At 39.9% G+C, this 53735-nt stretch overlaps 1 protein-coding gene across 2 annotated transcripts; it reads left to right on the top strand.

The window, feature by feature from the left end:
* Window positions 1–8608: 8608 nt before the first annotated feature.
* On the top strand, window positions 8609–52079 carry NID1 (nidogen 1). Of its 2 annotated transcripts, XM_040551861.1 has the most exons (20): window positions 8609–8886; window positions 13072–13371; window positions 14518–14747; window positions 15352–15776; window positions 16805–16954; window positions 18214–18465; window positions 19572–19772; window positions 21383–21628; window positions 22256–22399; window positions 23927–24055; window positions 27289–27432; window positions 28178–28300; window positions 35583–35807; window positions 36420–36592; window positions 38572–38698; window positions 43679–43850; window positions 45804–45961; window positions 47372–47495; window positions 48607–48719; window positions 50286–52079. In XM_040551861.1, the coding sequence occupies exons 1-20, from the start codon at window positions 8650–8652 to the stop codon at window positions 50405–50407; spliced, it is 3795 nt and encodes a 1264-aa protein (XP_040407795.1). In that variant the 5' UTR covers window positions 8609–8649; the 3' UTR covers window positions 50408–52079. The 2 variants fall into 2 exon arrangements, with proteins under 2 accessions (XP_040407795.1, XP_040407796.1); XM_040551862.1 differs by lacking the exon at window positions 27289–27432.
* The last annotated feature ends 1656 nt before the right edge of the window (window positions 52080–53735 follow it).

Raw genomic sequence — 53735 nt, 5'->3', positions numbered from 1 at the left:
TTGAGAACACTTAGATACACGAAATGTGTAGAGCATGCTGGCAAGTATGTGAAAATGAGCATTAGCAAACAAGACAACAAGGTTAATTTTGGTCATAGTTTGCCATGTAAAATGGGCCTGATGTCGTGGAGACTTTAAAGGTGAGGTGCTATTCAGGAGAGAATTGTTCCAAGCAGAAGTTCGTCTCTAGTCTAATGCTGCTGTCTTTGTACTTTGCTGTCTTTGGACAGATGGGTATTTGAAAAATACTGCGCTGTCAGGGGTGATTTGCTGCTGCTGTTGTGTTAAATCAGCCTGTTTGTTTTACTTTACTCTGAAGCATATTTCCTGTTTTCAAAGTTATGTCACAATTTATGGAGATCAGAAACAGCTTGTAGATATTTAAGACCAACCTTTTAATTCTTCCACTACATAATATGGGAACTATTGCAAAAGCTTTGTGTCTTTCTGTGCTTGCTGAGCTGTAACTTATCAGTCATACACCCCTGCAGTAAGGCTGAATGTGCCAGCCACCAGCAGAATTCTTCATTACATATTCACCTTAAAAAAATTGACTCTCAACTTTACTTGTGATTTTTTTGTCCGTTTCTGCCATGTGGTAGCCGCTTGAATATCTGAAGTTGGTGAGCTTTCCAGAAGCTCCTGAGCATTAAGAATAACTACAAAACTTCACTCTCTGGATACCCACAGAGACTATTATTAGTTGAAACTGGCATTTGTCTTGAGAAGAAACACAATCTGCTCCACTTCAGAAAGCTGCTTCTGGTTGTCAGGAAATCTCCACTGAGTTTCTTGCCTGTCTTCTGATTTGCCAGGTGGACAAGCTGTATTCCTTTGGTGCTTTCATTTTTCTATCTGTGAAGTGGAAAAATAATGTTTCTTAAGTCAGCAGGAGAGGTTTTGAGACTTGACACAGTAGTAATGAGGAGTGCTGTCGAGACTATTGCACCATGATTGCTGGATGAAAATCTGCTTTGTACTTTAGTGCTGCTGCAGGGAATAAGCTGCAGAAAATACTTACATTTTGGATGGGGCAAAGTCCTGTGCTGCGTACTTAAATGACTGAATTGTATTCGCTATTATGGAAGAAGCAGAGGGCAGCAGATTTCCCTCAGGAAGAACACAATGCGCTTGTTTGTTCAAAGGCTGTGGCTCATTCTTCACAACTTAGAATCCCTGCTCAGATGATGAAAATGTAAATATCAGTACATCCACAGAAATCAGTCACTTTATTAAAATCTATGTCTAGTGTAATACACATTTCTTCCACATTGTTTGTTTCCAATAAATTTGTTTCCAATAATTTTGTTTCCAAATATTTTCACAACATTTAAGCTGTGTACACATGGGTCAATATAAAAATGGTAGTCTTGTATTGTATTTAATGGCTCTAGAGATAGGTGGGGTTGCTGGACTGGTTCATCGTTTTAAGAGAAAAGTGCATTAAACACCTTTGATGCGTTTACAAAAATTGTCGTATTTAATGAGAAACTAGAGAATTAAGAGCCAGATTTAGATCATTTTATTTTAGATAATACTTTTTCCTTCCTAAGTCACTTCCTTTAGTTTAGGGCCCTTACTTGTAACTAAGAATTACCCATGCTGGCAAAAGTGGGGTTTGAAAGATCTGTGACGCTGGAAAACATTCAAATATTTTTCATGCAGGAAGTTTGAGAGAATCGTAAAAGATTTTGCAATTAAAGGGAAACAGGCATGAGTTTCTCTGAGAAAGAACTCAAGGAATGAGAACTGGTCAATGAGCCATAAAGCGGGTCAGCCCTAAGATCCCAAAAGGTTAATAAAAGCCTGTTCTGGAAAAAGACGAGGAAGGAAACTAAGAAGAACATACCGGTACAGAGTTGAAGGCTCTTGTGGAGAGTAGGTGAAGGAGGAGGATGTTACGGTAGGTTCAGAGAGCTCACAGGGTGTTAAAAAGGAGAGAAGGCAAGACAAAAATTGCTTAGATGGAAGTCCGGTCATGAGCAACAGAACCAAGTAATTACTTGAAAAAGGTCTTGGTAACCTTTTCTTTTGCAAGTATAACTTTTTTCCTATTGTAAGAGTATTGCTGCCCCTCGAAAAACTTAAAATATGCTTCTGAGAAGGAGGCTCCAGATACACAGGTACGTCTATAGTGCTAAATGAGAGGGGACCAGGATCTCTCTTAGCGCTGGGCCTGTGAGTATCCAAACTGCTTAAATGTTAGCTGATTTCCTGCCTGTTCCAAGTGGCTCTTTCCCAGACAAAGCACAGGAGCAGCCTGGGGACAGTTTGCTCCAAGGACCACGCTCAAAAGGCAGTCACACACAAGCCAAGACCAGGCTTTGTTCTTGGCCCTAAGCAACCTTCCAAAGCTAACCCACAGGCTTTGCAATTTCAAATACCTGCACATCCCCTCACGTGGCATACCCTCAGTTTCATGCTGTAACTAAACCACTGGTGTATAATCGTTCTCTTTATCTTTGACAGTATGTACTGGAAAAAGAAATACCAAAAAATATTTGTTGTTTCCTAGGGCTACAGTAACTCAGCAGAGCTCACGGGCCAAATGCTAAGTAGTGTGGCCACGGCCATTGAGATCTTGGGGTTAGCAGTCTGGACACAATCCAGCCCTTGCTATGTGGCCTTAGGGATCACACCCTGTCTTTTTTTTAATTGGGAGCGTAGACTACACACAGGGTCTGTTCTCAGCAGCCTCTTGCAGAGAAAAAAAAGAGTTCCTGCTTTTGCTCCTATGCTGTCACTCCTCCAGTGAATAAGTTATTGCATCAACCCTAGCGCTTGCACATACTGCCTCTTTTCCCAGGGGCAACATGATTTTTTCTGTGCAGAGTTGCTTTAGCACAGATCCTCATGTTTTATTGTTGCTCTGTGACAAAGCTAGTGGTACATCCTAGGCTAAAATACTCAACTATGTTTGGGAAGAAATGAGTGGGCTACTGTTTATATCAGTCTGCAGATTCCAAGTGAACAGCAATGTAAGTCCTTAGGTCAGCTGCAATTCATGGAATTACTCCTGGTTTTTGGATCTGGACTGTTTCAGGCCAGAGGATAATTCACAGGCTTTATGCAGTTTAAAAAAAAAAAAAAGAAAAAAAAAAAAAGAGAGAGAAAAATACTCTTTCAGCATTATAGATGTGTGGCATATTACAGCCCACTATAGACATTATGTCCAACTGATTTTAAACATTTTTATCTACAAGCATAAAAATTAGGCTTTCAGGTTAAAAATGCATAGTAAATTCTTGAACTTACAAGCAACCTCATTTGAAGAAATATTAACCCCTAGTGTTCAGTCCCGCCAAGCATGGGCTTAGTTACGGAACTTTTGTTCTTCATCTGTGCAGGGCTTTCACAACTATTCTACATGTAAAGATGAACCACAATCTAATTTTAATTAATAAGAATAAGTGCTAACTTAAATAATTTTTCCCTTATCCAGTCTCATTGTTAAAAACAGTGATGAAAATGATTGGTCTTTACTGCACCACAGCATCATTTACCCTTACTGAAAATTGGTTTCTCTGTTTTATTCACAGCTACTCAAGGTCATATGCTCTCCTTGGTTGGTGAGTTTCACTGACTTATGTGATGGATTCCACTTCAGAAAATCAGTTTCCGAAATAAGTCCTTTTCCTTCTAAAAGAAATCATCTGATCATGCTAGGGAAAAATTTAAGTGTTCTTGTTAACTTGTCATGGTTGTTTAGACTCATCTGAGAAATCATGTACTTTTTTTTTTTTCTAATAGTAATTATCATAAATTGTGTTAGTCTCAGAAGCAGAGGGTCTAGGCGTGGCCAGGCTCCATGAGGCTGGATGCTCTACAGACGCAAAGAGCAGGGTGTGAGATAATAGCTTGGCTGTCACGGGAAACTCTGTGCCAGAGTTTCAGACTTTATTAGCCCTTTTCAATGTTCATGGAAAAGTTAAGGCTGAGCTTCTATACTAATCATTTGTAATTGAATTTCTAGCTACCACTAGCCCTCTCTTTCCTTCTTGATTGTCATCTAGAGGCTTTGCTGCAGGGACTCGGTGCAACACCTTTTTTGTATCCCACGTACAACCAAAATTCGCATTAACTGCAGTGAAATTCTGGATGCCCAAGTAAAACAGAATGCAAAATATAGCAATGCTAAATTGGTTTGGGTGCATGTTTAATCTGAAGTGGTGGTTTAGCAAGAAATGCATTAAATGCCATCTCATCACCAGGCTACAGGATGTATTTTCGCTGTGTTTGCTCTCTCTGCTCTCAAGTCTGACACAGTAAGATGTAAGTGAGGCAGAGGAGCCATGTCAGTCAAATCACTATGGCAGTCAAATCACTTTTCCATGTTCTATTCCTGTTGTTTAAAAACAATGTTCCTTTATATTGTAATCAATTATTTATTTATTTATTTTACATATATGAGGAACTGGTCATACCTTTTGTCTTTCTGTCTCCTGTGTGTTTTTACAAGTTTGAAGTCAGTTCCTAGTGTCTGTCTGGAGACTTTTGTTGCACAAAGCTAAAACTTTTAGATAACAAAATAGTAAGACTTGGAATAGTTAGTGCTGTGCTCAAAATTTAAACAGAAGGCCAACTATGTACCTGCTTTCCCTATTCCAACTGTATTACTACAGAGAAGTTGTAGTATTTTTCCTGGATTAGAAACTCTGTTCTTGAGAGACTTGAGGCTATAGGCTGTAAGAAGGATTTTTTGATAAAATATCAAAAACAAAATGATAAAGAGTGTCATATTTTTCATGTGGCTACATGACAGATGGGAGAATTGTGAGGCTGTTATTTTTATGTAGCTAATTTCTGTGACACTGGTATTTTTCTGTTCCATTTTCCATCTTGTTTTTCCTAGGTTATAGACCAGGACGAAGGAAAGTGTTCCTGCATCTGTGTAAGCACAACGTCTCTGTGTAACATCCTCCATGATGATTTTATTCTGTCCCTTTTTGATACAGCTATCAGTTGTAAGACTAATAAGACATACAAGTGGAGGGAGGTAACCCTAGAAATGTAAGCAGTCTCTCCAAGCAGCGGACTCAGGAAGTGGCTGAGAGCTGTTTCTTCTCCCTTGCTTCATCCCCTGCTGCAGGCAGTGACCAGTGTTACTGCTGCTCACCATTACATCCCAGCAGTCTCTCTCTTCTGTACTGACCAGGTCACTGGCCCACTGTTGCACATCGCCATTGCTGCCCAGCTGTTCTCCAGCACAGGATATGAATTCCCAAGGAAGTTGTCCTTTTCTTGCCCTGTAAGATCTCCACGTGAGAGAAACAGAAGGCAGTTCACAATCTTTTATACCCTGCACTGATGCAGAGAGCCTGCCACATTCATCTCTTCTCAAGATCATCTAGCACTGCTTCAAAATCAGTCTCCTTCTGTAGAGAGTTCTGCTGCAAAATGTCCTATTTGGAAATTGTTCCTAAATCTTGTGACCTCCGTAATGATATAGGCTCATTTAGAGGGAAACTCTTAATGTTCCACTCTACTGAACAACAAACATTAAGTTTTGGAGTGATTTAAATTCATGATGCTCACTCCATGATCTTCCTGCAAGCTTTGCCTTTGCTTGTGACCTTCAGATTCCCATGACCTTCTCTCTCAAAAAATGCTCCTTCTCAGCAGACCTCGGTCCTCTTCTTTCCTGTCATTATCCCAAATGCTCAGTTCTTCCCAGCTTATTACCGCATGGTTACTCTGTCTTTTGATGATCCATCTGCTGGAATGCTTCCTCATCTTTGGACAGCTGAAGGTCATCATGAGCAGCCTAGGTCACTACTTTCCTTCTTCCAATCAAGACAGCAACAGGGACCCTCTAGCTCCCCTTTTCTATTCAAAGAACCTGGGGAGAAGGTTGGGATGGTCAGGAGGATCACACAAAAACCGTATCTGCAGTCCCCTTTTCCGCATCTTTTCACGTGTAGGCAGTGGAAATTTTCAAATATACAGGTGTGCATACCTGTGAGTTATTTCAGTACCATATCAACATAAAAACTCAAGGAAAAAATCTGAGAGGCTATCTTGTCCCAGGATCAAATACAGAATTATTCCTTACAGTAATCCAATCAATCTGGAATAGGACTATTTAAAGCTTTCTGTCATTCTGCTTCCACTATGCATAATCTCTGTTTTTTCCAAAAATGGACCCCATGGTAAGGAAACATTTTCTGCTATTTGGTTTTGTGGTGTCATTTAGTCATTTTAATCCTCAGTTATCTGTATTCCTTAAACGCACTGATCCAATTCCTCCCTCTGTTTGGTAGCACCCTTCAGTTACTTGAATGGAAGACACTTCATATCTTTGATGGCAGATGGAAATCAAATCTCAACCCCGTTATCATTTAGGCAAGTGCATAGTTCAGCTCTTTAATAATGCTTTGTATGCTGCTCCCTCCGGTACTCTGATCTTTTTAAATGTCTCGCTCAGTTCTCTCCCATAGTGCACTTTTCTTGAGATCTCTGATCTTGCAAGCAGTCTCTGGAAAAGCAGTGTCATCACCTCCCTGTAGAAAAGGTCACTTACGTCCTAGTTACTCAGTAAAACCTGCTCTTGTCTTGTACTTGATCTCTGGGGGCCATATTGCTTTGTAAACTGCTGCCATGTCTGGTTTGTTATCCATTGAAAATGCAATGTTCTTGACATTTAATGGCTATGTTTGGAAGATTTTGCGTGGTGATATCCTGGAGATAGCTGGTATTACTCCAGTTTGCCTCTGAATATATTTCTTCCCATCTAAAATCACAGTAAAGTAATTTGCATTCTCCATTCTTCTTGGCATTAGAAATTAATATCTTGCAAGTAATTACAAGATATGTAAACATGCTTCTCCATCCCTTTTTCAGGTCATTATTGAAGATGCTAGGAAAGACAGCTTAAATAAAATATTTTTTGGTCTGAGAAATAACAGTTCTCATTACTCATCACTGTGGGAGCAACATACAAGGTAAACTTATTCAACAGAAACACCGCAATCCTCTTAACCCCAAAACAGACTAAACAATCACAGTGTACTGACTCATGGACAGAGGATTTACCATAACATTGCTATTACTCTGTTTTAAATATCCAGATGTATACATTTAGCTCTCCAGCCTTCAAATCAATTTCAGATTTACTACAAGAAGTTTCTGGCTTCCCAGTGGTCCTCATCCTCTAAATTCTGGACATAATACTAGGAAATCATAGAGATCTGGCAGGAAAATGTTATCCTCAGATTTTTTTTCATATATATGCTTTTATCTCCGTCTGGCTCAGGTTGACTTTTGTGTCGAAGAATGTGGCTATGGAAAATTTCAAGCCTAACAGAAATGACATTTTTATGTTGTGAGTGTATATATGGGGTTCTGGAGGTGTTTTGGGGTTTGATTTAGGTTTTCTCTTTGCTATGGAGCTGCGTTCCACAAACATATCTTGTCCTTACCTTCTGTAGGTTTGAAAGTAGTCTTATGCGGAATAGAGGTGGTTAGAAAGAAAGGGTGATTTTTGGTGAAGGCATTCCATCGTATTTGAGTGTGCACACTTAACTTGGGCAAGGAGCTGTTACTGTTACTGGTTACTGTTTAATGGGCCGTGAAAATACAGGGAGAAGGTGCAGGTGAAAGTACAGAGTGAGCTGGGTCATGTGGAGGGAGGGCTTCTCTTCTTCCCAGACCTCCGGGCTACGTGAGTCTCGGTGGCTGCTTTCGATGAAATGTAGAAATCAGGTGGACAGGGTTGCTAATAATAACAATGTTCATTACATACCCAAATGTATTTCCCCCTTTTAGCAAGGCATGGTTATAGCACTTCGCTGAGCGTCCTGTGCACCTGCAACTCGCCAAATGCAGAACGGTACTTTCTTACCTAAAAAGTGAGATTCTAGGAAAATGGGAGAAATCGGATGAGACTGACTGGGGAAAATGAGAGAAATGGAAGGAGCAGGTGTTTAAAGACAAGTAAGAAGTCATGTAAAAAGCATGTGAGTAGGGTTTCAGCTGACTCCCCTCAGGCGATTCTCTGCTATAGGCATTCTGTGGAAATACCACAGCATACGCTTCTCTGGACAAGATTTAATGATTTAAAGATTTAATTTGAATTAATTATTAAAAATGTAATTGAAATGATTTAATTTGAATTAAGGATTAAAGATTTAATTTGAAGATTTAAAGATTTAATTAAAGATTTAAAACACTGGTGTTTTCTAGAAATGTCTTTGCTTGGAAACTTTAGGAAAAAATATGAAATTTATCCATTCTTCAGCTGATTCTGGGTGTTTCTTGGTGGCAGGACTAGACTGTGAAGCAGGAAGATGTAGTCAGGGGCTGTTTTGCTGCTCTGTATATAGATTTCTATGCACCTCATCATCAGAGAAGTTCCGTTTTCAGGCTGTTCCGTGAGTTTTGCTTTACAGTCGGTGACGCTCTAGCGTTGACAGATGTACTTTACAATAGACGTTTGGGCGTATTTCTTTATTATTATTATTATCATTATTTTTCCCTGCCGATAACCACCCGGCGTCGAGCTGCCTTCACGCAGGGCTTCCCCGGTCCCCCCTCACACAACTTCTCGGCAGCTCCCCGCCTCACCCCGCCCCCCGCCCCGCCCGCCCGGCCTCTGCCCGCGCTTATAGCGGCGGGGCCGCGCCACCGCCGCCTCCCCGGGAGCCGCCAGCTATGGGCGCCGCACCGCGCTGCCCGCCCTGTGCACTGCTGGCCCTGGCCGCTGCCATGGCGCTCCCCGGCCCGCTCCTTCCCGCCCCGGCGCTGCAGCCCCAGCCCGAGCCGCTGCTGCTGCCTCACGGCCCGGGGCACGGCGACGCGGCGCTGGAGCACGGCGACGATTCGCGCTCGGCGGCGCTGGAGCTGAGCAGGGCGCTGCGCTTCTACGGGGCGGCCGTGCGCTCCCTACACGTGAGTGCGGGCTTTTGGGAGAGCCCTGCGGCGGGCTTTAGATTTTTAGGTTGAAACCCAGCCCGCTGGGCAGAGGGATTAAGGCGCTGTAGCGCCGTGAGGCTGAGGGTTGGCTGCTGGGGCGGTTTTTCGTGGAGATGCTTGGAAAGCTTCGCACCTTGTAATGCCTTCCAGGCTGCGGCTGTAGGTGTGCGAAGTGTGTAGTTCCCCCGCACTGGGGAACGCCGAATCGCGGCACCGCCGAAGCCGTGCTCCTTCTCGTCGTCCGCACTGTCCCTACCTGGATAAGTCCCGAAATCACATCAGAAACCCAAAATACCAAGGGATGCCTACGTGAGAAAGTGGGCGTTGTGAAGAGGCAGGGATAGAGAATTCACTGGTAGGAAGAGGAGCCCAGCCGTCAGTTTGAGCCTTTCGGGCATTGTCTTGTCTTCTGGTGCTTGGTCACTGATTAGCCAGCCCAAGTCAGAACTGCCCTTTTAGAGGCACAGACATAGACTTGCCAGATAGCGGGCTGTGTATCCAGTCGCTGAGGGGCGAGATAGCGAGGAACGTGCCTGATAAGGGACAGAAGGGGCCAGTAGGTTGGGTAGCACCACGAGGTTTCTCTAGCTTAATGCTCTCATTACTGGCCCATGCCATAGAACCACAGTGATTCAAGGCTAGTTCTGGTCAGGGACAATGTAGAGGCACTTCCAGAATCAATCCTAGGGCTCCTTCAGCCCGGTTAGTGAGGAAAGGCAATTCTCGGATTGGCCAAGTCTGGTAATGAATGGTATTTTATATCAGTCTACCTAATACCAAGAGGCTTTTGTGTTGCATTTAATCTGTCACAAGTATTGTGAAACAGAAGCATGGCACAAAGTGTATGGGGGTCGGGAAAGAAGTATACGCGTTAAAGGAATGTACTGAGCAGTCTGAAATGCACCTTCACACGGTACCCAATTTTGCATATTGGCAGTGAGTACTTACAAGCTTTATGATGTTATTTGGTAAGCAGAATTTACTCAGATATTTCTAGTGGATAGTAAATATTACCAAGTTTATAAATGTATGTGATAAGCTTATCCTAATTTTTGAGCACATGATTTTTGCAAGTTTCATCATCAATCAGTTGAAAATTCATGTGGGTTTTTCTCTATTTTTCCAGTCATTGGGAAGCTGAGTTGTTTGAATCAGGTCTACATACAAATGAGAAGGCAAGGACTTGTGAGGAATGAGTCTTTATTATCAACTTGTCATAAAATCCCTAGCAACAAAACTTTTTCTTTTCATAGCCAGGAGAGAGAACTTCTATTCAATACAAGTTGAAACATTAGATTTTCACATAATAATCTTCAGAAGACATATTCAAGGAGAATAAAGTGTTTTCCTGTGCCAGGTTTATAACAATGGATCCTGTCAGTAGCCCATACTGATCTATTTGTTTTAGTGACACACTTCTATGAAGACTTTTTCAGTTTACACTAGAGCTCACTGATGTGGAAAAGCTAGAGGAGTGGAGATATCTTCCGTTGGGGGAAGAATCAGAGTCTGTTAACTCAAGATTGGCGCAATGTAACTGGTAATTTTATTGACTTACTAAATTAATAATCTTTCATCTTTATATTAGAAAGCTGTGATGTTGTAGGTCAACAGGCACTTTGTTATACAAATAAATTTGATTGTTAAACTCTTTTTTTCTTCAGAAATATTCATGTCCTTAAAATGCCTAACAACTGGCCAGGGAAAAAAATACTTCATTTGCCTGAAACTTTAGTTTGTATTAGACTTTTTTTCTGTCAGTAGAAGTACTTAGTTACTTTTTAGCTCCTTCTCCTCACTTAGTTTTTCAAGATAGGACCATAACAGTGTGTGTGTGATTTGTTCTGTGACAGACTATGAATGTATGTTAACTATGTGTGTAATCCAGAAGTTGGACATGCTAAAAATACATCTGTGTTAGTTCCTGTCAATTTAAATAGAATTATACCCTAAAAGGAAAGATGTACAGTACAGCTGGTCTTTAGACAACGCCCACCTGATGCTTTTCTTCTTTTCCTTTCCCATTTGACAGGAACGATGCTTTAATGAAACCCAGTGCTTACTTTGAGTTACTTCTGTGTATTTTGGGATTTATACTTTAAGCTGTCAGTGTGAGATTAAAAGGAACAGGGTAAAGTTAAATCATGATACTTGCTATCTGTGTAGATATAACTGTATCGTTAAATCTGAAAACGAAAAGCATTTTTAGTAACGATGGATGTTCTTTCTCTACACTAAAATCTCTTCACAAAATGCTCAGTTGGTGTATTTATTTTCACTTAATAGCTTGCAAATGTTTTCTTGGTGATAGCATACTAGCAACCAAACAGTTCCTGAACATTTATAACTGAACCGTCTCATTTATAAACTATAAACATAGAATGAAAATGGCTGGCATTTCTGCATCCCCTTAATTAATTTACTTGTTGCATTTAAGTCTTAGGAAGATATAAAATGAGTAGTCAGATGCATATCCCCCAATGGATGAAAAGGGAAAGATGAAATGTTAGGTCATTTCTTCTAGCCACTACCTTGTTCTGTAATATTACCTAGTTCTGATCGTATTTTCTCACGTTGGTATTTTGATCTCTGCCATACGTGGGGGACCAGACAGGCTTAAAGTCTACACGCACCAAATCTGACGAAGAGCGTGGAATTTGTCTGAAATATTTTGAATACAAGTCATCTCTCACAAGATGATTTAGAGTGGGAGTAGGAACGCTTGTGTGCAAAAGCCATAAGCAAGACAGAAGAGAAATACTTTGACTCGACTCTAAATTCGTACTTTAAAGATGGAGCGCGTCTCCTTGCAAAAATGTCTTAGCAAGCAGATTAGGCTAGGGGTCTTCATTCTGGAGGAGAAATTAAACTAGGGGAGAGATTGGGTAGGATTTGATCATATGTCCCAGTACAAAAACTAGGGACCATAAAATGAAGTGGGGAGCCAGACTGAAAACAAACAAAAACAGGAGAGACCTCAGGGTATGAGTCAGGGATTGCTTTTTAAAGGATTTTGTGTATGGATAAAGTTTAGAGATGTCGAAAGGAAGACTTAACAAATACTTGAAGGAGATCCACTGAGGATGGGTAAACAGTCTAACCACAGGGAATCCCTTGAGCTGCACGTGGACGGAGGCTGGCTGGAGAAGAGCGTGCTTTGTGTTCTGCTGAACCCAAAGGTATTGTAATGCAGGTACAGCGGGGGGCACAGCCTGCTGGGCTAGATGGCCCTGAGGTCTGGGTCACTGTGGCCATCTGGACACTCTTCCAAGCCTTCATAAAGATTGTGTAGTGCTGTGTATGTCTTGACCATGCGAGGAGACCCAGTGGTGGCTTGTTCTTCTTGGACACATAGGAATCCCTGCAAGCGAGATAAAGGTTTGAGAGGCAGCTAGTGTAGTTTCATGGCTCGTGGTGCCAGTTTTGGGACCTCTGCCCCTTTGTGAGCCATTGGCATGCGTGGCAGCAGCTGTGGGCTTGGACGTGCCTGGCTGCCTGCAGGCAGTCTGGCGTGCCCTCTTGCTGGGGAGTCGAGCACTTGGAAATTTATGGCTGATTCACACAGTGCCATACATGTCTGGAAGCATGGCCAGAGGCAGAGGTGGTTGCCTGCAAGTCATCACCTCACTGACCAGCTACCTCTCACTGAGCTAGTAGATATGCACCGAGGTAAGAGTCTAGCTCACTGCTTAACAAAAACGTAACAGTTGGCTTCATCTTTACCATCCCTGGTAATGCTGTTGTAAAACTGCTCTGCAAGAGTGACAGCTAAAAAGGAGACGAGCTTTTGGTCATCAGCGAGGGTCTGCGCACAATGCATGACAGGCTCGCAGTGGGGTTGCACTGGGTCTTGGTCTGAGAAAGACTTGGGAACTTGTGAAATGTGGTGGATGTGGATGTCTGTTAGAAGAGGCAATAAGGATCTGAAATGAAAAAAAGGGATTTTAGCCATTTACTAGGGGAAAAAGGTCGATCAATCTGTAAAGTACACCTGTTTTTTAAAAAGGAAGCTTGCAAAATTTCATTGCTTTACAAATACAAGACTGACTTCTGACTCAATTTCTTTTAGAAATGCAATGAAAATATTGTGATCTAGAGCACATAAGTGTGGGAGACAGGCATGTGAACAGTATTCATCTTACAATTTCTACTTTTTATTAGGTTGCCACTAATGGGATTATCGCAGTGAATGAACCCTCAAATGAGGAAAAATATCTAGGTCAATTCCCTGTCAGTTTTGGGGCTATTGCTCCCTTTATGGCTGATCTGGATACAACAGATGGACTTGGAAATGTGTATTACAGAGAAGATTCATCCTCAGAGGTCTTGAAACTTGCATCAGACTACATCAAAAGGGGGTTTCCTGAGACCACTTTTGAACCCAGCAGTGTTGTTATTGTTACCTGGAAGCTTGTGGCTCCTTACCAGGGACCTGGAGAAGATCCTACTTTGGAAGAAAAGGTGAATGTTAATCAGAGCTTTGAGACAAGTTGGACACACGTTCAGTTGATGTGTGACACCGTAACCTGTTGTTTTGAAGGCTTGAATTCCTTGCGTTCTTGTGTTGAAAAGGCTGTAGCAAAGTAGGAGCTTCCGCAATTTTTACCAGATTTTTTAATTTTAGTGTTTTATTCATTCAGAGAAAAATGCTTGAACCTTAGTAGCTGATTTCTTTGTATTCCCTGACATTCCCATACCAAATGTTAAGTGTGATGCGATAATAACTGAAATAGTTGTACATGTCCTGCCCTCCAGCTGTGCAATGCAATCCATTTGGCTTGAATTGTTCAACAAACTACTAAGTCAATTTGATATCAGACTATCTAAAATCTGATAAGGACTAATAAGAACTTCAGACTGTGAATCCAGTTCAGAGAGTTGACCTTCCATTAACAAAAAGCCCATACTTTGTAGCAAGTATTGAATGAAGAAGCAGCTAGAGGTTACTTTTTGTATTATTTGCAATCCATTTCCCTTTTCTTTTTGCTTTTTAAGTCCTGTTAGGTACTATCTTGTGAAGATTTCTGATGTTTGTAACTTCATGCACTGTAATTATCCTAATTGATGAGCCTGCTAGGCAATGTATGAAGCTGAGCACATTACCACAATTTAGCAGGTCTTCTTTTGTCAAAGGTTAATTTCTTACACCTAGCTTGACGCAACCATTGTTTTCACAGTAATGATTCCACACTGTTATATCAATGAACAGCTGATGTCTGAGGTATTGTAATGATGGTTCCTACAGTGTGTAGGAGTGTTCCCACAGCAACAGACATTTGCAGCAACATGCAAATTGAACTCTTCTTTAAATATTCTGTTTACAAATATACTCATGCCACTTTTCTACATCTTTTTATTTAGTCTAGCCCATTGCCTTTTATTTTAAGGAGACGGCTACTTCCTTAACGATTTAACTTTCCTCTTTCTGTTTAATATTTATGCATGCCAAATGTAAAACTGCCTGAGCAAAACATAAGTTTGCATAATACTGATTTTTTTTTCTAGTAATACATGATGCATTCATTATGTGTTATGGAAATTCAGATTTTGACTGTGTTTAAAAAGAAAAAAGTCATTCTATTGTCTGTTTTATTTTTTTCCCCATAGAGAAACACATTCCAGGCTGTTTTAGCCTCATCCGATTCCAGTTCCTATGCTATTTTCCTTTACCCAGAAGACAGTTTACAGTTCTATAGTACATACTCCAAGAATGATGATGGGAAGATTCCTGCTATGGTTGGCTTTAGTCAAGCCTCCACAAACTACTACTTCTGGGAAAAGCCGGGATCCTACAATATCATCGCTAATGATGAAGACAGCATTAGAAACTTGCACAAGTATGCTTTTTTAAACTTCTTAAGAAAACCTGCAGGATTGCCACGTTTTTCTTAATTGTAGCATGAGTCAATGAGAAATAAGTTGCGTTTAAAAAATCGCTAAGTCTGCCACGGATAAATATTCATTCTCTTGAAGAATATAAGGACGTTGATGTAATTTTCAAAATTTCATAGAGTTCTGTTGTCCCTACTAGGAGCTGCTGTTTACTTAGCTCTTCTGAAGATAGGGCCACTTAAGACTAACTCTTTATACTCTTTCATGGGCAGTCTTTTTGAGGGGATTAAAAAAAGTGAACAAGAAGGAAAGGGAGTAGGTTAGAAAGTTCTAACAAGTGTTAGCGAGACCTTTGTGACTCACATATGTCCTTCTGTTTCCACCTCTTTGGAGTCAAGAAGAGAGCTCTGAATGTGGTGAAAAAATGCTATCCAAATTGTCAGTGGAATTTTATAGCTGAATAAACTGTACTTGTGTAGTACTATGTTGATTACGTAATCGAACAGTTTGTCTTGATATTTCTTAGTGAAGTATTACATTTTGTGTAGCATAAAAATACCACAACTTGCACTTAACCATTCTGATTTGGCATACACTTCTCTTTGATAGAAGCAGCAATGCTGGGAAGAAAGGAGTCTGGGTGTTTGAGATTGGTAGCTCGTCTGACAGTATTGTGCCTGCCAAGATCAGCAATGTTCTGGAGAGCCTAGAGTCCAGTGAGCAAGACCAGGAGATGACCTCAAAACCATTTATGTCAGACTATGGCTCCACTGAAATAAGACAACAGTATGTCACCAGCAGTATGGACAGTATAGAAGAGGATCAGCATGTGACATATAGCGTTCCTCAGTTAGCTGCGGAAGACTTGGTAACTTCATACCAAGATATAACAGGAACACCTTCAACTGAGTCTTTTTACAGTCATCAAGATTTCCCAACAGCAAAAGCTCCACCTCGCCAGTTCCCGGCCCAGCAGTTCCCACCGCAGGAACCCCAGGTCATAGATGTGGAAGAATTTGATGAAACTGGTATCGGTAAGGTCTTTTGTACAGCTTGGTTCCTGCTAAGTTGGATAGGCTGTAGAAGGATTCAGAAGATCTGGGCACTTTTTAAGAAGTTTGCATTGCTCGTTGAGGCAGTTAACCCTTGATGTCACCTCAGAATCCCATCCTGCCAGTCTAGTGAACTAATCCTGTGGTCAGGCTTACAGGAGAGCAAGTTTACAGTGTCTGGGGAACTGGAATCTCTCCTAAGGAAAGCTTCCCATAAGGCTAGTGGTATTCCTAAAGTTGACCCATAATTTATGGAACTGATTTCTCCATGTCTTTTGTCCAGGACTGTTGTTAAAGGTATGAGCTGAATTTATTAGCTTCATTAAGCAGCTGTTCCTGATAAAGATGGGTTCTATTGAAACCTGGTTGTTTTTTTTTTTTCCTTTCCTGGATGTGTTACTTGAATACAGGTGATTTAATAAAGGTTGGGAATAATGACTGCTGTAAAGATCATTGGCTAAAAATATTGGCTCAAGTTTTACAAGGCTAGTATTTGCAATTCTAACTTCTGAGGAGTTGTTTATAGAAAATTCAAACAGTGCGACTGACTACCCAGATGTTGTTTCAAGAAGCAGATGTGAGCATTTCTCTGTGAAATAATAGGTTCAACCAACTAGGATTAGTGTGTGTGTGTGGTGCATGCTCCTAGGGTATTGTACTGATATTTTGTTCTGAGGTTGGAAAGGTTCACTTTTCCTTTGGTTTGGAAGCAACGGCAGGTAAAATATTGTGTGTTTAGTTTCACCAAGACAGCTTAACTGCGTGGATCCAGTGAATTCAGTAGAACTAAACATGTGAAACCCTGATGTTTTCTGGAAAACAGTGGACTGTTACTTACATATTCCAACGTTAGCAAAAAAATGAATTATAATTGATTGTTTTCCTTGAAGACAAAATGTGAAGAAAACCCCTGATTAAATGAGTGTAGTGATGCTCTGAAACTGAACCAGGGGCATGTGAATACTATAGTAATTACAAAAAGAATAAGTCTCTGGTCTTATTTTCTGCAGTGTTTCGCTACCACACAGATGTCCAACAGACCTGTGCTAACAATCGCCACCAGTGCTCTGTTCATGCTATTTGCAAAGATTACCCCAATGGATTTTGTTGCAGTTGTATTGCTGGTTACAAAGGAAACGGCAGACAATGTGTAGCAGAAGGTAACTTTTTTTGAAAATTGGGTGCGTATGAAGCAATTGCACATGGCATGCTTGAATGAGGTGACCTGTTTTGAAAAGTTTAAAAAAAGACGTGGTTAAATGTTTCCTGAAAAGCTTACCACTAGAGATGTTTTAAAAGGTATTTTAAGTGAGCTATGCTTTCTAAGATGGTGTTTTTGTTTGTTTCTAAATGGAGCAAATAATTTTAGGTAGTTAAGTATATGAATTATGCATTTTTAAGATGACTTTCCAGCAATTTCTTATGTAACTGACACAATTTAATAGATAGCACAGCATCCAGTGTTATTGCTAGAAGTAGCTGTCAAGTTCCAGCGTTTCATAACCTGATTTGCTCCCCACTCCAGAAATGGACAGTCTAAAGGGGATGAACAAATTAACTCTGATCATCAAATTGAAGAGCATGGCTCCTCTTTGTCTGATTCTTAAGCTCCTTTACTAAGGGGCTAATCTGCCAGATTTTTGTTAGATACCCATTTAAACTTTGTTCCTGTGTAGGATCCATAAAGGAATTTCTTATGTACACACTTGTAATCCTCATAGTGACTTGACTCAGAGTATAGATGCATGTCAATAACTGAAATAGCTGACTGCCAACTTTGTGTTGTATAAGGCAAGAAAGTAAAACCTACTACTCAGCTTCCAGTTCATACAACTGAGTTTTCCAGAGGGAAGGAAAAAAAAAGCATCTGATGGTAATGCAACTTAAATTTGTGTGTATTTAGGATACTGTATACAGAATAAAAGTAGTAAACCAAAGTAACTACTTCTGTAAAACAGTCTCAAAACAAATTTTCTCTAAAGGTCAGTAGTCAGATTACTCTGAAAACCTATGGGTGTCAGCCTTCTAGGTGGCATGGAATGAGCAAATTTACTTTCACTGGAAATTGATATGAAGTGTGATATTCAGGTGAAAAAGTGAAGTGCCACTTACTATCAGAGAGAGTGCAACAGCAGAGTGTGTTTGTGGAGTTGTCCTTGGAGGAAAAATTGTTAATGAGGGTAAAGGGCATCTCTTTCAGCAATTTTGGTTGCTTAGTAATCTGTGTAATGACAATACACATGTAAGCAAACTGACATACTGCTTCTATGCAATTTCCTGTCATTCGAATTCAGTGAGCATTTGTTTGCCATTCATTTTGATACTAACATCTTTGAACATAGTGCATGCTCTGAACACATTCTTTGCAGAGTATTTGAGAACTGTCATTTTCTTCTGATGCCTTGCATTGATTTGCCAGGTTCCCCTCAGAGAGTCAATGGGAAAGTCAAAGGAAGAATCTTTGTAGGAAATAACCCTGTGCCAGTTACATTTGAGAACACTGATCTCCACTCCTACGTTGTGATGAACCAAGGACGTGCCTACACTGCTATCAGCACAATCCCAGAGACCTTGGGGTATTCTTTATTGCCTCTTGCCTCTATTGGAGGTATAATAGGATGGATGTTTGCTGTGGAACAGCAAGGATATAAAAATGGATTCAGCGTTACTGGTAAGTTTTAAATTAAAATATTTATTCCTCTGTCTTGAGTTAAGAAATGTGTAACTAGAAGGAATATAGGATGAAAATCTATTTATTCTGAGCTGAAAACTGATTGCTTTATGAACTTATTGTTTAGATATTGGGCTTTTTATTTTACAACTTGTTCACAAGCGTGTAAGTCTCTTGGAGAAGAATGGATTGGCCAGTTCCTGTACAAGAAAAAGATTATTAAAAAGTATCTCATTTTTGGTACTAAAGTGTAAAGAGCTGCAAAAAAAACCCACCTGTCCCTACATCTATGTGAAGTATAATATATTAATTGCTTGATTGTGCCATGAAGCAAAACACAATGGAAATCTGACCTAGTGAAGGTCTGAATTTCTTAATGGAAGCAAATGCTACATGAGAGGCAAATGATTTTGCTAACTTACTTGAAGGAAACCCCAGCTCACAATTACAGCTTTTCATAAGTGTCCGGGGCCTTATCTACTTGTTTGTGCACATGAATTCAAGCTGTAGGTCCAATCTGTTCTTGAAGAACATGTGTTTCTTTTTTAAATTTTATCCTTTACAGCCCTGCACTATGAACTTAACTTATTATTTGGGGATTCTTTTTTTTTTTATATTGTGTACTTTAAGTTTGTTCCAGAATTTACAACATACATTTCACTTGGTTTTGATTTAGAAACAGATGTGTGGGATTTTATTTTTGACTGTATTCCTAATGGATGTATTCTCTAAAATGTACAACTCATATACTACTTTAATTGATAGGATAAGACTGAATATTTTTAGTTTTGTCTGAACATGTTTGCTTGATTTTCATTCTCCTTTTTTTTTAAAAAAAAAAAAAACAACAAAAAAAAAACAAAACACAACCTGCTTCATCAGGATTACTTGCAGTTTAGCATGTTCTGTGTTTAAGAAGTGAGAGTTTCAGTTATAAATACACCTCTGGAAGTTATTTCTGTAGGGACCCAAAACATTAGTAATTGTGCCACATCAAAGCTTGCTTGCATAAAATAGATATTTTTATTATCTGGTACAAGTGGTTATGGTGAATAGAAGGATTCAGAAACCAGTGTGAAGTGGTTTAACTAATACTGTTTCTATAGGTGGCGAGTTTACACGGCAAACAGAAGTTACTTTTCTTGGCAACAATGAGAAGCTGGTTATAAAGCAGAAATTCAGTGGAATTGATGAGCATGGTCACCTTACTATCAGCACAGAAATGGAGGGCAGAATACCTGAGATCCCCTCTGGTGCATCAGTTCATATTGAACCATACACTGAACTCTATCACACTTCTAGTTCTGGTAAGTTTTCGTAAGAAGGAAATGATATATAAGTGCACATTTCTCATCGTGGAGAGTAAGACAACCTGAAAAACATGATTTTATTACCTTCTTAAAGGGTGTGCTTATGACATTTATTTACAGAAAGTTGCTTTTTGCCTCTTAGGAATGGGTCCCAAAAGAAGGTGGATTTTGAGTGGGACAATGCAAATATTTCTCATATTTTTATTGAAAAAAACTGAGTTTAACTTTCAACTGTTGTTTGCACTGATGTTCCATTTTTTGATTGGTCTTATTTTTATACTGCCAATGACAGTCGTACAAATTGCAAAGCTTTTTGTAGGGTCCACAGCTCTCCAGTAGGAGCCAAACTGCTATACATATTTGTAGACCTATTTGTAGTAATGTTGTCATTAAATGGGCTTTGTTCTTGTCTAATGAGACCATGCAAACCAGTGATTTACCAGTATGTGTGGGCTAAGCTGCACTTCAATGACCATGCCTTCTGTTAGTAACAAGCATTGGTCAGTATTATTTGAGATGAATTTAAACAACTGACCAGAAAGTTAGGATGCTCTTAATTCCCTTAGCAGTTTTCTCCATTGTCTCTTCAGTACTTCTCTTACTTCCTGATCTAAGACTCTGAGATTTGGTAAGAGATCCATTCATTTCACCATTTACAATGGGATAATCCTTTCTTTATTATGGATGTCTCAACCCAGCAAAAACAAAGCAAGGTTGTAATGTTCCTTCTGGCCAGACAACCCCGCCATCAAAAGAGCAGTAAAGGGGAAGCAGCATGTGGTACCTAAACCCAAGTGCATCTGGTTATTAGAGAGACAGGACTTTGCTCTGATGGTACTTGGCACACTTTGATTGCTAGAGATAGCTGAAAGTGGTGTAGTTGCATCATCACTGCGCTACGTCTGCTGGTGCCTGGCTTTGGTATCCAGTGCTGAGCCCCTCTTGCTGCTTTGCCTGGGAGGAGGCATCCTTCAGGCTGGGTTTGATTTACCAGCAACCAAATAGCTGTCCTTCTGCTGTCCTATGGCGTATCTGATGGACCATTATTTAAACAGCAGAAACCCAGCTTTTGCCAACTGTTATAAATGGATTGATATACTGCTGTCCATTTGAAGACTAGTGGAATTCAAAGGAGTTTTCTGTAGGTGGGAGGATCTGCAAGCCTAGATCTGCTTTGAAGAGTAATGGTCAGATTTTTTCACAATATGGAAAACTGCTGTGGAGTGTACAAGGGCTCTCAGACGTGTCATCTTCAGGACTCAAAATCCAAGACCAGTAGATGGCAATGACCTTAAAGTGGGTGTAGTTTGGTGCTGGTGATGAGGCTCTTCTCCTTCTCGGCTTACAGATCCATTGTGCAGTTTCATCTAAAGAAACTTCTGAGTTTCCTGAGTTAATTTTTCTTTTCATTACCTGGCGGCCCACAAAGTAAATTTCAATTTTTAATTACGTCAAGACAAATTGTGTCTTGTCCCTGAATGCTGCACTGAGAACAGAACAAACCTCATCAAGTACCTATTCCTTTGCATGAGAATGTGTTCAGATGCTAATTGGGCGCAGCATTTTTGATTTCTATTCTGATCCATGTTCTTGTTGCCATTTTGCAGTGATCACTTCCTCGTCCACCAGAGAGTACACAGTGACAGAGCCAGAAAGGGATGGGGTTGCTTCCACATACACAGGTGCCTATCAGTGGCGACAGACCATCTCCTTTGATGAATGCATTCATGATGAGTCGTTACATGCTACTTCTGCTACTCAGCAGCTCTCAGTGGACAGTGTATTTGTCCTGTATAACAGAGATGAGCAAATTCTGCGATACGCTATGAGTAATTCCATCGGCCCAATCAGTGGTATGTATGAATTAGAAATCTTTTTTTTTTTTCCCTCTATTGTGAGTAATTAAAAGCATGCTTTTATGTTCTTTTAGCCTGCATTAGCTGGGCATTAATGAATTAAATTAGTTGCATTAGTCGCCAGATCTGGGCTCATCAATTAAGAATAGAAATGGGACTGTTGAAAGTTTGTGTTTTACTTGGGGAATGATATTTAAGTAATTATCTGCTTTTGAAATTCAGTGGAGTGTGTGTCTAACTCCTTGAAATACTTGAAGTACAGAAAGGACTATGCTCACTTTTGTTTGTTCCAAAAATAAAGTTCTACAAATTTAAATGAACAAAATAAGCTGTTAATCACATGTTGGGTCTAGGCTAGTGGCTGGAAGAAGCATTTAAAAAAAAACACACAAAAAAAACCCTCAACAGTCCTTTGCATAAGTTACAAGGAATACAGGTGTTACTGTCATTTGAGATTTCATGTCCTGCATATCTCCGGCAAGTCTCCTTTCTAGTGCAAAACATGCTTTTTTTTTTTTTTTTTTTTTTGTGTAATGTATGCCGAAAGCAAACTCCTTCTGGGCCTTACCTGAGTCATATTATTTGGGTAGAGTTCTTATGTCTGAATGTGATCTTTCTTGTCAGATGGTTCTGCTGATATTAACCGAAATCCTTGCTACACGGGTACCCATAATTGTGACACCAATGCAATATGTCGTCCAGGAACTGGAAATCGTTTCTTCTGTGAATGTTCGATTGGCTTCCGTGGAGATGGAAACGTTTGTTATGGTATCAGAAGATTTTCATTTCAAAATGACAGCTAACGTAGAATTTGGTTTGCTTGGGATGTATAGACCCTTGGTTTGAGGGGTCAGAATGAACCGACCTAAGCGGCTGGTTTGGGGAACAAAAGGTTAGAGGGATGCTGAGGTAACTGAACAATCTGATTAATTAAATTTTTGTAATTAAGTGATTAATTAATTCACTGTCTTGGAGAGTCAAACCTGGGTATGTTTTGTTAGCTTAGAAAGCTTCTTACATAGTTGCTCTTTTCATAAAACTTGTGGGAACTTAGCTGTGAGAAATGTACCGTTCTGCAAATTCTGGTTAAAATGAGTCAACTAAGTTAAAAGTTCTCGAGGGCAATGAGGAATTGCATGTGTAACATGCATACAGAGCACAGGTACATGGAACCCACTGAAATCATCTTTTTTAAGGTATGCTTTGAAAATTCCTTCTGTCCAAGTCTTTAGGATCCAGGGTTGAAATGCTTGAAGATGCATTATCTTTGTCTTGCTCTTTAGTGAAGATTTTGTTTCCCAGCTGTGTACAGTGTTTCTTCTGCCTAAGATCTTCTCTTCGTAACATCTGACAGTTTTTCGAGATGCTTTGTAAGAGCTACTGAAAAAGTTGAAAGCTCCATGTCTTTATTTATCTTCTTGTCAATGAAATGTGTTGTTAGGTTGACAAAGCTAGATTGCTTTGCAGTACAAAGTTTCCTTCTTTTTCATATTTCAATCTATTTTGCATGCCCGAGGTCATAGTAGAAACTTCAGAGAGGCCTCCTGCTTACTTTAAGATTTTGATTTTTTCCAGACATGCTCTTAAGGTGAACTAAACTTCAGTTGGTGACTGTTAGGCTGCACAGTTTAATAAAATCTTAGGTCAATTTAGCTTCTGAACTTGTGATCTCTACCTCTTTTATGTGTATGTATATTAATATAAGTAAACAGTGAGCTTTTGGAGTTAATTAAATCTTTTGCCATATAAACTAGTTACGGTATATAAGATCAAAAATACGTATTTTAGATCAAATGTAAAGGTTATATTCCCAGTATTAGTTCAATCCATATTTTAACATAATAGTGCACATCAATTGTTTGCCATTTACTGTCTTTAGGAATAACCTGCAAGTTCTTTTTAATGCATTAGGTTTTAATATATGGATAACTACAGAAGGAGTCTTTCCTAAAGTTTTGCTCACCAAGTAGTCATCACTGCTGCTGGTCACCTTGTAGCCTGTGTTTTCTTTCACAGTGTTACCTCCTTCTCTGATTTCCTGGCCTTCCTCTTACTACTCCATTATAGAATCTCTTCAGGTTGTTTTTTTGTGCAGTTTAGCCGAGGCCACAGTTACCTGAAAATGATTTTCAGGTTACCAGTACCTTTTAAGAGGTGTGGCCTATCCAAGATGTGGATTAAATACTCAAGCCTGCTATTATTTAACAGTTGCACAGGTTTTTTTTGTTGTTTTTTTGTTTTGGTATCAGTATTAAATACATATGTGTAATAACGGGAATCCTTACAATATTCTAGATGTTGATGAATGTTCAGAGCAACCAGCTCTATGTGGCAGCAATGCAGTTTGCAATAACCAGCCAGGAACGTACCGATGTGAGTGTGTAGATGGATACCAGTTTGCAGCAGATGGACAGACTTGTGTTGGTGAGTTTCAAATTTCTTAAAAACACCGTGATTAAAACACTGGCTTTCAGGCTGTGATTTGTCTCACAGAAACAGAATGCACCTTCTAGGATATATGCTGGCTTCTAACATGAATTGAATTTAGGGGCTTGTTCTACAGCTAGTGACTACAATCCGTTAGGTAACTGAAGAAGGTGCCTGAAGTACTTTGTTTCCATCTCATAAAAATTCCCCAATTAAAATGTTTCCAAATGGAAAAATAATGGAATGCTTCTGTCTTTTTTGTACTGTGACTTAGTTGTAGATTTCACATAGAAGTAAAATTCCAATTTGTAAAAGAAGAAAAATTGAAACGAGCAGTTACTAATTTGTCTTTATTTCACAGTGTCTCACTCTCAACATGAGGTACTGCTTTTTCTGCACCATGGCTGTAAATTATTTTCTGTTGTCTTGCACCTTGGCTTTTGGGGATTTGAAGTTTTGTTTCTTTGTTTCAAAGCTAATTGACAATAAATTTTGTCTTTTTTTGGTCTCCATACCTGATATCAAGGGACAAACCATCGCATCTTTAAAAAAAAAACTACACATCATTGGTTGTGTTGATCCACAACTTCTCTAGGCAGCTTGTTCCAGCGCCTCATGACCCTCATAGTAAAGAATTTCTTCCTATTATCTAATCTAAATCTGTCCTTTTTTAGTTTAAAACCATTACCCCTTGTCCTATCACTACACCCCCTAACAAAGAGTTCCTCCCCAGTTTTCCTGCAGGTTCTCTTTAGGTACTGGAACGCCTCTGTAAGGTCTCTCCAGAGCCTTCTCTTCTCCAGGCTGAACAAGCCCAACTCCCTCAGCCTGTCTTCATTGCTTCAGCCGCTCCAGCCCTTTGATCTTCTTGGTCTCCTCTGGAGTTGTTCTAATGCTTCCACGTTCTTCTCGTGCTGGGGGCCCCAGAGCTGAATGCAGGGCTCCACATGGGGTCTCGAGAGAGCAGAGCAGAGGGGGAGAATCACTTCCCTCAACCTGCTGGCCATGCTACATTTGATGCAGCCCAGGATACGGTTGGCTTTCAGGGCTGCAAGCACACATGGGTGGCTCATGTTGAGCTTCTCATCAAGCAGCACCCCCAGGTCCTTCTCCTCAGGGCTGCTCTCAATCCATTCTCTGCCAAGGCTGCATTTGTGCTTGGGGTTGCGTTGGTCCAGATGCAGGACCTTGCGCTTGGCCTTGTTGAACTCCACGAGGTTCTTAACAGCACCACTCTCAAGCCTGTCCAGGTCCCTTCCCTCCAGCATGCTGACTGCTCCACACAGCTTGGTGTCATCAGCAAACTTGCTGAGGGTGACTTGCTGAGGGTGCACTCACTCCCGCTGACCATGTCATTGACAAAGAGACTAAACAGTGCCAGTCCCCAAACTGACCCCTGAGGAACAACACCGCTCATTACTGATCTTCACTTGGACATGGAGCTGTTGACCAGAACTCTGAGTGCAGCCATCCAGCCAGTCACAAGCCCCACTCCTCTGTCCAGTAGGAATTACCATTCATGTCCACTCAGTGTACACTGAGCCTATCCCTTTCTTGCAGAACAGTTGGAAAAAGGCAACTTTTTCCACAACACAGGAAAGGATGGGGTCAGATATGGAAGCACAGCTTTATATTCTTTCCATTATAACAGCCACTACCCTTTAGTCACCTTGACCTGAAAGAGGATGTTCTTCTCTCCAGCCGTGGCCTTGCTGGTTTCACTCTACCACTTTTCCATGAAATTGATGTGTCATGCTTGTAACAAGTGCCAAGTGGCTCCTTACCCAGCTTGAAGGACTTCAGCATGATCCCTTCCTTCAATCGAAAAGAAACTTTGCATCCATAAGATGCAGGGGGCAGAAGATCATCTGTAGTTTCCCAACAGAGTGAAAGTAAATGCCATGGTAATCTTGTTCCCCTGGCTATGGGTTTACAGCCTGTGAACAACCTGAACCTCAGAAAATGCAACAGCTACCCTCTTTGTGCTTGTGTGGCTTGCTCTGGGCTACCCACTCTGCCTCAGCTTTTCTGGAATTGCAGCTTTTTCATACCAGCTGTGTGACTCACCAAACAGCTTAAGGAGAGTTTTAAGTGAATCCTGTCTTCCTATTAGCCCACTGAGGACTGCGGGACTCCCTAGAAATTCCAGCTCTAAAACTTAAGCATTTAAAATGCTTAATTCTAAATAGATTACTTCATCAAGCAGAACAGATAGAAATTATTCTAACAGTGGTGTCATCTCCTCCAGAGAAATAAAGAAAATGCCTGTTTTCAGATCTGGCTTTGATGGTATATTTTAGTGTTTTTCCCCTGCCGGTACTGTGGCAGTTTCCATCTGTGTACTGCGATGAAAGGAGCATTGTGGAGTCTGGTATTGGTCCCCTGTAAGTTCCTAGGAAGAACTGCATAAAGAAAGCCTCAGTGGACTCTGTTACAGCAGCTGGAAGTCTGTTTCTAGATGTGCACGCTGCGAACTTGTGTACTTCATATATATAAATGTATACAACATTTTTGTAGTATTTTGCCTCTTTCTTTTTTAAATACCCAGGTTTCTTTTCTTCTTCTTCGACATAAGAGAGAGCTGCTGAAACTCTGCCTTACCTGGAATATATTTGTATAAAAAGCAGTGTAGTGCCTTCAGAGTCATGGCTGCTGACGTTGAGAAAGCTGTGGAAAGCTGCAGGACTGGTCCCAGCTGCCACAGTTGGTCAAAATCTCTCCAATAGTTGACAAATGTGTTTATCCCTTATTAAATGAGTCACGGCTCCTATCCGTAGCCAAGTGATGACAGCCCTGGGTCAGTGCTAGGTTAGTGTAGCAGGATATCTAATAATTCCCAGCGCAGTGAACTGGCTACTCAGCTAACATGTGAGGTGCCTTTGTGAGATGGCTTACATTTCTTCAGTGAGGACTCCAGTTTATAAACAAAACTGGCATGGATATTAGGATCTATGGCTGTGGTAGCCTTTCTCCCCTGCTCTAAATCAACAAGTATTATGAGGTGCTAGAAGACAGTAAGTCGCTTATGAAACGCTAATAAGGTTTAACATCAGCGAAAGGGAAGGTCTTGGGGGGAAAACAACAACAGCCCCCAAAGCAAAACATAGTTTCCTTGTTTCCTTTCTCTTCTCTGTGCTTTCACAGCTGTTCTCTCTCTACAAATGTATTACAAGCTTCAGCTTTGTAGAGGAAAATTCAAACTTTCACTCTCTTGTACATCTAACCTGCAGCTGTTGAATATGCCGTAAACCACTGTCAGACAGGCACACATGGTTGTGACATTCCTCAGCGTGCTCAGTGTGTGTACACTGGTGGCTCTGCCTACATCTGCACGTGCCTCCCTGGCTTCTCTGGAGACGGGCGTGCCTGTGAGGGTGGGTAGTACCATTTGTTGTGTTTTCTTACGCTTTATTGCACAACTTGGCTGGTCACTGCAATCTCCTATAGTTGCTTCCGATTTAAAATAGGAAAGTTTGTAGTTTGAGTCCTGCAGGCAAGCACTGAAAGCTTTTGTTCTTTTTTCCCTGCACTTTTGAATTCACTCTTCAATATTTGTGCTACAGAAAGTCTGAGGTGAGGTAGCCACAATTTTTGCGGCAGCTGCAGTTAGGAGATGAGATCCTCATCTGCTGGAATTGTTTGAACTGTATTGGTTTATGTTACTAAGAGGGAGTCACATAGTGCTCAGAATTCAGAATCTGCAAAAATGTTATGTTGTGTTTCATGTCAATTGGAGGGTAGTGGGAGAGCAGCCTTACCTAAAAACATCTTGTAAACCTTGCTAGCCAAATCCTACCTCTCTTGCTTTGTTTTTAAGTCTTTTCCTTGAGAAACATGGAGAAAGAAACATATTAAATACCGTGTGAATTAACAGTGCCAGTTACCCATCAGAGTAGCGTGGTAGAGGGATTTCCTGGAAGGCAGAATCAAAAATACATGCATGCTTTTTTCCTCTTTGCATTTCTGTGTTCTTCCAAAGGTCTGTAATTCTAGTCCTATGTCCTAAAATAGAAGCCTGAAACTAATAAGCCAGATTTGCACTTTAATTCCTCACTCTGACTTGTAAGCTATCTTTCATCATGAGGTATGTTTATCTAAGACTGGTCTTTTATTTTACAGATACAGACGAATGTCAACAGGGCCGCTGTCATCCTGATGCTTTCTGCTACAACACTCCTGGGTCCTTCAGCTGCCAGTGTAAGGCAGGTTATCGTGGGGATGGTTTCCAGTGTGTATTAGGAGGTAAAATTTTACAGTTCTTGAAAGTTGGACCGGGAATATAATTGGAAAACTGGAGGTTGTATGATAGTTTGACTTCTCTATAGAACAAATTGTCTCACCGGGGACTTTGTTCTTTCTCAAGTCCCTCAGGTTCTGAATTGCATCAGGTTTGTGCCAAAGTCTGTATCTTGACTATTATCACTTTTCCTGCTCAGTATCCTGTTTTAGGTTTTGTTTGTCTAGCCCAAGCAGTTCTCAGCCCAAAGATGATGCTATCTTTAGAAGTTGCCTTATGTGATGGTTTGACAACAGATTGATTTTGTTTTGCATATGCAGTAGTCATGTATCGTAAAACATGGAACTGTTGGTAATGTAAACTAAATGCAGCATTACAGGAGAAAAGTGAAGGATGAGATGAATGTATCTGCAATTCACTGAGATCTAGATACCTACATTCCAAGTATAGCCAGTGAGAATCCAGAAAGACTAACTCCAGTTTCTAGCTCTCTTAGATGTTTCTGTACTTACCCAGTTTGTTCTCTATTTAGCAGAAAGTTCTTTATCCTTCCACACTTCTGTTCTTGCATTGTGGTTTGGGTCTCGAAGTATATAACTCCTGATCTTGTAGGCATGCTAAAATATATATATTTAGTAAGGAACCATAAGGCACAAAGTAGCATTGTTAGAGTTACTTTAATTCAAAAGCATGACAAACCTAGGTAATAGCACTTGTGTTTTGCACAACCTTGAATGCTTTCATCCAGGAAATACGTAAAACCTACCATCTGAGTACATTTGAACTCACTTCCCCTGCTTCTGAGATTCTTGCTGTTGGGCTACAGACCACCCTGCACCTCTCCATAGACTAAAAGTCAAAATGTGCAGCCAAGAGTAAAAAGGGCACATAGCCAAAGGGAAAAGAAACAAAAAGCAGTATGACTGAGGAAGGAGAAGCTGTCTTTATAAACCAGCTTCTGCACTGTGTCTTAATGTCCAAAGTATTTGATGATTCAAAGTTGTTTTTTTTTTAAATGATTGATGTGCTCCCTTAAAAGTGCTTGTCTGCATGACACAATATCACTGTCTGATGTGTTGCTGAAACTTAATTTTTTCCTTTTGCTACTGTCTTCCCTAATTTGAAGTTCTGACGTTTTTGCATGGTACGATGCTAATACCTCAAAACAAAAAGGCAAAGGGTAACTTATATAGGAGAGGCATAAAAAATCACAAGGTGATTTCTGGTTTTAGATCATATTTGCATGGCTTCATCGTGCACTCAACAGCACGTACTATGTCAAACCAATGTCTGTAGACTTCCCTATCATAGGTAAATTGTAGGAGCTTTTGCAGTGTTCAGTTCTGAAGCTCAAGCTTTTGCAACTGTATGTGAGTCTTCCAGTATTATTTTCAACGTACTTTTCATGCATGAATGTCCATGCATATTTTTCTTTTAGTGCCAGGTGAATGTAGAACTACTCAGTGTTTCTGACCTGTGTTAAAATATTTAGCAACGAACCTGCTGATAAAAGCAGGATTTTTACTCCTAGAGAAGAAACTTGATGTGAGTAGCTCGAAGCAAAATCAAACCTTAGAGCTTCCAGTTTTCCAAGAACAACTGCAGAGGCAGAAATACTGCGTTCATGTCTGGCACATTCCCCTTTGTAGCTCAGGCCGGTGATTTTGGGTGGTGAGGCCCTGGAACAAGCTGCCCAGGGAAGCTGTGGATGCGCCATCCCTGGAAGTGCTCAAGGCCAGGCTGGATGGGGCTTTGGGCAACCTGATCTGGTGGGAGGTGTCCCTGTCCCTGGCAGGGTGGATGGAATTAGATGGTCTTTAATGTCCGTTCCAACCCAAACCATTCTGTGATTCTATGATTCGTTAGGCTGTTACTTGAATTTAACCAATTAGCTCTATTACCGAGGCATATTTAATTTCTTCTGAGTGTATATGATAGCATACTTGAGTTGTTGTTTTTTTTGTTTGTTTTGGGAAAAACACCTTTTCACAGTGTGTCTACTAAACTGCTAAGTACAGACTAGTATTTTGTAGTAACTTAATATTGTTATTACTACTTATCCTGGATGCTTCGTGATTTTTCCACACTCAACACAAATGTAGCTTGAATGGGGATGTCTCAAAGTCAGGGCTTTAATGGTAACAAAAAAGTGTTTTGGAGAGTTTAGTTGTGTCTACTGTTCTAGTGGGTGGGGATCGGCCAGGTTTTGTTAATTGGTTAATATGGTTTTTGTTCGTTTTTGTTTTTTTTATGTGGTTTTGTACTACCAGTAGAAGACGTGCTTTAGAAACACTTGCATCAATTGGTTCTGCTCACGAAATTCTTTAACCAGGAGTTAAAAAAAAAAAAAAAAACAACCAACGAAAAAAAAACACAAACAAACAAACAAAAAAAAACACCAAACCCACCCTCCCCCCAACTTTATAGATAAGAAGTCTCACTTTTGCTGAACCCTGACTAAGGGGCGGAGCATCTGTGTTGCCTTGCTGGCCTGCAGCAATGGGAGTGTTGATAACAAAGTTAGCTACTCCTCCCTTCTTTGAAAGTTAATAGAACAATAGCTGCCCCTGGGATGTCACTTATTGCTAAAGCTTTAGTGCTTTTAAAATGGATATATCTGGCTGCTAATCACTACCAGTAGTTAGAATCAAAATACTTTCTGAAGCCTAGCAAAAAGCAGCTTAGTTTACTTTAGCACCCAATTTGTAAAGTAAGTTGCTTCAGGATGGAGATTGCAGAAGAGAGTCCATTGTATTCAGATGTTATTAGAGAGCCTTTCTTCCCTTTTTACCCACTAAGGTTTTGATCTCGTTAGCCTCAGTCAAGTCACTGAAGTCTTTCCTGGTTGTTAACAGCATGGAAAGTTTCATTCGTCCAAAGGCTCTGTTCTTTTTCCTGTCCTTTTCTGAACAACGTGCACAATTGCTTGCTTGTGTGGTGTCTTCATTATTTCGTGGAGCATGCAGTTGAATCTTACCACTGGAACAGCAACTCTTGTAGCAAGCAGGCTTAACAAGTGAGATGGATTTGAGTTGTACGTGAGTGGATGTGGTAGGAGTAAACCAGCAGGTTAATGAAAGAGTTAACGATGCTGGAATGCCCCACTGCTCACAGCTATTAAGAATGTCTGCACTTCATTATTTCCTCACGCTTCATTTTTCCATTTCAAAAACCAGATGTCTGAGTGTTTCTACCCCTGCAGACCCCAGACACTGTTTACTAAACAGACACAAGTCTAGATTATTGGACGGGGGGTCTGACCATTAAGAGCCATTCAGTGGTCCACTGCATACCATCTGTTTCACGCGAGAAATGCACTTACAGGGCAGCACTGGAAGTGAAGGATTGCAATGCAAAGTGAATGGACAAAGGGAAGCGTGTTGTTTTGTTTTTCCTCTTCCTTTTCTGGCAATGTCTGAGAACAGCAGTTAAAAGTGCCAGCATAACTCTTTGTGATATGTGGGGAATAAAGTGATCCACATAAGAAATAAACAAGTACTCTTTGGTTGCATACTGGTCACAGTTTTAAATCACTTTTCTGTCTTTAGGTTGTGAATGAAAACCTGTTTGAGTGGTTATATCAGATCTTGAAAATTTTCTGAATGTGAATTGAATTTAATATAGTATACCAGACTGTAATCCCTCCTACAAAGTGGAAGAGAAGAAGACCCATACATCCCTGTTTCTCATGCTGTTTTCTCGGCCTCCATCTTTTTTGAAAAAGTCCATAAATTATCTTCTGCAGTGCCGCCACAAGATCTTTCCTTTATAACCAAAAGAGACTTTGAATATTTGCATATGCATTTTTTTTTTTGGCTTATGTTGGTAAAGTGTAGGTGTATGTTTTTCATCTGGTCCACTTTCAGTATCTGTGCTATTTCCAGTTCATTTTTTCAAGTTCTGTGGTATTCTTCAGTGACTTTTAAATTCTGTGTTGCTAGTGGTAGTTGATAAAACAACTGGAAAAAAATGCCGAGAACATTAAATTGCAATTTTATTTTTCTGAGAAAGGGTATTCATTTAGCTTGAGTTCAGGATGCACCCTTTCATGTATCTAGTCTGACTTCTGTGTGCTGTGGTCCATGGAGCATCACTTCTTCAGCAGCCTTTCTACTCTGTTCTCACTACATTCTTACTACAGCCTCTCTCCTCAGAGCTCCCCTCTGTATGCTGCTTCAATTTTTCACTATCCTTTTGAACTCTGGGTACCAGAGTTGGACCCACTATTCCTTGAATCACGTTATTAATCCCATGTAGAGTAATAACTTTGCTTCTCTATACCCGCATGGTGTTCCCTGTGTATCTGCTGAATTCTTATTGATACCCCCTCACAATCCCAACAGGACTTAGCTTGGTGTTCACACTGAGCTGCTTATCTGCTGTCAGCTTTCCTGGGTTGTCATTTTCCAAGACAAGTCTCTGTCTTTAGAGGATGGTGTACACAGTATCTCCCACGAAGAGTAACTTTCCATTTGACTGTGAATCCACTTGTTGATTTTAGTGAGCTCAGTTTACCTAGTGAGGAGGTCGCGGAACCTTGAAAAAAGCATGCTTCATTTTCCAGTTGCTACAAACAAGTATGGTAGTAGATGTAATGGCACAGGTTACAGCAGTTAAGCATTATTTGCTCTTAGTTCTTGGTGTAGTTAATGGAAATTTTCCTCACGTAAGAGTCAAGAGACCAGAGAACTCTTCTAGTGTTAATTGTCCTGTATCACTGAAGAGTCTTAACTAGATGAAATATTACTGTACGGGTATTAAAGTGGGAGCTCTAAGGAACCTTCTCATTTAGGCTGGTGCACTGAAGGAAAGGAAACTTACAAGCCCTGTCTGTGTTTGAAAGCTGGCTTACAAAGTAGCCTTTGTATGACCTAAATATGTGCCAATTCTTGCTATATGTTTTGTCTAACTTGTATTGTTAGATCACCAAAGCTTTATTTACTGTGTGAATCTCATCTTTCAGGCTGCGTTATAGCTAGCCTCATTTCAGACAGTTAATTAACACAATTTAAAGCTTGCAAAATTAAGCCATCTTTTATTTTCTTAAGCACTCTGAGTAAAATGTATGACTATGTAAGCACTATGAGTAGATTATCCCAACCAGCTGGCACGTCTGGATCTTTAGAAAGAATAAATCATATACTCTGAAATCATATACTCTGCCTTCTAGAAACAAGATTCTGATTTTGGAAACTAATTTGGTTGACTAATCTCTTCCCTTTGGTGGGGCTAATTGCATAACCAAGGCGTTTGTGAGATTGGTTTTGATCATTCCAATATGAGCACTCTTCAAAGCTTCCTTAAGTATTCCTGTATAAATTCTGTAGATTTAAATGTGAGCATTGTTTTTGAAATTTGAGCAGGCATTGGTATTTCATGTTTCCAATAACTCCAGTATATTTTATGTGTAACAGTTGGGTCCAAGCTGGGGGTACGTACGCTCCTTTGTATACTTTATATTTGTTAACTCCTTTTCATAAAATTATTATTTTTTAAAAATTAACAGACTAGATTAATATGTTTGAGTTTCTCTAATTCTGGGAGTTTGGGACAGGAAGGAAAACTGACCAGCTTCTACATTAGCTTTTGTATCCCACTGAGGAGGAGCTAATAGTGTCTCAAAGGATGGCACGAATGCATTGCAGAACAGAAGCAGGGAGGGTCAGTTTACCAATACCCTGTATTCCCCCTGCTTTCTCTCATGAAGATGCGTGTAACTAGATTAAAAAAAAAAAAGTGATAAAACTATCCTACTGGAATCAACATTTCTTTTACCTGCATGGTATTTTGAGTACTATAAACAAAATTTGAGATAATGGAGTTTTTCCTTCAGTGTTTGACTTTGTAGGTTGACTCAAGGCCCTTCACCACCCACACTAAAGCTGAGGCCAAATATTTTATTTGCTTGGACTGAGCTGTTCTCCAGACATTTGTATTGCTTTAATTGTGTCCAGGTGCATGAAACTTCTCCAAAGCTTTTGCTTGCATAACTGGTTTAAATAATAATAATAAAAAAATCCCCCCCCCCCCTTTATTTTTTGATATCTGTGTGACTGTTACACCATGATAGTCTGTAGGCACATGGGATTAGATTCTAGCTTATCTGGGCTGGGTCTAGGCTGTCCACCAGGCAATGTAAAAACAAGGAAGTGTAATATTCAACCTCTTCATCAGACAGACTGTGGTAAGTATTTCTAGCTGTCTGTAGACAGCTCCTCAGAAGGAGGAAGATACTCCCTGGAATTAGAAGTCTTTCCCATTGTACAGGACTCCTTTATGAGTCTCAAGTGTAAGGTAAAAGTGACCCAGATTTCTTTGTGCAGAGAAGGAAGAATGTTATTTTTATGGCATTCTCTTAATTTCACTATGCTCTTTCATATCTGAAAGGATGTGTTGATCTAGATGACATTCCCTATTGCACGACAGAGAGATTTATTATTCAGTCCAGACTGCTTTGTAAACTTGAAAACAAAAGAAATGAATCCCTTTATCTCCTGATAAACTGGAAAGTTAGTCTTCTTCTGTAACCTCTGTAGCAATACATAAGCATTTGGTGTGGCCACTGTGTATCACATGTTTATCTGTATGCATAGTAGTATTCTTGTTTTCAGTATAGCCTCACTTCCATGCTTTACCAGGCACCGGGCAAACTGTTCCTGCAATTCCTCTTGTAGGTCTAAAATATCAAATGAGGGCTCAAACGTGATGCCAGAGCTTTAAAAAGCTATTATGTATCAGAGCAAAGAGTTGACTTGCTTCCTAGGCTCCATAGAGAACTCAGCATCTGCCTTGTGTCCTGATTTTGTCTTATGCCTCTGAAGGGAAACTCAACTTCTAGCATTACAAAAAAAAATACTTCACCCACTGTATGGTCTGGCTAATTACTCATATTTTAAGGCCCATGGGTATTTGCCAAATAAGTAGACTTTGGGGGGTCCCAAGTCGGACAGAATGTTCTTGCTAATGTGCTTCTAGGAGAAAAACAGAAGCTGGAAAACATTGTCTGTGACCTTTCGATGTAGGAAGCTGCAGGGGAGCTCCTTGTTCTGTTTTATATTACCCAGTGAAAGATATTTGAAATGATGTGAAGTTAAGGCAAACGTGTTAAATTTACGTAGGACAGACTTTCTGAAGGTGCGCTGAAGGTATATGCCTTTAAAGTTTGTAATAATGTTCCTCCAGTGGTGAGAATACTCGTGTTTTAAGTCGTCAATGCATAGTAACTGTTAGTTTAACAGAGTTATTAGTTAAAACAGAAATATTCACCAGTCTGTTTTTTTTTCACAGGAGTGGAAAAGACCAGATGTCAGCATGAGCAAGAAGTAGCTCTTGCAAGCGGAGGCGCCTTCTTCCGAAGAGAGATGAGAGTGGCTCAGTTCGTTCCTCAGTGTGATGAGCATGGCAATTACCTGCCCACTCAGTGCCATTCCAACACTGGTTATTGCTGGTGTGTGGATAGGGATGGAAATGAGATTGATGGCACCAGAAGTGGCCCAGGAGTTCAACCACCATGTAAGTGGCTGAAGCACTTGTCTTTTGTGTGTCTCTCTGCTGAAGTGCACTGTCTCCAAATACGGGGCCCCTGACATATAGCACTGACTTGGAGCAGTGCAGATTTCTGTTGTCCCAGGCCCTTTGACAACTCTAGCGTATGCTTTTCCTTCAGCCAGGGCATCTGGACAACTGTGGTGTGCCTCTGATTAAGAAGATGGTTTTCTGATTTCTTTTGTGCCTTGAAACTGTGAGAGGCCTCTATATAGTTTCTGCCCTCAGGGAGCTGTGGCAGCTTTGAATGTGTGGTAACTGGTTGTTGTTTCAGGAAATGAAAGATGTTCCTTCTTATGTCTTCCTCACTTGAACTGCAAAATAAGATTTTGAACATTTGATGGAACAAGCAATTACAGAGTTGAACATGAAATGACCTTTTTTGTCAATTGCTCCTTCTCAGTCAGCCAAGGGAAAAAAATGAGAAGCTCTCCGCATCAGATTATAGTTATTAGTGTCTACTTATAGGGCTGTTTCCTTCTAAGAAGCCTGGCTGTAATTGTATCTGCAAATAACAAGAGGCCTTGTTATGCCGTACAAGCTCATTTTTTTCCATCTGTTTCTTTCTTTATGAACAAGGTCTGAGCACAGCTGCTCCTCCTGTTGCTATTGGGCCCTCTGTTCGACCAGACACGATACCTCTGCCTCCAGGAACACACTTGCTCTTTGCCCAAAGTGGGAAAATTGAGCATGTTCCACTAGAGGGAAACAATATGAAGAAAAACGGTGCAAAAGCACTCTTGCATATTCCAGTAAGTAACCTACTATAAAATTCCACGTGTCTTGGAAAAGCTGCAGCAAAGATCAAAGTGAATGTTTGTCTTTTATGTCATTTGATAATTGAAGTTCCAAATTCAATTTTTATTCTTCATTAGAATTTCAGTAACCTGTCACTTTGTCACTGAAAATTCTTGACCTGACTACTCAGAAAAACCGAGCTATAGAAAAAAATATTTGTCTTTAAAGAATAGATCATAAGATAAAAATCTAATATTTGTGATCTTATGTGTTTCCAACAGCTCATGATATAAACACTCCTACCCTTATACTTTCATTGGCTTTCTATTCATTTCTGGCTGTGGTATAAAAATGCAGGAGATCTACAAAAGCAGTATATGGAGTTTTCCTCTTACGCCCTCAAAATTTTGTCATAAGTCTTAATCTCTTCATGTTCTCAGTCAGTTCTCAGCATTCTTGGCTACAGATATATAGATTTTTTTTCTTGTTTCCTTTTCCATGTGCAGCCCCAGTGGGTGGTAAATCCTTTTCCCACACTTCCTACTACCATCTTGAGAATCATTTTTCCTTGAAAATGAATCCCTGATGCTGAGAAGCATGTCACAGGTGATGGAAAAGATACACAAACTCTTTCCACTTTCTATTTCATCACATTCATTTATTTTGCCTGAAGCTTGGGATTTCTGTTTTCATTCTAGTATTAGTGTATTTATAAAAGATAACAACACCAGGTAGCATGCTGGCCTAATAGATGAGATACTGACTAAATTACCCAGATTCAGTTAAGTACACAGTACCACAAACTGTGCTGTGATGTAACGGCAAAATCAAGCTTTTGTCTCTTGTCCAAAGCACTGTTGCAGCAATGCTTTAAAGAAAATACTGTGGGTAGTTAAGCTGATACAGAGAAACAATTCTGAATCCTTGTCAGCTAGTCTCGTTACTTACTGGGTCTAGCTTAAATGGAGTAATTAGAATCATCATCAGGAAAGAGCTTCCAAAAGACAAGATACAACTCTTCATTAAAACTTCAGTTAAACTCTCGATTTCTGCACGCAGTATTGTCTTTGTTTTGTGCTATCTCAGTGTTGTGTATTTGGGAAGCGACAGTGTGTAGACATTTAGACTGTTTAGTACCCTACAGCAATAATGTAGGCTCAAAAATAAGTCCATCTCTGTTCTAATGCGTGTTCTTGGACCATCTTTGTAAGAAGTTGCTGATCCTTTTCATTTTCCATCCAATGAATGAGAATCTTAAGTTACAAATAAAAAAGAAATTGACTCAGAAATCCATACAAAATTAGTGTTTTACCCAGAAAATGCCATCCATTTGTTTGGAGAAAAGAGTTTCCACTCTGAACTCAAACTTCAGCCCTATCTTTTCTTGCCCAGAAAATTGCTTCCTTGTCCTTGAGCATATTTATTCCAACAGAATGATTGATTTATATTTCATTCAACTATTTTTTATTTTAAGAACTCACTTTGCTATAACTTTATGTCAATTAATGCTATGTAAGTAAGTGCTAAAATGCAGCCATTGTGCATGGATTAATGAATATACGGAACAGCAGTCAGATTTGATAGTCATTGTTCTGTCCTTGATGGGAAAGGATGAGAGGGGAAAAAAGCAGATGAGGAATAACAAAGTAAGATATTATCATGAATTTTCTTTAAATGGATATGCAGAAGAAATTATAGAAGTAAGACCAACAGGTCAGTATTAATATCTACAGTGCTTCATTGGAGTAAGAGAACAGTGAATGGTGACTGCTAGTTAGAAGGAACTTGCAACTAAAAGTATTATTCTAAGCTACGCTATGATGACTACCCATACTGTCCTTTTTTCTGCCTGTCTTCTCCATCTCTCACCTCTTCCCAAGAATTTTGTTTTTTCAGGCTTGAGACTTTGACCTGCTGGCAAATACTTTTGTTGTCGTCGTTGTCATTTGTTTTGTTTAGCATAAGCTGACCTAATTTGCTTGTTGAACAACAGGACAAAGTTATTATTGGAGTTGCTTATGATTGCATGGACAAGATGGTTTATTGGACAGACATCAGTGGCCCTTCGATCAGCAGAGCTAGCCTGCATGGTGGGGAGCCAACAACCATCATCAAAACAGGTAACAGGACTAAGTTCTTTGTCTTGCTACCTGCTAGTAATGGTATCAGAGACACGAGTTTAATAATCTATAATTCCCAGTTGTTGCCTGAGCTGTAGCATCACAAGTGAGTGCTATTTTGATAAACAATAACCACAAAGCCTGGTTAATGTAAAATGAAAAAAAAAAATCAATTTCCTGTGCAGTAGCACTTCATTGCCTTTCCACTACTGAGATAAGTGAGAAATCTGATCTCTTTATATAAACTAATTTTAAGTCCAGAAGTGCAGAAGAGCAGGCTGGAACATATGGGTAGACTAAGCTCAGATTGCTGTAAATAGAGACATTATTCATGCTTACAATGATGCAATGCCTATAAGATGTAAATATATGAAGAAGGAAAAAGCATAAATAAACATGATGTTAACAGTTGATTTAGGGTTTTGCTGGTTTTAACACAGGGTAGTCATGCCTTATATATCTATGAAAGCTTTTCAACAGTCAGTGGTTGTGCAAATAAAGGTGATTCAGTGAGTATAATGTAGCTGGATTTTCAAAATCCTTTGTGAAGTTCTTTGCAAAGAATAGGCTTGCTGGGGGAACTGAGGGATGGTTCTCTGCTGGACTGAGAACTTCTTATTGAATGAGTAAAAGATAGTAACAAGGGTAGCAGTAAATGGCTGGTGCTTATGATGGAACTGGGTTATCATTAAAACCTAGGGCATGTGCTGGGGCCAATCCCTGTTGTTTAATGCATTTGTGATTTGAAATGGGGGATGATGGATTGTCAGCTTTCTGTTGAATGACTAATGGACACAATCAAAACTAAAGCTGACTGAAGAGTTGCAGAAAGATCTCATATTTTGGTATGCTCACATTGAATACTATCTGTGGGTGTCACTGATTTTGTTCTGGCAAGCAAGGTAGGTAATCTTTTGACTGGCTGAGATTTGGTTTTCTTTAGGCATTTTCTCTCCTTCACTCTGCCTGTCAGTTGTCTGTTGTGCTGGGGAATAACAGGTGAGCAGGGAGGCTGAAGAGGAAAACCCCTGCTCTCTGTTCATGGGCTTGGGGATTGAACAGCTGAAAGGTGGCTAGAAACTGTTTCAGCTGCGAATTTCCTTGTCTCCCAGTTAAGTTGTAAAGTAAGAACGAGTAAAACTAGTCTCATTCAGTTCTCACCCTTGGAGCTGCTTGAGGCTTCAAGAATTGGGCTAGAGGGTAATGTGGGGTTGGTGCTTTTAAACATTATGTCCTGTTCTTCTATTTTTTCCCCCAGGTCTCTGTTGCTCAATGCAGTTTGTGTTTGTTTTCATTAGAAGAGTAAGTGTAAGCCTGCCCATCTACAATATGAAAACTTTTCTTAAAAAAAAAAAAAAAAAAGGTTAAGGGAAAGGACAGGTTTAGGGAACCCACCCCCTCCCACCCCCCCCCCCCCCCCCCCCAAAAAAAAAAAAAAAAAAGCAAAAATAGCTAGCGGCACTTTTTGCATGCGCGTATCCTCAGGATTGTAGAACACCTGTGAAGTCAAGTCACTGGAGCAGGTGGCCCTTGCTTTTGATCCTTTTCAACTGTTGTCACTAAAATTTAGGAAAATGACTTAGCAAAATGATCAACCAGTTTTAAAACTTTACAATAATCTTGCTTTGGTTTTCTTTATCTGTTTAAGTATCTCTACCTGGAGTATGTGCTTCAGAATAGCCAGTTCGCTGGGGCTCCATTCAGGCCCTCAGGGGCAGTGGAGAGGGGGGAGCAGCCGGGATCTTGCCATTGTCCTGGGAAGGGATAAGGGAGGTCTTAAAGCCATCTCTAACCGCAGTAGCAACTATGGTATTTCTGTACAACTTGATGGCTGAGGTATTTGTAGGACTTATTTTTCATCCTAACACATTCAATCTAAAAGGGATTCTGACCCGTAGTGCAAGCATGTGCTTGTATAAATACAGATTCAGTGGGGCAAGGATTTCCAAATTCCACTATTCAAGTATTTCCTCAGATTCTGCACTTTTTAAAAGGGAGGGAAATTGCTACTGCTAAAGATTTTGTATAGATTTAAATTGGTCTCTCTAATGCTAGAGTGTGTGCATGCATTAAAAGTCTTACAGTGTGTACAGTATTTTAGGAAGATTAGTGAAGACTTTCAACTCAATTTTATTATTTTAAGTAATTCAAGGTGCTTACAATGTAATGATGCCATGTGGAAACTTCTTTTTCTTGATCTGGTACAAAAAGTATTGTGTGTGTAAAGACATCTCGTGATTCCTGTTGTCCCCATAGGATGTGTGTGGCATTCCTGAAGAGATGTTGAGCACTGCTGCTCTTTACTTTCTGTGTGAAATGTTGACTGGTTTGATAAGGAATCAGAACAATATAAGGCTGAATATTCAGTATTTGAGTATCTCTATGCTGTCCAAAACTGAAATTTTAAAATTTCAGGAAATGGGAAAAATGCCTCACTCTCAGAAAACTCATGAGAGTCTTGTCATAAACTATTTTTTTGTTTTGTTTTGATATTTGTCTTTTTCCTCAGGAGAGCTACAGCTGCTTGCTGCATTCTTCTGTTCATGTGTATTTTTGTGGAATGCACTTTTTTTATTATTATTTTTTAAGTTCTTGCGATCCAAGTTGAGTTGCTTTGCAGAAGCATGTTTTATTGTGATGCTCCATCTAGTTCTCATCTATTCCTGCAGCTGTATAGCCTTTGGAGGCTTTCTGAGCTCTGCAGCTGTGTAGGCAGGTCAGGAAGTAGAGCTTCCCTCTTTGTAGTAATTGCCTAAATTATATCAGCTGTATGTGTCTAAGTCTGTCTGTTTCCCAGGGGTAGAGCCTGTGACTGTATCAGGCCTGATGACAATGTAGCAGGAACACATTTGTGCCTCTTGAAAGACTATATCTTAATTAATCTTTTCCAGCTTTTCAGCAATGAACATACATCCAAAATGATGTGTTCAGGTTAAGTTTAATCCACTCTGATGAGAGAGTAGATGCTGTTTAGTCTGCCGTGCAACTGTTATTCACAGCAAAGTTGTATCTCTGTCTGGTGTTCTGGACCAAATGCCTTTTCTCCAGAAAGGCAGTTTGTGTTGCGATCTGTTTGTTTAATGGCTATCAGCAAATAAACCTGAGAATTAACAGAAGGCTAGCTTGCCACATACCCTCATTCCTGTACATTCAAATGATGTGTGGATCTGCATTTGAAAAAAATCTATGACAGATGGCTGGTATGAAGGGCCGCTGCCTATTCTGGGGAGTGATCACATGCAATTCTTTATTTCTTTTGGAAGTGAAATCGGTATAAAATTGAATTGTACCTGTCTTTGGCTTCACTACATCCTGCACAACCTGCCTACTCTATTTCAATGAACCTTGAAGAGTGTAAGGCAGCTTTTCAGCAGTGGCTGAATTAAACTTCCAAGTGCCATATATTTATTGTGCATCCTTCATGTGAGTTAGAAATTACTAATGCTAAAGCAGTAGGTCATTATCTGTTGTTTCCTGTTGCTTTTGGAACAACTAACTGTCCAAGAAAATCTGTGCACATACAGTTCTAAAACATGTTCCAAAAAGGGTTGCTGTGCAAAAACAAAGAAGTGGATTTAAATTCCATCAGTTAGCTAATATCATTATCTCTAGTCCTTTGAGCTTGGTTATCTTTATGTATTGCATTTGCTAAACTTTGTATAAAATCCAGTTCTCAGAGGAGTGCAACATCCGCTAGTACCAAAGAGGGGGCAATATTAAAAGTTATAAAATCTGTTCTAGATCCTGACTTGCTAAGGAGGGTAGAATAAGTTGTATTCTAGCCCAGTGTAACGTAAGACATGAAGCATGAGTGTCTTAACAATTCAGGCTGTCTGTGCTGTAACCCTGCCTGAAATACAGGTGTAATCCATGGCTTTTATAAAGGAGGTGCTCACAAGAAGGGAAACATGGGCCGGGGGAGGTTTGGGGAAAATGCTGTCAAGCTGGGAATTCCCTCACTCTGCTTTAATCCAAGTCAAACTGCTTTACTTGTTCCTGTGTAAGTGCCAAGGAAAAGCCAAAGCTCGAAGGTGTGAGGATGGGAAAGGAAACACCAACGCTTGAAGAGTGAAGGGGACCTTGCTGGAGGTGGGAAGGAAGGTCTTTGAGAAGGCAGGAACCTACTCTAAAAGGTGTAGAGCTCTAGGTTGTAAAATGTTTCTGTTTACTGCTTATCAATGGTCTTGCTTGTTTCGTCAAACCATTTGTTTCATTAGGCCTTGCTAATGCAAATACTCTTTTCTTGCCCTCCTAACAGTCCTCAAGTCTTGGTATAGAGCTTGTTGTTCCCCTGCACAGGGGGCTAAGGTGTTAAACCTGACCTGTAAAACACCACAGGGTGTTGAAACCCTACTGTCCTGAAAAGGAGGCTGACTGGCAAGACTGTTACGTTAGACAGCAGTTTCGGCTAGCTAGCACTTGGGCACCTTGGTAGTGATCAGAGGGGTGTGCAGCTCTCATGGTGTAACCTAGCTGCATTAGCTATTGTATTAACCTAGTAAATCAACACCCAGAGAGTGCAAGAAATGAAGAACTGGGGAAGCTGCTGCCTAGCTGTTATGCTATTTTGCCATCCCTGCACCAATGAGGCACTGCAGTGACCCAGCCGCTTACAGATCCGTTGCATTTCAGGGCAACGTTCTTAAAAATCCATGTCCAGTAGTAACATAAGCAAGTCATCTTTGTTGTGTTTATTGGCACTGCGTTTGCTGTCTTTCTCTGATTACAGATAGATCTTTTATTTATATATCAGACACATCTCCAAGGGCTCTATGTGTTTATAAAAGTTCTGTGTATTTAAACTTCATAAGGCAAAATTCATATTCCTCTTCCAAACGATGTGAAGTGGCTTTTGTTGGACCACAGCCAGAAAACTGAAAGAAAACTTCTCTTTTAAGAGCTGCGAATGCTTATGAGGCCGATGTTGTGTATTGGTACAAGATATAATGTCTAGGCATGATTTTTTCTGTTCTCTTGCAGACTTGGGAAGCCCTGAGGGGATAGCTGTAGATCATCTGGGTCGCAACGTCTTCTGGACTGACTCCCAACTCGATAGAATAGAAGTGGCTAGGCTGGATGGGCGCCAGCGTCGCATCCTTTTTGACACTGGCCTGGTGAACCCCAGAGCAATTGTTGTGGATCCTGTGAGAGGGTACAGATGCCTTTTCAAAATATACATGCAAAGCTTGGTTTTATAGAATAGATTTATGCATTTATTTATTTAACAGCAGTGTATACTCTGTGTCCATGTATTAGGCTGTCTGTAGACAATAACAGGACTATAGTTCCTTAAAACAATGAACAAAAATGGAACAACCCACTCATGTCCTGTGCCTGAGTAGTACGCTTGAAATAAAACTTCTAAAATGCCTGCTAGGTAATACCATGATATTTTGATGAGAGATTTGTCCAATACTTGTTTGTACCTTGCTTTCAGTACATTGTTTGCAGGATGACAAGCGCTGCCTTTATCTAAAATATCTTTTTTTGTAAGATTACTGGACTAAAGTACTAGATGAATCAATTTGATATTTTAATTTCCATCATGACAACCATGTGTTCCTTCTTTGAAAACTTGTAGAGTGTCATTATTTTCATTATGTCATCATTTTCACTTCTGTCAGTTTGAGAGGTCCTATAAGGCTTTTATTTGAAGAAGCAGATAACTTCATATTTTAAAAAGAGAGCAGTCACAGAAATAGCTAAGTGAGGTATTAGTAGACAAGTGTAAATGTTTTCAGGCTACGGTTTCAGTCTGTAAAAATGGTACTGTATGTACTTTTATGTAGTCTTTAATCTGTTGACATTTTTTTAACCCATGAATATTTGAAGAAACATAGGGAAAATTAAAACTACTAATGCTGGATGCCTATTGATTAATGTCTGACCTTGCGTGCTATTTTTGTGGTGCAACTTTCTGTAACGTGGCTGCTACTGAGAAGAGAATTCAGTCAAAAAACTCAGAAGCTTAGAAGCAAAGAAACTTTCATTTCAGTCATGAATTGCTGCAAAGCTGTACTAAATGTTTGCTTAATTGATATAATAGCCATTTGAAATGCTCTTACATGACAATTCATTTATGAACAAATGTAGCATATTGCTCAGGGGGAGGTTTTGGAAGAGCATCCTCGTTCCGGATGTTTGCAAACAATGTTTGTAGTGAGAAAGAATGCATATGGCACTTAAAAAATTGGGTGACAAAAATTAAATGGAGAAGTAATAACATTGACTTCTTGCATTCACGTAACATAAAATAAACATTTCCTATATGTCACATAATTGTGGGATGAAAACATCTGTGCATGTGCATCAAGTGACAGCAGAGTAAGGAAAAAGAAATGCACTTCATAGTGTGAGGGAAGGGAAGAGGCACAAGCATAATGAGACTGAGGGGAGACCTGTTCCATGCAGAAACCCCCTGATAGCGTAGGGCTCTGGGATCTGGCTTCTGTCTCATAGCAGATTTTGTTAGGTGGGTTTAGGGATAAAAAAACAAAGGTGCTTGCATTGAGGGACCCTCTAAATTCTCAGACCCAGAAAGTATATTCAAGGAAAAAAAAAACACTGCTAACCAATGACCATTAATAATAAAGTATAAGTGAATTTACGGTCTTCTCTGGGGTTCTCCTCTGACCATAGTGTGCTCTGATCACTTCCATTGCATACTGCTTAGTATGCTGACAAGAAAAATGTAATTTTGAATGAATTCCACAAATGCGTGCCAAATGCTGCTGCTGTTTAACCTGAGCAGACGTGATGGCTGGTGAGGAGGAGTGTTAGGGATGTATGTTTTGACCAGTCCACAGAGCTGTTGCAGTAGAGGTGGCTTTGCCTGGCATCTTGCACATAACCTATACAATATAGAAAAAGCATTTCTCCTTGTGTGTGTGCTTGTCTTTCTTAGTTTTTAATGGAAGTATAACATTTGATACATCTTCACTATTCTTTTGTTGCTTCCATATCCAAGGGCAGTGTGGTCCTTCCTATGGATTTAACTAATCTGGGGATGATGGTGTTATTTCTGTGTTCTTGCTGTTTTCCTTGATTACAACAATCCTTTGAGATCAGTCACTGTTTTAATTTTTGCCTTTTTCTTCCTCTTAAGAAACTTGTACTGGACTGACTGGAACAGAGAAGCTCCTAAAATTGAAACCTCATACATGGATGGCACAAACAGAAGAATACTCGTTAAGGATGATCTGGGATTACCAAATGGGCTGACATTTGATCCTTATTCCTCAATGCTGTGTTGGGTAGATGCAGGTAAATAGGTGTTGAAATCTATCTTCATAATAGTAGTATAATAATTGTCCAATCCTGAAAGGATGCCCAGCCAATTAATGCTTATAGCTCTTTGGGCTAAGTCTTAGATTTCATACCTTGCTTTTTGGCTTTAATAATCTCACTGTACTTGTTCATATGACCACTGTTGAGTTCACATTAGAGACTGTAAGCTGAAAGACTTTAATTCTGACCAGAAGATTTTCCAGGGATGCAGCAGGTTTACATCTGTGTGTCTTGCATGTGGCTTTATGTTTAGATAGTATTTAGGCCTTTGGGGAAGTTTTGTTTTCATAGATAATAGTTTAAGACCAGGAAAGAACACTGATCTGTCTAATCTACAGAACATCACCTTGGCATTATTGTTCTAAGCCCTGTAACCTGTTGGAAGGTAAAGCCTGGCTTATATTTGACTGAAGCAACCCTTGAAAAAGCAATTCATACTGTATTTAGAGATCAAGAGATGAAATTCTGTCATTGACACATTGCTGGTTTCCTGCCAGTGTCTTACCTGTTTTTTAAAAAAAAAAAAAAAAGCATGCTTTTAATCCTCATTTCAGCTGTTCTTTTTGGCTATCCTGCTGTCTTTCCCACTGTAGATTCTGCCAGAGATCTCTTCCTGTGGACGTCCTTTTATACTTCAAGTCACCTTTCAAGTTACTGATAAATTAAAAAGATCAAGCTCTCTCTTTCACTGTAAGAGACTTTCTCCAGCCTTCATATATTTCTCCTTGTGCTGTCTTTCTTTTTTCCTCTCTCCTTCTTTTGTTCTCAGATTAGTCTCTTATCCCTTTTTCTCTTAATTTTGAAACCCACTACTTAAGAAAAATCTATGGGTGTTTACGTTCTCTAGCCTGTTTCCGAGGTGTGTAGTAGACTTAGAGCTAGACCTTTTAACACCCTTTTTGCATCAATAAGTTGGATGTTCCTCCTGCAGTATTGTCTTCATGGCCCAACCCATCAAGCTTTTTGGGAACGTGTTTACCAAACTCAACTTGAAAAATGCTTTCCAGAGGAGGTGGAACCTGGCTAGTGGCTGAAGGATCCCTCCAGAATGGAGGAGACCTTCTGTCAGCTTCTACCCCAGCCTGAGGATGCTGGTTTCTGTACCAAGAGTTTCAACATGTGAGCAAAGTCATAGCTGTACTGGATGTTTGTGTTCCAGTAAGTTAGGTGCTGTGCTAATTACATTAGCACTAGAGTACTTTGCCATCCAGTCTTTGGCACGTGTGGCAATTTGGCATGGGAAGGGCTTTGTCTAAGCAGCAGACTGAAAGACTTCCAGGAAGTTTTATTCTGTTTATGCTTGCATGCTTACGCTTACCCTTTATCCCCCCTGAGAGCTCTCTTGGTCTTGTTTTTGAATAAACTGAATTGTTTCACTACATGCAGGTACAAAGAAACTGGAATGCATGAACCCTAATCAGTTTGGTCGACGAAAGATTGTTGAAGGAATTCAGTATCCTTTTAGTGTTACAAGCTATGGGAAGAATTTATACTACACAGACTGGCGCAGGTATGTTATCTGCTAAAGAAATTATGGAATGCTTTATTCTGTTCTCCTGTCTCATAGGAACTGAAGTATTTGCTGCGTTTCTCGTGTGTGACCTCACACATTTCTTTTTTTCTTTTTTTTCTCCTGGCAATAGCTGTTGCAGGGTGGAGTGAATCTGCAGAGTTGATGTATTGATGTTGCCAGTTAACCGAGTTTTCTTTTCTTCAGCATATTGGTTTGTCCTCTAAGAAAATGCTTTTAGCACTGAACACTTTCGGGAGAGGAGTGGGAGTTAACATGTTTTCCTTATGGCTGTACTTGCTGCATTGTAGAGGCAGAAATTAGTCACTCGAGGCCTTCTATGCTCAATGTTATCTGACTGTTCAACCAGAAATAAGAAGACACTTGTACTGTCTTGGTGGCACTCTTTGTTGCAAGTGAACTAAAACATTGAAAAATGATTGAAACTTTAGAGTTTATATATTTAAAATATGCGTGCTGGATGTTTTTCTGGAAATACATAGTATTTTCTTTTGAGGTAAATGGTTATGTGGGCTTATCTTCAAACTTGTATACAACTGATTCCATCAATTGCAGCAAGAAGAGCTATTAATGTGCATAATTATTTCTAAGCTAGAACCTAATAGCTGGGAAATGCTATTCTGGGTACATAAGAAACTGTGTTGCAGTTCTGTCGTCTGTCTCTTGTTTCTAGGAAAAAAAATTACTTATGACCAGCTGTATTCCTTTCAGATAAAATGCTTCATCTGAAACACAACATTGTCCGTAATCATTATGTGTAGTATCTATGTAGTCTATGTCACAGAACATTTTGGAGGGGCAGAATATGCAATGTGTCAAAACTACTACCAGATGTGTTCCTGTAGAGGGACATCTGTGTTGGAAGTACCTCCAATAATAAATAGTAAGCTCCTTTTGCTACCTAGCGTGAGGGCTGTGATGTACTTGAGTTGTCCATGAAAGTTGAGGTCTTGGTGGATTTTTTATTCTCGCATCACTTCCTATTAGTCAAAATAAAAACACTTCCAGATTTCTTTCTTTTTTTTTTTTTTTTTTGGATTTGTTTTGTTTTTCCCTGTACTTACACATTACTTTCTCTTGTATGTGGCAGGGATGCTGTTGTAGCAGTGGATCGCATGGTTTCGATAGAAAATGATAACTTCCAGCCTCACAAGCGCTCCCGTCTCTATGGAATCACTACAGCCTTTGCTCAGTGCCCAGGAGGTAATCCTCATTTTTTTTCCAGATGTGCAACACCTTAGCCTGTAAATGAGCTTAGTAGCAGCTCCCACTGAAAGGCTTCCAACTGATATAGATGGTTATTTAAATCTAGTTATTGCTTAGATTTGTGTCTTTGAATTACTAAAAAGCACATACGTATGTGTTGTCTTTATAGAAGCAGTTATTGTGGTTGCCATATCAAACCAGAACAGGGAGAGAAGGGGCCTGTTCTTTCCTTTATGGAAGGACAGGTGTATGATCAAGATGAAAATCTGACATGGCAAAAGCTGCTATCTTGTCATCATCTAAATTGAATGCTATATTTGTAGTTAGAGCTTATTTACTTTTTTAAAAAAACTTTGAACTATAGAACATAAACTTTGAACTATAGAAACATCATGGTCTTTCGTCCTTGATTGGTGATTTTAAAATGAGAATGTTCAGAAAACAGCAGGTGGTAGAGTGGGTGGACTGGTCTTTCTGTTCTGTTGAATAAGTTTTTCAGCTACTTTATTGAAAAAACCCTTGTGAAGCTGGGAAGAGAGGAAGTTGATAACCTTGAAATAACCATTTGTTCTTCAGGAAGCAATACCACAGTTTAGTTATGTTCTTCTTATCAAATCACAGTTAGGAGATGAGTTCACTCTTTTATTATTACGATGTGGCTAGAATTACAGGAGTTGTGGTATTTTAACTTCAGGCCTAAAAAAAATCTTAAGATAGTTTCCACTCAAATCACTCAACATGTATAGTAAAAATATAACTTAATCGCATACATGGCTTAGAGCATTAAAAAATGCGTATGAATATCGTAACTAAGAAACCAGTTATTTTATTAGTACTAGTTAATACCATTAATCACTTGGTTGACTAGTTAATTATTAACTAGTGGTTAACTATTAACAAGTTAATAGTTCCATAGTGATAGGCACTGTATAGCAAAATAACACTGTGTGCACTAACTAAACGCGTATAATGTTAGTAACCTTGGCATCATTTCTGTCTCATCATAGGTCGATTTCAAGTGTTTTTCCTCCTTCTCTGACTGATACCTTTGCCCTCAAAATCCACTGCTTGTAGATCTCTTTCGTTTTACCCTCAACATTAATGCATTCCTCCCCATACCCTCAACATTATTTTGTTTTCACGAATCATTCCTCAATGTTTTTGTAATGGGTGCTCTCCAGGAATGACATCCTGTAGCCTTGTAGATTTGGTCCTCATGTGTTGCGTTTCCCGTTTCCTCACTCAGCCTCTCTTCATTCTAATGTCTGTGACCACTCGGCCAACTTATGAAGTACATTTCAGAAACAGACTATTTTTTTCCATGTTGCCTCTCCTGCTCCGTCCTTATATCTGGACCTTTCTTTGAGGGGAATATCTGAAGCTAACACAGGGGATATGATGAATTCCATCTCCCCAAAGCATAGTTTTGTTTCACTCTGTCTCGTTCTGACTTTGTTTCTCCAGTGCAGTCACAAAATCTACACTTTTTCTGTACACGTGTTTTGGATTTTTTGTGGGTTTGTTTTTGCTGTTCTTCAACATTTTACATCTCTTCTCTTTCAGGACACAATTACTGCTCAGTGAATAATGGTGGTTGTACTCACCTCTGCCTGGCTACCCCAGGAGGCCGTACTTGCCGCTGCCCTGACAACACAGTTGGAGTGGATTGTATAGAAAGAAACTGAGTATTAAAACAAGCTTTCCAGTGGCAGGCACTTTCTGGGAATGTGCTGTAAACAATTCACTTCTATAAATACAATCAGGCCCTAAAGATAAATGCTGCGTGCTGCTGACAGCAGGCAACAATGCATGTATGCAGACACACAGGCAATGACTGTTGTAGCAGTTAGGCAAGACAGAGCTAGCCAGCTTGGGTCCAACTGTATCTTATTCCCTGTAATACTACCTTCGTGCTTTTAAATTTAAACATGGAGGCCTTAGTTGCACCTGTGCTAGGCTAGGAGGAAGTGTGTCCTGACAAAATTAAAGTACTGAATATAGAATGGAGTAAAGGATGGTGGGATTCTGAGACTGGGTTGTACCTCGAAGCATGCAGCAGTTATCTGCACAGTGGTATGGTGTGCTTAGCCCTTCACATGTGTGATCACATACATGACTGGGCTGTATCTTTAGCAGAGAAGCAGCCAGAGGTTCCCAAGGATGAATAGATGTGGATGGGAACACCCAGTAATATCACAGATATAATGCCTAACTCCATTCATTCCCGCTACTAGTCTTTACACTTTCAAAACTTGAATCTAAATTTTTGATTCTTGTGTTGCAGAAATACTTTATCCACATGCTGTAAGGGTAGTTCTCACTAACCTCGTGATCCCTTTCCACAGCATGTAATTCTTGATAGATAGTCAGCACTGCTCAGTGGATGTATTTGAAGTTTTTGCTGATTTTGAGAGATTTATTTTAATTCTGTCTGATGTGGATTCTGGAGTAGTTTCCTAAAATCCACTAAACAAACTTTAGACATAGATCTCAATTGCTGATAGTTCATCAAAGAATGGATGTTGATTCATTTGGAGATGTCTGTTTTTTTTAAAGAGAGAAAGTCATATTTGTTTCCTGAGAAGTTTAAAAATAATATTTCTATGTTTGATTCTATAAGCCTGAGAATGATCTTAGAACTTCATCATAGCTATCTTTCTTCTTAAGCTAGCCACATCATGCCTTGTCATAGGTGATGAGAAACATGAGAGTTAAAAATCTCATTTCCAGAAAGGTCAGCTGTGTCTTGGTGCTTAAAAGACAAAAGGTGGTGATGCCCCATTTGTGTGCCAGTGTTCAGTAACAGCAAAAAGGTATGTTGAAAGTCTAAGCAAAATTGTAGCATGTTTTCAACATCACAAATGAGTTTGGAGATAGGAGGCAAAATCAAAATTCATATTCTTAATGTCAAAGTATCAGTACAAAGCCAAGAGTGAAGTTTATCTTCTACAGTTTGTGTTGGGAAGGAAGCTTACGTGCAAGCCTACTTCTATCAGCACACGTTTCACAATAATGTGGTCTGAGCAGTAAGCTATTAACACCCCAGTTTCCCCACTCCCTCTTCAGGCACTACAGTTAAGCTTCCTAGAGAGCCAATTAAGCTTCATACAGAGCCACAGTCTTAACTGTGGCATCTTCCTCTTTAATTGTATATTTATCATAAAAATAGCAATGTAAACATTTTAAAGATGTTTTTGTATAACTTTTTATAACTTTTAAATCATTTTACTCATACACTTAATCAGGAATGTCTTACTGTAAATATCAAAAATGTGTTGAAATGAAGGTGCTTGATAATTCTTTCTCCAGAATTGTTCACATATCTGGTGAAATATTAAAGTTTACACTCTGTACAGATATCTACAGTACAGTCAATAAAAATGTTTTGTTTTTTTTTTAATTTTCTGTTAAAAAAAAAAAAGTCCTGCCTGCAGAAGGAATATGGTACGTGGTGTCTCAAATCTCTTTTCCTATAGATTTCTGGGTTTTAACTAACTCTCATATCTGTTGATGATGCAACCGTATAGGAGAGAAAGTGCTGTTGGAGATTTTGTATTTTAAAGCCAATAGGATACTTTTATGTAAAACAAATGGGAGAGCACTAAAAGAACATACAATTTCCTCTGTTTTGTGACTTGGATGACACAGACTTTTTACTGGTTGTTAACTTGTGTTCAACTTTGTTGGGTAAACATAATTCAGTTACACCATATGTCAGTCTTCTGCACTGGTGGAAATACAGGGCAGGGAGTAGAGGAAGTGAGGGCCAGAATTTATCCCTCTTTTCAAATGTGCCCTGGGTGCAGAGTTTGAGAATGATGGGGGTGCTTTGTTGCTGCAGGTTGTGTGTGTGTGTGGCTACGGGTGTGCTGTGCCTGCAAGGCAAGTAGGAAGCTAAGCAATGGGGCCTGTTGGAGGTGGCGATGCTGAGGTTTAACTCTTACACTTTTACTGCTACAGTATGTCAGGGCCAGGGTCAGGTCTGGATGAAGTGATGAGCACCAGTGATTGCCAGGCAAATCCGTAACGATGGGGCAGGCCTGCGGTCAAGCTGGTGAGTTGGTCTGTTGGCCAGGGTCTGGATCAATAGCGTGCATGGCTGTGGCACAGCTCAGGCAAGGCTCAGGGTGAGAGCCTCAGCTAAAGAGCAGCCTTCAAGGGAAGGAGGTTGCCCTCAGTGAGGCCTCCCAGCAGAGCTGTTTGAGGACAAGCCTCTGCTGAGGGTTGCTTTGCGTTTTCTTCATACATCCTGTCAGCCAGCTGGCCTTGTGCAAGCAGCTGAGCTGCTAGTGCTGGGAGTGTGCTCTGGGTCATGACACTGACGTTTCTTTATTCCTATAAATTCTTGCTTTCTCATTGAATCTTGCTAAATCTTTGGCCTCTAAAGTGTTCTGTGGTATTGAGTTCCTCATTTTAGTCATGGTGCGGGGAGGAATCAGTCTTTGAGATTTGCTATTGGCCATTCCAGGGGATCTGTCTTGTGTCTATCATATTATTTTAGTTAAATGTTCACGAGTGTTTTGAATGGGACATAGCAGATGAGATTTTTGTTTCCTCTCTCTAAGCATAGACAGTTAATGGCATCTTTTTATAACACAGGGCTTTCTCATGCTGACCCAGAACTAATTCACTTACCCAGTTCCTATCCTGATTGCTGCTTATTAGTGTCTGACTGTTGTAGACTTGCTCAGGCACAAGTATATTTCAGTTATATTTTACACTGTGCTTTGGGTTAAAAAGGTATTGGAAAATGGGATTTCTTTAATTATTAAAAATAAGTTGTTATAAAAAGCTGGGATTGGTAATCATGTCAGTCTTGCTGTCGTGTTCGAGGAAATGATTAAATGTAATTACAATTCACCCTTTTTTTTGCTACAAAAAAAATGGAGATTCACAAGTTTTTCTGGGAAGGAGAACAACTCCTTCGATGGTTAAATGAAAGACAAAATACTCAAGACTTTTGCAGAGGTAAGTTAAATGTTTTTTGAAATTTTTCCGTTTAGATCTTCCATC

Source organism: Cygnus olor, chromosome 3 (assembly GCF_009769625.2).
Source record: "Cygnus olor isolate bCygOlo1 chromosome 3, bCygOlo1.pri.v2, whole genome shotgun sequence".
NCBI lineage: Eukaryota > Metazoa > Chordata > Aves > Anseriformes > Anatidae > Cygnus > Cygnus olor.
The sequence above is the reverse complement of the archived record's forward strand: the minus strand, read 5'-3'. Positions and strand labels throughout refer to the sequence as shown.

Coding starts and splice junctions, on each gene's coding strand:
- NID1 (XM_040551861.1), top strand. CDS start 8,650: ATGGGCGCCGCACCGCGCTGCCCGCCCTGTGCACTGCTGGCCCTGGCC. Junction 28,301..35,582: donor TTTCCAGTGTGTATTAGGAG/GTAAAATTTTAC, acceptor TTTTTTTCACAG/GAGTGGAAAAGACCAGATGT. Junction 35,808..36,419: donor CCCAGGAGTTCAACCACCAT/GTAAGTGGCTGA, acceptor TTTATGAACAAG/GTCTGAGCACAGCTGCTCCT.